The 68478-nt window shown below is 32.3% G+C and overlaps 5 protein-coding genes across 5 annotated transcripts; all 5 read right to left on the reverse strand.

Moving 5' to 3' along the window:
* Positions 1-437: 437 nt before the first annotated feature.
* LOC117928767 (MLO-like protein 12) lies at positions 438-5630 on the reverse strand. Its single transcript, XM_034848773.1, has 16 exons — positions 5293-5630; positions 4386-4444; positions 3865-3922; positions 3612-3757; positions 3401-3520; positions 3241-3301; positions 2851-2939; positions 2658-2732; positions 2475-2569; positions 2002-2051; positions 1862-1902; positions 1564-1737; positions 1409-1444; positions 1253-1314; positions 1115-1175; positions 438-1021 (listed from the first exon to the last, which is right to left on the reverse strand). Exons 1-16 carry the CDS (start codon positions 5354-5356, stop codon positions 575-577), a joined length of 1638 nt encoding a protein of 545 aa, XP_034704664.1. The 5' UTR covers positions 5357-5630; the 3' UTR covers positions 438-574.
* Positions 5631-19991: 14361 nt separating this feature from the next.
* On the reverse strand, positions 19992-23965 carry LOC117928895 (MLO-like protein 6). The gene is made up of 15 exons (XM_034848996.1): positions 23637-23965; positions 23251-23308; positions 23017-23159; positions 22804-22920; positions 22654-22714; positions 22111-22199; positions 21898-21972; positions 21693-21787; positions 21550-21599; positions 21408-21448; positions 21111-21284; positions 20956-20991; positions 20803-20870; positions 20644-20704; positions 19992-20545 (listed from the first exon to the last, which is right to left on the reverse strand). The coding sequence occupies exons 1-15, from the start codon at positions 23757-23759 to the stop codon at positions 20117-20119; spliced, it is 1620 nt and encodes a 539-aa protein (XP_034704887.1). The 5' UTR covers positions 23760-23965; the 3' UTR covers positions 19992-20116.
* Positions 23966-33283: 9318 nt separating this feature from the next.
* Positions 33284-35552, reverse strand: LOC117927835 (tetraspanin-6). The gene is made up of 3 exons (XM_034847527.1): positions 34860-35552; positions 33613-33929; positions 33284-33503 (listed from the first exon to the last, which is right to left on the reverse strand). The coding sequence occupies exons 1-3, from the start codon at positions 35349-35351 to the stop codon at positions 33464-33466; spliced, it is 849 nt and encodes a 282-aa protein (XP_034703418.1). The 5' UTR covers positions 35352-35552; the 3' UTR covers positions 33284-33463.
* A 10168-nt stretch (positions 35553-45720) lies between these two features.
* On the reverse strand, positions 45721-48276 carry LOC117927958 (serine carboxypeptidase-like 28). Its single transcript, XM_034847693.1, has 9 exons — positions 47825-48276; positions 47618-47713; positions 47435-47527; positions 47274-47359; positions 46924-47184; positions 46718-46845; positions 46528-46623; positions 46158-46266; positions 45721-46066 (listed from the first exon to the last, which is right to left on the reverse strand). The coding sequence occupies exons 1-9, from the start codon at positions 48216-48218 to the stop codon at positions 45911-45913; spliced, it is 1419 nt and encodes a 472-aa protein (XP_034703584.1). The 5' UTR covers positions 48219-48276; the 3' UTR covers positions 45721-45910.
* Positions 48277-49509: 1233 nt separating this feature from the next.
* On the reverse strand, positions 49510-54094 carry LOC117929353 (serine carboxypeptidase-like 27). Its single transcript, XM_034849642.1, has 9 exons — positions 53279-54094; positions 53070-53165; positions 52807-52899; positions 52635-52720; positions 52261-52521; positions 51159-51286; positions 50982-51077; positions 50149-50254; positions 49510-49893 (listed from the first exon to the last, which is right to left on the reverse strand). Exons 1-9 carry the CDS (start codon positions 53640-53642, stop codon positions 49753-49755), a joined length of 1371 nt encoding a protein of 456 aa, XP_034705533.1. The 5' UTR covers positions 53643-54094; the 3' UTR covers positions 49510-49752.
* Between the last annotated feature and the right edge of the window lie 14384 nt (positions 54095-68478).

Consider the following 68478-nt stretch of genomic DNA (forward strand, 5'->3'; position numbering starts at 1 on the left):
GTCTTAAATTTACAACGAAGTTGTATATTTGAACTCAATTACATCAAATTTATAAGTTAGGCATCCTAAAGCTTTATTTAAAGAGTGCTTATTATACAACTTCAAGCGTTTGAAGGACTAGGTTTTTAAGCAAAACCTTGCTTTTAATGGATATCCATCATTTTAGGCGGTGTTTGTTTTTTTGGCTTTTTGTTGAAAGTAATTTGTTTTTAGAATTTAGGTTATTTGTTTTTATATTTTTTTATGATTTATTATAAATTTTTTACTAAATAGAAAAAACTAAAATATATAACTTTTTCTAAATAGTAAAAATAACATATTAGTTTTTCTTTACTTTTTAATACTACAAAAACGAACAACTTAATATTTAACACTATTAAGTATTAAGGTTTTATTTAGAATTAAGTAAGAAAACAAACACCACCTTAGACAAATGCTGAATTGAAGAAACATAAATTGAATTACAAGTATAACAAATGTACATGCAAAATACAAACTGCAGAAAGGAAAAACAAAATACCAAATCAATACGCGGAGTTTTGTCCTCAATTAATCATCCTTCGCATCATCGAAGTCATGGCCTTGGGCTCCTTGGGCTCCTACGAAATGAGAACTCTGATGAAGTGATGTTGATCTCATGTTGAGTTTGAATGGGGAGGGGTCCGAGGGCCAATTGGGCTGAGCTTGAGTCTTGAGTCCCTCGTCCCGGCTCTCTCGATTCAAAATTCTCTGGCCTTTGCTCATCATCATCCTTCTTCCCTAGAGACCCTGATCCTTCTCCATACCACCGTTCGTTGTCGTAGTTAGATGCCACTGGAGACATATCAGGAGTGTTGTTGTCGTAGCTTTGCAACAGATGAACTGGGGACATCCCATATGATGGGGTCGATGGCCTACTTGACTGTGGGGACACACCATCCGAGTGCCCGTGTCTTGTGTGCTTTCTGGCCGTCTCGTGCCAGTCTCTTAGAGCCACGGCTACTTTGTCATTAAAAACAGTCGATCTCATGGTGGTGCCCATCTGTATATATCAAGAAAAATCTCATTACTTCTTCTTTAATCTTCAAAAACTATATGTGATTAAGCCAGAATTTTCATTTGGATCTTTTCTTACCTGTGTCACTAAGGCATAGAGTGGGAGTGTCACATAACTGCACAGTACCTGTGTCATGACCCTGAACAAATCAACGACACACAGAATCAGCAATTGCTCCTTAGTATATGCAGGTTGTATCGTTGTGATGAAACTCACCCCATTGTGATCCTGATGACATAATCTTCAGTAGTGTCATGATAGCAAGATTTCAACCCATACTGAAAGATCAGAAAAGAAAAACAAAAGCCATGAGACACTGCAAAGAGGAGGAGGGGGAAGAAAAGAGAGGTTTGAGTCGATTGCTTTGCTCACCGTGCTCCATGCAAAGAAAGCCAGCTGAAATGCATTCTGTGATTTAAGAAACAAGACACAAGTAGCATAGAAATAGTTAGAATGTACCATAGTATTATGTGAGCCACCATGGGATCAAAGAAAGGGTAAATAGAGTGGATGTAACTGAGAAATACCAGAAAGAGAACGAAGTTGATCAGAAAGAGCATGAGGCTGGGGCGATTGAACCAAAAGAGGTGGTCGCCTGGCTCAACTATTGGTGTACCCTTCACCACAACACCTCTCTCTGCAATCCTCAATCCCAATTCGGTTATTATCACTTGTAGCTTTGTTCCCACCAAGAGCAGTATCTGCAACATTCACATTGATTCAACCAAACTTGTCATCCTTATTGCCCCTCAACCCAAAATCATATATGTGAAAACTGAAAACCAATTCTGGAGAAATGAAGTATTGTAATGAAATTGTGCTTACAATTAAGGGGATGAATGGAAGCCAAAAGTAAGAATACCACCCTGCCCAAAAACAACAGAAAATTTCTCAGTCTCTCATGGCCTCAAAGTCACGACCAACTGTAACTAGCTACCAAAGAATGGTACGAGGATTAAGCTTACCATGTGTGTTGGTGAGTAGGAACAATATTGCACAGAACCATATTACTGGGCTGCACAAAAGATAAAGGGCATATGCCCCATGGTGGTAAGATAAGAGATCTAAACAAGGAAACAAGGCTCTCTTTGAAAAGTGTTCTGAAAAATGGTTCTAAAAAATATTTTTTGAAAGCTATTTTATATTTTATTAGACAAGAACTTTTGAAAGCCTAAAATATTTATAACTTATTTTCTATATTTTAAAAATAATTTTTAATAATGCTTACAAAACAAATGAAAATAACTATAAAAAAAATGTTTTTTCTAAATACTCTTTTTTTTTTCTTTTTTTTTTTTAAGAACAAAAATCTTCTTTTGTTTTCTAGTTGGGAATGTGGTTTTCAATTTTTTTTTTTCTCCTAAAGAAATAAGGAGTGTTTTAAAAAACAGTTAGCAAACGGGACTTAAAATTCCAAGTGTATATAGAGAGGACCAACCTGATGCCCACTACGGCTTTGAAGTCCTCTTCAAGTGATCTGTGGATGTACTTCCGGAAATCAAATTTTCTTTCGCTTTCGGGTGCCAAATGTGCCTGAGAATCAATTGGTAGATCAATTTGGGTTTGGGATTCTTTCTTGAGTGTGCTCAACTTGGTTTATATATTCAGATGTTCAACTTACCACGATAAATCCATGTCTTAAAGCAAGATAGTCATCTCTGTGAACCGATCCGTAGAATTGTCTAAAGAAGCACACCTGATGGAATGGAAAAAGAAAAGAAAAAAAGAAGGTTATATAGAAGGTTGTTATATTTTCAATAACAATTGCCAATTGTAATTTTCATTTTCCCGAGAAAATGGAGAAAAAATCTTACAATCCATAGGAGAACAGGAGAGCTGCTCCAGAAATTCAAATGCCTGCGCCCAAAGGATGTTTCCCTTGCATACCTAAACCTCTCTGGATCTGCAACAACACAACGTAATCAAAGTGTCACATGGGCCATAAAATAAAGTACAAAAAAAAGTATGTGATGTTTTTCTTTATTTGAAAACATAATAATTTTCTATATAACCTCTTCAAAATGTGTACGTTAGCACAAAAGTCAGTCCATTTTTTTCAATAAAAGACTTCCAAGTGTCTCTAAAATATGTTATATTTAAGGATGTGGATATGTGATGATGACTTTCAGACCAAGTGGGAACCATACGAGTTGGCTAACCATAGATAAGATAAGGGTCCCAGGACAGCTGGAGACTTTAATTACCATGAGAGTATTGATATTCAGCTGTCCTGGTTTCATCCTCCCAAGTCTTCCATCTTCTCATCTGCAATCCAAGAAACAAGCATCCAATAACCATATACACAAACAAACTGAGAAATTGACAAACTATATATGCTGAGATTGTGTGTATATTGTTGTATACCTTGTATGTTCCCAAAGCCAAGGTGGCCACGCAGTAGATCACATGAAAGAGAGCTAGCACAAAGATAAATATATGGAGCTGATGGATCCCATAGTAAGACACAAATGGGACTTTTCCTGACTGAAAAAGAGGGTGGGAAACACCTTTTCAGTCAATATTTCTGGAGTTCAGAAGGATTCATATATGTAAGATAGAAATTTTATGAACTTACGTCAGTGCCGCATGTGTTTTTAAATTTTTTCTCATCAACATCACAAGGGTACCAAGTGGATCCAACACTCTTAGAAATGCATATCTTTGAAATGGGAGTTTGTAATACTGTAAGCAGCAAGGACATGAATCCCAACAGCATAAGCTCTTCACACCACAAACCAAGATAGAAAATGGTTAGACCTTGGATATATATATATAGCAGTGATATTATGGAAGAACTATTCTCATTGAGAAGAAGCCAAAAGAGTCACCTGCTTTGATCTTTTCCAGAGCTTCACAAAGGGCTCGCTTGTTTCTTCTTGCTAACCACTGCAATTGAAGTCAGAACTGATCAGAATCAAATCCACTCATGAATATGAAAATTTAATTTCTCTTACTCTATCCACCTACTATTTTATCTCTACTAATTTTTTTGAAAATTAAGTGCTTATTTTTTGAGTTTTTTTAATGCATATTTTGACACTAGCTGCCAACTTTTACTGTTTTCAGGACTTCACCTGTTCTGTTGAAAATATATTGGAACATTAAAAGCAAGAAATATCCAAAACCCAAAGTTAGGAAGGAAATACACGCCACCATTTATTGTTTTCCTTTCTAGCAGTAGAGAAATCAATAGCTGGGCCACAGGTGAATTCAATGCAAATTTCCAGGAGAAAAGAAAGAAAGAGACAATGCTTCCATGGATATCATCACCAAGAAAAGTATTTGATGAATGATGAGCAGCATCCATGGAGTTCTCCAACAAAGCAAACTACTAATTAAGCAGCCTTACCGATCCAATATGATGAATAATATGTTCGATGAAGATCGAAACAGCAAGCAACACAAAACCAATGTTTTAAAAACCGGACCGGACCGGCCGGTCCAACCGGTTCAACCGTCGACCGGTCACATTTCCGGTCCGGTCCACTCTATTAAACCGTTTAGCTATTGGACCGGTTACGAACCGCCTGAACCAGCGGTCGAACCGGTGAACCGGTAGAACCGGACGGTTCCAAACGAACCGAACAGTCCATATTGGCCCATTATTTAGCAAGCCCAGTGTATAAAATATTAAAAGCTGTAGGCCATAAGCCATACTGGGCCATGTCTTTGCATGACAAAGCCTACACCCAAACCATTTAATGAGCCCACAAGGTGGGCGTGCTGTAGCTTTCAACAAGGATACCTTTTATAGGCATCCTTTACATCCTTATTTCTCCCACAAACCGATGTGGGATTGCAAAGATAACATCAATGAAAAAAATTTTACAAATGCAACAAGGGGATTTGAAGCTGGGACCTCTAGTTTTGTAAGTGAACTAGGACACCACTCGGCTACACGTGATTTGTTATTTGATATGCCAAACAAAACTATATATATTGGATTTTAATTTTTTATAATATTAAATAAAAATAATATAATATTTTAAAAATTATAAATTAGTTAAAATTTACATTTCATTTAATATGATTTAATTTGATAATATCAAATATATAAAATAATATTATTGATGTTTAATTTATTCATATATATTTTAAAATTTTTATAATTATTTTTAATTTTAATAATATATAAATTATATATTTATGACGTCACCGGTTCGATAGCGGTTCGACGCCGGTCCGACCAGTGAACCGTGAACCGGTAACTTTTCCGGTTCGATCACCGGTCCGGTTCTGAAAACATTGCACAAAACAGACCACTGCAACAGCCCAAGTAGGCGTTTCCGTCAAACTACGATCTTTAAGTTCTTCAGCCATGGATCGAAGTCCCTTTTCTGCTGGTGCTCAGCTCTCAAAATACCTCCAAAAAACTCCGAATTACAACACTAGCGTCCAGTTGAGGGATGCTGAGTGATGATCAATGAACACAACTCACCGCAAATTCACCATAGAGTGTCTGCAGAAACCTCTCACCACTGCCTCGACTTATACAAAATGTCGACAAAAGGAGATAGGGAAATAGAGAGAGAGGCTTTCTTTATTTTCCCCAAGGGGGAAGGTAGAATATATGAAGGAGACGAATATCAAGCAAGTTGACCTCTTCAATGCCACTACACAGCTTTCTTGTGGGACTGTGTAGCCTATCAGAAAAGGCAAAATCGACGCGTGTTGGGGGGGCTACATCTTGACTACAGCGGAAGAGAGAATTTTCTCAACGTAGTCACGAAAGACCACAAATTTTGAAGGAGTACTAGGATAGTTGCACGCATAGAAGGAAAAAGGTAGTTTATATGTGAATTATATCTCGTTTCAAAGTAATTTTAGAAAGAGTTTTTATACTTCTTATAGAAATTTAAAGCTAAATTTTATAGTTTATAATTTACTTATTTTGTGTATTTATTATGTTTATATTTTATCTTATAAATTGTATGCATAAATTAAAATATTATGAATTTTCTAAATTTTATTTATATCTTTTCGGTTTATTGAAGAAAATAGTTGGGATAAATGTTAAGTAAAAAGTCACATTATATTTATATATATAATTTATTAAAATTGAAAATAATTTGATTTGAATAATAAATTTTACCATTCTTATAGAATTTAAAGTTAAATTTGCTAGTTTATCATTTACTTTTAAATCATGGAATTGTCCTTACCTCTGGGGTTGATAGAATAAAATAATAAACAAAAAAAAAAAAAAAAATGAGGGAGGGAATCTCCTTACCTCTGGGGTTGACTAAATAGAAGATAAGAATAAAAAGAATATTTAGAAAAGGAATTTATATATATAAAATATTATTTAAAATAGTTTTTTTATTTTTTATTTTTTAAAGGCATAGATTTATTTATTTATTTTTAATAAAAATTAATAAGTTCTTTAATCCTCCAAAGAAACTAATTTGTTTTCAAATTGCTTATTATTATTATTGTTATAACAAAGTTACAGTTTAGATTTTAAATAGTTTATACGACTTTAAATTATTGTTAATTAAAATAAAAATAATAATAATATAAAACATAAATATAAAATAAAAAGTCATTTAGTAATTTATTCTAATTAATTTTTATTATTTAGTTCAGCTTATTACTAAAAAAGATTACCAATTAATATTAAATAAGAATAAACCAGGAAATGAAATAAAATTTATTTTCTAATTAATCATAATAAAAAAATATTTAAATAGACTTTTAAATTTAAATTATTATAATTAAGATAATTAAATAATACAACATAGAAAACAATAATATAGAGCAAATATCATATTCCTTAATAATAAAATATCTAGACATTTTTTAAAGAATAAGTTGATTTGTGTGCTTTCAAACAATAGAGATTAATTGTTGCGATGGCAGAAGCTTTGATGCAATCATCGTTAATCAAGAACACAAAGATAAATTAATCAACACAAACGATATACAAGGTTTTAACGTGGTTCGGCCAATCATACTTACGTCCACGAATGAGAAAGAATTATTTCACCATACAATAGAGAACATTACAAATGACAGAACCAAAACATTACAAAGGACATAACCAAATATAATTATTGGGTTCCCAAAACATCTTATGTTTCCCCACTCTTCGCATCCCTACCCTACCACGAGTCCTCTCGATCCACCGGGTATCTTCCGTTCTTCCATCTCATATAGTCTTTAGAGACTCATCTCTATCTCGTAACTTTTTCTCCTTATGACTTAGAATATTTATAGATATTTCCAACAATCTTCCTTATTCTATAAGGAAGTCTAATATTACAATAATATATCAACTTATAAATATTCTATATAATATTATTTACAAAAAAAAAAATCTATATTAATTAGGAATTTGGAACATTTCCTAACAGATATTTTAAGAAGAGTTTGTTATGATTTTAGATCATTTCAACTTGTCGAAAGCTATAACAAACAACTATAATTAAAGAAATTGTGATTGGTTCAAATTATTACTAAACAAGATTATCAATAATATTAAATAATAAAAAACCTAAAGATCAAATAAAAAATTGTTTCCTTATTAATTAATCATAAAAAAAATTAAATAGATTATTTAACTTTAAAGTATTATTGACAAAGGATCAAATTATATTTATATTTATTCATTTTTCTACTTCATGTGTGTGTAGTATACCCGTTGTGGGTTTTTTTTTTAACAAAAAAATTAAATAGATTATGTAACTTTAAAGTATTATTGACGAATAATCAAATTATAGCTATATTTATTCATTTTTATACTTCATCTTCCAAGTGTAGGATAATCTATGATAGTTTATATATACTCTCTCCTCACCATCCCCATGGGGATGCTTCATAAAGTTCATAACTACTCCAATTATAAGATGTTTATCTAACCAACACTTAAATTCAACTCTACCCCAAACTTTTCCCACCTTTTTAGACACACACATATATAAAATGTCTTATCAATCAAGTCGTGTCATTTGTGACTTTAGATCTCATTATTTTCTGTTAAGTTCGGTTCTATTATTTTGTGTTTTTATTTATTTTTATTTTTTTGTATTTTGATCTTATTGTTTTGTATTTTGATTTTTTTTTTTTTATTTGGTCATATTATTGGTGCCTTCATTTAGTGACTTAGATCCTACCATACACTTTAAATGATCCAAATTAAATGTTTGGTAAATACTGATTTGATACCTTAAAAGTTTATTCATGTGAGAACTAATCAATCATTGTAGAAGTTTCATATAATAAGGTCTATGGTCATACCTAACTATTAAGACTTGAGAGACTTAATTAGCATCTTTTGGATGCAAGGAAAAAACTTCCTTCATCCAATAGTTTGTGACCTTTAAAAAAAAAACAGAACCAATGGCCTACCATAGTGCTCAATCACTTGTTCTTGATGTCAATAATGAAGTTGCCCAAATTACAGGTTTGGCCCCAAGCTTAATGGACTTGGTCATATCGGGATATATCGATGGATATTTTGAAACAAAATATTGGTGGGCTAAAAATTGATCAAAACTCATGGTAATGTAAAAAAAAAAAAAAACTTTTAGAAATGAAATTAGAAGTATAATTGACATTTTAAAGTTGTTTTGTTGGAGAAATTAATATATGTATGGTATGATTTGCGATATTAAATTTAATTATATCGTATCGATCAATAAAAAATGTGAATTTTGTAAGTATACACTCGTTATGAAGCTACATGAAAGATTTGATTTCATTAAATATCGATAAATTGTACATATTACATTGTAATGACCCTTTTAGTACCAAAATGATAATCGATGTGGTTCAATGGAATTGGTAAATGAAGGAATCTCATCTTATTGTTGGAGACAATATTGTACTAACTCACTGAACCTCAATATTATTGATTAAAAATCCAAACATACCATGCATAGATATCTTGAGTCCTACCCACTGCCTCTACATGGATAGGATATTCAAGGTTCATCCATGTGCTCGTGTCAAATAGTTCTTGTATCTGATATGGAACGTGGTATGACATTTGTGTAGAAGGAGAATAGCTAAACATACCATACTTTTCATCGATTGAACTTGAGCCCATCACATAATTTTGCGAAGATTGACCATAACCCTTCACATAAGGAAGGTAAACGTTAGCCTCATTTGAAAGTGTGCTTTGATCGCTTATTCTATTATACCAATTCAAATCTTGCATTTTCATGCCCTATTAGAAACACTAACTGAATGAAACAAGGACTTTTCTAACAAAACAAATTGTGCCACATCTTCTGAAAGACTCCTTGGGAACAGCTGACCAAAAGCAAGCAACCTTTCTCCCGGTGTGAGCTTAAAAAGAATGGAATGGAATCCGGATGCATAAGTGCCTTCGCTCCCCTAAGCGGGGATGAACTAAAACTCCTAACAAGGTAGGCAAGCAAAGACGGGTTATGCCTTCCAACCCGAAAACAGTGCTTATTACGACGACAGAGTCAATGGCACAAACTGATTCAATTCACTAAATTGAGTCTCTATACTCATAGACTCAAAATTAGCTGAAAATAACTCCTTGTTAAATGGTGTCATCATTCATTCTCTTCATATGTACCACTTCCTAATAGCTTATATGTCTAGTCCAATTCTTCTAGAATCATGGTCTTCATCTTGTGTGTAGTACATGAAATCATTTTCACAAGTGAATTGGCTCATTGGATATTGACTTTGTTGTTGTTTCACAAAATCTCCTCCATCATTTCTCACATTATCACTTTCATCATCAGTTTCACCTCTTGAACCATTGTAGTCAAAAGCATAAATACCAGCAACGCTAAGTCTACTACTTTCCCCAACACTTATGGAGTCAATCGAACATTGGGAATTCAATGTTGCCTAAAATGAATCCTTAATGTCTTTACTAAACTCTCACTATAAACTTCTTCAAAAAAACACTCATTCAACATTAACACCAAATTCTCCAGCATAAGTGGCAATTCGTGGATCGGGATTTTCATCGTCAGAATCCAAGTACAGAGATTTGACTCATTGGAATAGTTGATTATCCTCTTTTTCACTTACCTTGACTGAAATGTGAAGAAATTCAAGGTAATCTTTCTTAACAACTTTATCATTTTTTATCTCCATATCGCGTAGCTTTAGTTTTATGTTATAATAAATAAATAAAAAACTAATTGTTACAATCATGTGGATGAGAGCAAATGTGCTCCAATTTCTCTCATAGGTAGAAGATGATGTAGTTTGTGAAAAGAACTTTGATGACTAACTTCCTCAATATAGGCGTATCGTTTCCATATATAAACCACCATTCGGCTATAACCAAATCCATAATTATATAAATACTTGTGTTGTAAATTTACGATAATGATAATCAATTTAGTTTTCTGTTAAGAAATATTACTCACCGGGGACTATAGTTGACCTTGCTGCAATCGTCGCTCAATCATTGAATCCTCTCTTTGCATCTCGAAAAAGTACAAGTTATGTATTCAATATTCAATATATCAATATCATATTTTTAGTAAATATTGAAATGGATTGATGAATAAAATTATTGTTTAATTAAATTGGGTAATATAACAGTTTTTAGTTTACCTCATTTCCAAATTGACCAAACGTTTCAGCTATTGGGACTAATTTAGCAAAAACTTCATGGACCGCTTAAAGTAGCTCGGGATCGTTGCCAACTCCACTCCTATATTAAAACCTTGAATTTAAGAAGAATACTACAACAAAATTAAGTAGAGTTAGTATTTTGTAAGAGAAAATTATATAAATCAAAACTAATAACTTATGAAGATAAATAGTACTTAATTACTTGCTGCATAAAGTGGATGTTTGAGTGTTTTTTTCCAACGACCTTTGATTATTTAGAACATCCATTCTCTAACATGTAGACAAATGAGATTCTATTTCATCACTTGCATAAGCTCATGCATAAAAGGCATGGTGGAAACAACTTTTAAATCTACGAGTCAAAGTACCACATATAATGGCTCATATAATGAAACTACTTTTACCATTTTGTCCCAATATAGATGGTCGAACATTAATTTCTTCATTTCTTGTCTAATTTTTTTCTGACCAAGCTTGTGTTGTGTTTATTCATCACTCGTAAACAATTTTTTCAAATTAACCTTTTTTTTTCAGAAAGTTGTCAAGAGCAATATAATTGGTGGCAAACCTCATAGCTCCAGGTCGAAAAATGCCTCTACCACAAAACTTTCTCATTTATTCAAGTAACCAATCATAATTGTAAGTGAAGTTGGTTATCTTACAGGCATTGCCTATCACCTTTACAACATTTGGTCTTTTGTTGATATCTTCAAACATTAAGTCAATGCAGTGTGTTGCATATGAAGTTTAATATATGTAAAACTTTTTTATAAACAGCTTCCCTACTTTCACGAACATCAACCCATTGTCTGTGACAAGTTGGACTATGTTTTCTTCCCCAACATATTTGATAACACTCTTCAACAACTCAAATATATATATATATATATATATATATATATATATTTGTGGTCTTTGATATTGTTGGATGCATTGACTAATTTAAAAAAGACTTTAATCCCTTTTGAATAAGTCATGAAATTAATTATACTTAATTTTGTTGACTCTATCCATCTATCGAACATTATTGTGCACCCATAAGTTTTCCATTTTTCTCTTTGTTGGTTCACATAAGCTTCCATTTCGCTATACTCCATTTTGAAGTACTTGTTCTTTATTTCATATGGAAATGGAGGTTTGATTCATATTCTTGCAATTCATATGTAAGAAATATTTAAAACATGTCACAAAATAGTACACTTACTTAAATGATATAAAAATAGAGTAATTAACAATTACCTGCTTGTTGTGCACCGATAATCATATTCTTAAAGTGGTGAGAGTTTGCTTTGTAGGGTGTGATGCTCTCATATATGAAGAATTTGCTTATTAAGTATCCCATCATCTCTTTAATGAAACCACATTTAAATAAATCTTTGATATTTCCTTGTCTTGTTGTAGAAGACTCATATAGCGATGGGGTAATAGGTGGTGATGGTTTCGAATGTCACATACTATGTGATTTCCACATCGGCCTTGGTGCATCACTAGGATGTGATGATTCCCTTATTTTACGTTTGCTTCCCACAAACGTTTCATGTTGTTATCAATCTCATTTTGTCGCTTTCAAGGCATGAATTGCAGCTCAATAAGCATCTCGTTCATCAGGGTGTATACTGTCAAATACATTTACACATCTTCATCATCATCATTATCATCATCCTCGTCTATGACATGTTTATGGCTACCCCTCATTGTGTTACATAATTGAGCATGAATGTTTTTTATATCTATATATTTCTTTGCTTTGGTTTTTTTTATGCAAAAGATCTCATATCTCTTTTTTCACTTTGGTGGGCACTCTAAGACACTTTTTGGTGTTCGAATATGGGCTTGTATGTGATAAATGGAACTTGAATTGAGTAATGCCTCCACTCTTCATCAACAGTTCACAGTAGTTACAAATTGTCTCATTTATGTTTCCTTCCACTGGTGTACAATGCTTCCAAGCTAGATCTCATCCTGCTATGCCACCTCACCTACATTTCCACTTTCGCTATTCATTCTCTTCAACTTGAAACATTATACCATTAATTTAATGAACTTAAATGAACTAATTATGTGATTTAAAAATAAAAGAAATTGAGTATACAATTGACTATTATTTAACTTGAATATAAAACTAATATTAAATTCAATTGCAATTGAAAGTGAACTATGCATAACATCAAATTGAAGTAATTTAAGTTTAATGCTATTAATAATATAAAATACTAAAATTAAATCATTAATTTCATCCACTTATTGGAAATTTACTAATTATGTGATTCAAACTTAGAACTATGTTAAGTTAATTTACTTAAATCTATTGAAAATATACTAATTGATTATAAAAATGTATTAATTTAAATTCAATGATATACTAATTTAAAAAAGTACTAAGTTAATTTATTCTCAATAGGCTATTATTACACTTAAATATCAAAATAAAATTAAATCATAAATTTAAAACTAAATTATTACAAATGTACTAATTATGTGATTCAAATATATAACTATGCTAAGTTAATTTACTTAAATCTATTGAAAATACAATAATTAATTGTAAAAATATACTAATTTAAATTCAATGTTCTACTAATTTAAAAATGTATTAAGTTAATTTATTTTCAGTAGATTATTATCAATGTTTTCAGAACCGGATCGGTCATCGAACGAAAAAAATTACCAGTTCACGGTTCATTAGTAGGACAGGCAGTCGAACCGCGATTGAACCAGTGATGTAATAAATATATTATTTATATATTATATAAATTAAAAATAATTGTAAAAAAATTAAAAATATATAAAATTACAATTTTTAATAATGTTTGATTTTTATATTTGGTATATTAAATTAAATGATAAAGTTTAATATTTTAAATTTTATTAAATAGAAATATGTAATATTTAAGAATGAAGATATATTTAAGATGAAAAAGTTTATAATATTTAATTTTATCTTTTTGTCTTTGTATTTTATTGTTTTAAAATTATTCTATTAATTAATTTATATTATTTTTTATAATTATTATTATATTATTATTATAAAAATAAACAATAATTTAAATATTTACATTTCTTTAAAGATTTTACATGATAAAAAATTTAAATAAAAACATTAATATTAGATTCTTATAATATATATTTTTTAACAACATCAATTAATAAATATGGTGCAATGCTCAATGGTTCAAAGACTTCGAACTTTAATTTTTAAGAGATCCGTCCAACCCTCCAAGAAGCAATGTTTTACCTCTAATTAGTCTCAGTCCCAGTCCCACATCGGAAGCACATGAATTCTATGTGCTCTATAAATACCTTCAACATCCCTTGTAAGCCAAACATGCTAGCAAATTCGGCCTAGAGGCATGACCCAAATATAAGTTTTACAAGCTTTTTTGTTATTAGATTGGGCCTAATGGCTTTGACCAAATATAGGCTTATAATTAGTTTCAGTTTTAAAAGTATTGGGCATGAAATGGGTTTGATGGATAATAGGCCTCTTAATAGTAAACAAATATTTGTAACAATTAAGGTTTGGTCGGTTTGTAAAAAAAAACAGAATGATTTGTCCGGTTCAACGGTTCAGCAATTGGTTTGAATGGTTCAATGTTGGTTTGACCATGAAATAGTTCATTGAGATAGACCAAATCGGAAAGTTCACCGGTCGACAGTTCGATCAGTCGAAAGGTCCGGTTTTTAAAACAATGGTTATTATTACACTTGAATATCAAAATAAAATTAAATCATTACTTTAAAACTAAATTATTGCAAACGTACTAATTATGTGATTCAAATGTATCACTATATATATTAAGTTAATTTATATAAATCTATTGAAAATATAATAATTAATTGTAAAAATGTACTAATTTAAATTCAATGCTATACTAATTTAAAAATGTACAAAGTTTATTACACTTGAATATCAAAATAAAATTAAATCATTAATTTAAAACTAACTTATTCCAAATGTAATAATTATGTGATTCAAATGTATGACTATGCTAAGTTAATTTACTTAAATTTATTAAAAATATACTAATTAATTGTAAAAATGTACTAATTTTAATTCAATGCTATACTAATTTAAAAATGTACTAAGTTTATTTATTAATGGTGGGCTATTATTACATTTGAATATCAAAATAAAATTAAATCATACATTTAAAACTAACTTATGTATAACTATCCTAAGTTAATTTACATATATCTATTGAAGATGTACTAATGTATTAAAAAATAACATTAAACTATAATTAAAATTAAATAAATAACTTAAATTCTATTGATTAAATAATTTAAATTTAATGTAAAAATAATTTAAATTAAAACAAACATACCTTACAATAATTAAGCAACCTTGGTTTGAAGTTAATCCACAAACTTGAGCACTAAATTCCCAAATTTATAAGATTGTGAGAATAATCACAAAAAAAAAAAAAAAAGTAAAAAGATATCAATACACTTTGGAATGAATTGTGGATGAAATGGGTTGAGAATAAGCTATTTATAGAAAAAATTTGGTCAAAATAATTATTGGAAAGTGATTTTAACATCAGAAATCATTTATGGTTGTTGGATCGAAATTTAGGCAAAACCTGACTGTTTGATCATCAAATATTCGTTGGGATCACTTCCCAACTACTGGATCATCTCTCAGATTTAATCTTGGCCCTTGGATCACCCATTTGACTGTTGCATTAGGTTTAAAAAACACAAGCACGATTTGGGTTGTTAGATCAGCACGGGCGTGATCTGGGCCATCAGATCAAGCGTATTGCAGTAGAAATATCCATGAATTAATCAACAATTTTTTGTCAAAATATCATAAATAATTTGGCGATTTTTTGCATCTAGTGCCAATTTTTCGCTTATGTCATTAATTTTTCACGATAAATTCTGATATTTTCGTCAATCGATATATCTTACCAATATATCATTTTCATCTTCTTCAATACACGATGTATTGACAATAAGGATGAAAATATCAGTAATCACAAATATATCGATATTTTGATTTTACAAATATATCGGAGGTGGATATTTTTTCACAAATATCAGTGGAGCGAAAATTATTCAAAATTCATAGGAATACTTCGAAAAACTCCAAAAAAAAAAGATAAAACAAGTAAGAATACACATTTTAAAGTTATTTTGTAAGTGTAATTGACGTAGATATGGTAAAAAAAAAAAAAAACATTGGTAAGCAAAGATATATCAGTTGATTCAATACTTGGATTTTAAGAATAATAAATATGAATTTTGGAAGTGTATAAAGTTATAATTGAGTTAAGAAATATTTGATTTTATTGAATAAAAACAATTTATACATAAACATAATACATATGACATTGTAATAGTCTTTAGTACCAAAATGAAGATCGATGTGGTTCCATCATATTATTAAATAAAGGGAGTCCATCTTGTTGAAAACAATATTTATTTAAAATATTTATTACATTTTAAATGAAAAATTAAATTAAATTATATAAAATATTTTATTTGATATTTAATTTCTAAAATTTTATTTAAAATATGTGGTAACAACTTTTTCCATTAACATTAATTTATTTAAATAATTAAAATTATTAATAATTTATTTTATCAAATTAATTTTAATTTATAAAATATTAGAACTTTCTTAATTTTTTATATAATAGCAATTTTTTGGGTAAAATTATATTTTTAATATTTTAAAATAAAAACATTTAAATTAAATTAAATTGAAGGGATAAATATAAAAAAAAAATGTAAGAGTGAGTGATAATAATTTTTAAAAATAGGATTAATGAGATAAATATGAAAAAATGTTAAAAAATAAAAATATAATATAAAATGAAATGATGATATAAAAACATGGGTGAAATCTGAGCCATTGGATCATCAAAAATTCGAATCTGATCGTCGGATGAATTTTCAAATTTTTCAAAAAAAACTTGAAAAATCGTCGATATTTTCCATTTATCCTCCACGACCGATTTAATCACCAATTTATCGATTCCAAACCGATATATCGCTGATATTTTGGTAATATTTTCAATATTTTCTCGAAATTTCTCTTATTCGATAATTGGTACTCAAAATCGTTTCAAAGCGGTCTGATATCTGAAATGTCACCAACAAAATTTGAAATTTCAATCCTTGATTGACGATATATCATCAATACATCCCCATATTTTTGTTCTTGATATTAGGGCATCCAAATAAATATTAGACCTATGTTTTACAGTAATTAATTACATGTGCTTTATAATCTAGAACTAGAGCATTGGACAACAATCAAACATGTACTTAAGTATCTTAGGAGAATGAGAGATTTTATGTTCGTGTTCATAGCGATGAGTTGGTACCCATTGAGTACACAAATTTAGACTTTCAATTAGATCTATTTCTGTTTTTGTGTTCATTCTAGGTGGTGCAACTATTAGTTGGAAAATGTGAAGCAATTTTGCATTGCTAACTCCACTATGGAAGGCAACTATGTTATGGCTTTTAAAACTACAAAGAAAGTCATTTGGCTTAAGAAGTTCTCATGGGACTTAGGATAGTTCCCTTAATTGTACAATTTATGATATTATTTTGTGATAATAATGGGGTAGTGACATATTTTAAAAAACTAAAGAACCACTGGAAAGGTAAGTATATTGAGAGAAAGTACCACCTTATTTGTGAGATAGTGCAAAAAGTTGATATAGCTATAGAGAAGATACTTTATGTGAAGAATTTGATGGATCCTTTCATCAAGACTTTATCGAGCAAAGTCTTTGATGGTCATAGGGATAATATAGGTGTTAGATGTATTCCAAGGATGCTTTAAGGGCTAGTGAGATATTGTTAGGATAGAGCCCTTAAAAGTATAATATAATGTAACAATAAATAATTTTAATTAATTTTTTATTATGATTTCGATTTTCCATTTACTATCATTTTCATGCATTATTTATATTGAGCATTTAGGCCTTGCATCACTTAAATTGGACATGACTTAAGTACATTTTAGAGTTGTATGGTAAATTCATGTTATGGGTTCCTTGAAAATAGAAGAGTTGTTCACAACTGGTTCATAAACTTAGACAATCTATTTGATGTTGTAGTGCACTACCTTCTAATTGAAAGGATGACTTATCTTAGTCATTAGGATAAGATTCTCATAGTTAGTGTATTAGTGTATATGATTACACATTGGGCATGACCTATAGTGAGACATAACATTAGCTATCAAGTAGTCATAATCTCACCAAGCTACTATACCATAAAGGCTCTTAACCTAAGAGGATATTGAGCTAATGTTAAGATTTTCAATGACTTTGACCTTCGAATAAGACCCTAAGATGGTCACACATTTACTTTGTATTGGGCCACTATTACTTAAGAAATATGGGTAACATGTATTCTCAAAATAGACACTACGATATCTCGTGGGTTTGAGATAATGTATCCCCTTGGGTTATTCTAAGAATATGATCATAAAAACTATGGTTGTAGTAATTCCTTAATTAGGATTTGGCATACTTTTTTAAAGTTAGAGTATGTCAATTGATTATATAATAGAAGGATCTGAGACTTAAGGATCATAAAAATAATTTTGAGAGGTTGATAACATCTATCTTGTTAGATTACAAATACTAGTTCATGGAAAGCTTAAATGTAGTCGTTAGTAAGTCACAGACTTGAGCTTTGTATCTCGATTTAATATTATAGAACATTGAAGTGCAATTGACTCTTTGTAATTGGAAGTTAAGTCAACTTTACAATTGGATTCTAAGGGAGCCAATAGTTTCCTATGGGTCTCAGTGTTTTCTCTTGAACTTATATTCCTAGGTGACACATTATTTAAGGAATAGTTAGGTTTTCGGTTCATATATGTGCATAATAGCGTTTTAGTATGCAAGGTTGCACAAAAGCTTATGAATGATTTTTTTGAAGATGTTAATTAATTAATTGAAGTTTAATAGGGCTAATTAATTAATTAAAACTTAATAGACTAGATTAAGTGATCACCTAAGCCCACAAAAGAGTCTATATAAACCCCCTTAGGAGTTTAAGGTTAGATACTCTTGCATCTTTTCATTTACTCTTCTAAAGAGAGGAACCTTAACTTTCATCCCCATAGAGAGGATTCCATAATCCTCACATGTTAGGATCTAGGAAAAAGAGTCATCGAAAAATCCCTAGGTTTTCAAGGTTAGAATCACCATCTTCACAAACTAGAATCGATCCAAGAACATTCAAACTGCATATATTATTTTTTGAGCATTTAGATCTATAGTTTTTATATGTTTATGCTTTTGTTGCATAGATCTAAAGATTCCTAGAATAGTTTTGCATGCACCTTAATAATCCAGGGCATAGAATTATCTTTCAACCTATTCATTCCTACAAGAGCAGTCCCATGTCTAGTAAATGTTGCCTCTTAATTTCAATCTTTATCAGTGGTGGTATACAAATGGTTTCGTCTATGCATAATCAAGGATCTTTATACTAGAGCTTTTTTTAACCATTCATCCCTAACATGTCTTTCATAACAAGTTGGCTCACTAACCTTGGTGGCAACTAAGTGTTTCATGGTTTCTTCATACTTTATCTCGTCCCACTCATCATTTGTTAGGAAGCTTTGGAAGGAGTCAGCTCTTTGGCTTGAATGAGACATTCATGTTATTCCCAATCCAAGTAGGGGAGCACATTCCCTCTCCCTCACGTAATGTAAAAAAGAGGATAATTTCACAAAAGCCTCTTTTCATAGATTAGTGGAATTTGTATGTTACCTAGTTCAAGTAGTTACTTCAATTATTCGATACCTCACAAGTAACAGGAAATTTTATAAACACTTTTTGTGGATGGATCATTATAAAACAATTTATGACTCTTTTATCAGGGTGGTCATATATCACGGTTGAAATAAAGATTTTGCATGGCTAGAATGTTGGGAAGCTCTCATATGAGTGATCAGTTAGGCTAGTTTATTAAGAGGCCTTCTCACTCTAGGACTTCCATCTCATAATTATGTTGAGGGGATTGGAAACACCACATTAATTAATTTAAATATTTCTATTATTCCTTAAAAATATTATTCCTTAATTAAAGTTAACATTTGGTAGTTTTGGTCCTTTAAAATATTATTATTTAATTAAAAATAATATGTAAGGAGGTTTAGAAGATTATATTGGACATTCTTCTATATATTTTATTAATAGAAATTTTATGTCTTTCATTGGTCACAATTTAAATTAATTAAAAAGAAATAGTTTTTATTGGTTCATAATTAACTTAAATTTGAAGATATGGTAAATTATAAAATTTTAAATTTTTCCCCTTCCACAGCTACTGTTATCATCTCAGAGTTTCTAGGTTTTTAAATAAATCCTTGTTTTTAATGGATATCCTTTGAGACAAATGCTGAATTAAAGAAAAGTATATTGAAATCACAAGTGTAACAAATATACATGCAAAATACAAGCCGCAGAAAGGAAAAACAATAAACCAAATCAATATGCCTAGTTTTGTCCTGATCAATCATGTCCTTCAGCGCTTTGCAAATGAGAAATCCGATAGAGTAATGTTGATCTCATGTTGGGTTCGGATTGGGCGGGGTCCAAGGGGCAGTTGGGTTGAGCTCGAGTCTTCGATCCCTTGTCCCTGCTCTCTGGATTCAAATTTCTCCTTTTCATGCTCATCATCATCCTTCTTCCCTGGAGACCCTGCTCCTTCCCCATACCATTCGTTGTCCAAGTTTGATCGTCTTGGAGACATATCAGGAGTGTGGTTGTGGTAGCCTTGCAATAGATGAACAGGGGACATCCCATATGATGGAGTCGCTGGCCTACTCGACTGTGGGGACACACCATTCGAGTGGCGCCCATGTTTTGTGTGCTTCCTGGCCGCCTGGTGCCAACTTCTTAGAGCCGTGGCCACTCTGTCGTTAAAAATTGTCGGTCTCATGGTGGAGCCCATCTGCATATATCAGATAAAATCTCATCACTTCTTTAATCCGCAGAAACTAGGTCGAAAATTGAAATATCATGTGATTAAGCTAGAATTTTCATTCTTACCTGTGTCACCAAGGCATAGAGTGGGAGTGTCACATAACTGCATAGTACCTGTGTGATGACCCTGAACAAATCAACAACACACATAATTAGCAATTGGTAAAACCAATAATTATATTAATCCTTAGTATATGCAGGTTGTGTTGTTGTGATGAAGCTCACCCCATTGAGATTCTGATGGCAATGTCTTCTGTCTTTTGGTGATAGCAAGATTGCAGCCCAAACTCATACTGAAAGATCGGAAAAAAAAAAAGGCCATGAGACACTCCAAAGATGAGGAGGGGAAGAAAAGAGAGGTTTGAGTCAATTGCTTACCGTGCTCCATGCGAAGAAAGCCAGCTGAAATGCATTCTGTGATTTGAGAAACAAGACAGAAGTAGCATAGGCATAGTTAGAATGTGCCATAGTATATTATGTGAGCCACTTAGTATCAAACAAAGGTAAATAGAGTAGATGTAACTGAGAAATACCAGGAAGAGAACAAAGTTGATCAGAAAGAGGATGAGGTGAGGGCGATTGAACCAGAAGAGGTCGTTGGCTGGCTCAACTACTGGTGTACCCTTCACCACATCACCTCTCTCTGCAATCCTCAATCCCAGTTTGGTTATGATCACTTGAAGCTTTGTTCCCACCAAGAGTATTATCTACAACATTCACATTGATTCAACCAAACTTGTCATCCTTATTGCTCTCAACCCAAAAGAACATATGTTAAAACTGAAAACCAATCCTGGAGAAACAAAGGATTGTAATGAAATTGTGCTTACAACTAAGGGGATGAATGGAAGCCACAAGTAAGAATACCACCCTGCCCAAAAACAAAAGAAAATTTCTCAGTCTCGTGGCCTCAAAGTCATTACCAACTGTAACTAGCTAGCTACCAAAGAATGGTATGAGGATTAAGCTTACCATGTGTGTTGGTGAGTAGGAACAATACTGCACAGAACCATATTACTGGGCTGCATAAAAGCAAAAGGGCATATGCCCCAGGATGGTAAGATAAGAGATCAATGAAAGAAATGAATCTGCGGCTCAAAATTCTAGATGTTTACCTGATGCTCACTACAACTTTGAAGTCCTCTTCAAGCGATCTTTTGATGTAATTTCGGAAATCAAATTTTGCTTCACTTCCAGGTGACAAATGTGCCTGAAAATCGATTACTATTACATTAGAGCTCCATCCATGATCAATTTGGATATGCGATTTTTTTCTTGAGTGTGATCAAATTGGTACAGATATTCATATGTTCAACTTACCATGATAAATCCATGTCTTAATGTAAGATAGTCAACGTTGTTAACCGATCTGAAGAATTGTCTGAAGAAGCAGACCTGAAGATATGGACAAAAAAAAAAAAAAAAGTAGTACAGAAGTTTGTTATATTTTCAATAATAATTGATACTTAGGATTCAATGAAATACTTAAAACTTATTAATTTTCCCGAGAAAATGAGGGTAAAAAAATCTTACAATCCAGAGGAGAACAGGAGAGCGGCTCCAGAAATTCAAATGCCTGCGCCCAAAGGATGTATCCCTTGCAAACCTAAACCTCTCTGGATCTGCAACAACACATATATACTCAAAGTGTCACATATGTAGGGCCATATATAAAATGTAAACAAAAGTGTATGATTTTAATTTTTTTTTTTTCTGAATTTGAAAACATAATAATATTATCTATAACATCTTAAAAATGTGTAAGTCATCACAAAAGTCAATGACGTATTTTTCTCTACAACCATGCATTTAGGATGTGACTTTTTCAATTGCTTTAATGGAAAAATATACATAGGTTTGAACTTAGAATTGCAATTAGTCTTCAAATTTAAAAAAAAAAAATTAAGTGTCGATAAAATATGATATATTTGTTTATTTTATTTTACTTTTTGACTTAGAACCCTTGATTGTTGAATGTGGAGATGTGATGATGACTTTCAGACCAAATGGAACCCTCATGAGTTGGACAGCCATAGATGAGAGAGGTAAGGATTCCAGTATAGAGACTTTAATTACCATGAGAGTATTGATATTCAATCGTCTTAGTTTGATCCTCCCAAGCCTTCCATCTTCTCATCTACAATCCAAAAACAAGCATTCAATAACCATAAACACCTACAAACTGATCAGAAGATGAAACAAGTATTCAATAACCATATTATGTACCTTGGTTCTTCCCAAAGCCAAGGTGGCCACACAGTAGATCACATGAAAGAGAGCTAACACAAAGATGAATATATGGAGTTGATGGATCCCATAGGAAGACACTAATGGGACTTTTCCCTGCAGAAAAAGAGGGTGTGAAACACCTTTTTCAGTCAATAATATTTCTGGAAGTCAGAAGGATTAATAAGATAGAAATTATCTGAACTTAATTACCTCAGAGCATGTATTCTTAAAATCTTTGGGTTCCTTTTTACAAGGGTGCCAAGTGGACCCGACACTCTCAGAAATGCATATCTTTGAAATGTAATCTTGTAATATTGTAAGCAGCAAGGATATGAATCCCAACAGCATAAGCTCTTCACAACACAAGCCAAGATAGAAAAGGGTTAGACCTTTGGATATATTATGGAAGAACTACTCTCAACGAGAAGAAGTTAAAAGAATCACCCGCTTTGATCTTTTCCAGAGATTCATAAAGGGCTCGCCTGTGTCTGCCTTTTAACCACTGCAAATGAAGTCAGAACTGATCATAATCAAATCAACTCATGAATATGAAAATTTTCTTTTACTCTATTAAACACCTACACTTTATCTCTACTAATTAATTTTTGAAAATAAGTACTTTTTTTTTTTTTGTGGGGGGGGTGGGGTGTTTAATGCAGATTTGATAATAGTTGATCCAAAGTTGAATTCAATGCAAATTTCCAGGAAAAAAAGAAAGAAAGAAAAAAATCCTTCCATGGACATCATCACCAAGAAAAGTGTTGATGAATAATGAGCAGCAAGGCACTCTACTGATCAACCCCGTCAGGAAAATAACTAAGCAGCCTTACCGATCCAATAAGATGAATAATATGTTCGATGAAGATCGAAACAGCAAGCAACACAAAGCAGACCACTGCAACAGCCCAAGTAGGCGTTTCCTCCAAACTACGCTCTTCAAGTTCACCAGCCATGGATCAAACTCCCTCTTCTGCTGGTGCCCCCAACTCCCAAAATACTGCCAAAAAAATCAGAACTACAACACTAGCGCCCAGTTGGGGGATGCTGAGTGATGATTTAGTGAACAAAACTCACTGCAAATTCCTCACAAAGTGTCTGCAGAAACCTCTCACCACCGCCCCCACTTCTACAAAATGCCCACAAAAGAAGAGAGGGAAATAGAAAGAAAGGCTTTCTTTATTGCTCCGCAGAGGGAAGTTTGAATAAATATATAGGAGAGGAATGTCAAACTACTTGACCTCTTCAACATCACTAGTTGTTATACTATCTAGCCCCTAAAAAAAGGGCAAAATAAACACAATAGGGGGGAGCCACACATAGACTACAGTGGTAAGAGATCATTTTTGTAACGTAATCATGAAATCAATACCTCCAATTTTGAAGGAATAGTAAGCCCCGTGAACGTGTTGAAGGAATAGCAGACTAGTCTAATATTGCTGCATGTGGACAATGACAGGTGGGCATTTTTCATATGAACTATATGCTATATTCGACCCCTTTGAAGTTCCTCGTTGAATTTACAGCATAGCAGCTAGACTTAGTCTCATACCAATGAACGGCACTGGCCTCATGATTCTTCATATCCAATTACAATGACCGTTACTGGTTTTGAAGACATTCCTCATATACCAATCATATTATATGTATGTTAAATTTCCAGCCATTTATACAACTGCATGGTCTAAACAAAATTGAAATGTGGAGTTTCTAGAATCATTTGCATTACAACTTTCGTTTGATTGAAGCATCCTAGCAATGACGGTTTTGTTTGATTTTTCACCCACCCAAGAAAATAATACTTATAGTTAGTCCAAATCATTAGGAGGACGAATAGTTACAATATTGACTTGAAAATTTTGTTTTAGGCATAACTTTGTATATATTGATCTAGAATATTGGAATCATTAGGAGGATGAATACTTACAATATTGACTTGAAAATTTTGTTTTAGGCATAACTTTGTATATATTGATCTAGAATATTGAAACATTAATGGGTATCATTACTATATTAACTTGGTCTTAAAAACATTATCAATCAAATCATCTTATATATATATTAAAAATTTATGATTTTATACCAAATTCGATTTTATTGTTTCGTATATTTTTTGGTTTTTTTTTTTATCTCGAGCATGATACTTAGCATTTTAATTTCCTTTTTTTGTTGCTTGATCGTATTATTTATACTTCCTTATAATGATTTAAATTTTATCATATTCTTTAGGTACCTAAAAAAAATTTAATGAAAATTGATCAATCATTGTAGAAGTTTCATATGACTTGGTCTATGGTAGTACCTAACCGGTTAAGACTTGAAAGTCTTAATTAGCATCGACCTTTTGGGTGCAGGAAAAAGTTTTCCCTCATCCAATAGTTTGTGACCCGCGGAGAACAAACAGACAAAACGACCTACCACAGTGCCCAAAGACTTGTTCTTGGTGTGAACCATGAGGTTGCCCAAATTAAAGGTTTGGCCTCAGGGTCAATGTGACTTGTCCTTGACGTCGACAATAGATCATGGGGCACCAATTGGAGGTGCACGTAAGTGAAAAGTAGGAGTCAAAAAGCTATTAATTGATGACATATCCATGTTGAAATATCATCCATTCGAATATTAATAAATGTTTACAACTTTAAAATATATTTATATATTTTAGAAAGAGTCCATTATATATACAATATCCAAAATTTTATAATATCCAAATTCTTTTTGGGTAATCGATGTGGGACGTTAGTGTATATAATAAATACATTGATTGTGTACGTCTTTCTCTTAAGGTAAGTGGGAGCATTTGTCCGGCATCAAAGAAAAAACAAAGAGCTAGAAATGCAAATCAACCAGTCAATTTGGGGTAGGTTTTCATTTTTAGTTATGTCCAAATCCAAGACTATTATAAATAAAATTTCCAACCCCATGCATCCAGAACTCATATGTTTAAAAGGTTAATTAAGTCACTGAACAATCATGTAATAATGTATGAAGAGAAATTTTTGGGCTGAGGAGCGAGCCAGCCAGCGGTCAGCCAGCCTGCAGCCTCCAAATTTGACTGTAGAAGAGAAATGTGTGGTTTTCTTTGATTCCCTTCAGTTTGTAGCTTTGTGGATGAGCATGTACTGGAAACTCCATCTCATTAGGGAAGGAGTAGTCCTTGCCATTGAAGGCAAGTGGGTCTTTCTGCTGGTGCATTCCATGAGAGCGAGAGACCCCTCAATGGTGCCCAATGCTGGGTTAATGTTCAATTTTTTTCCTCCATCTTTCCTCATATTACGGGAAAGGACAAGGCAACCTTCAATTGGCTTAATCATAAGTAGTTTAAAGAACGAGGCAAGTTACAGTTGTTTTATTCATAACAAAAACCTCATGGTTAGGTTTGGTTCAGTAAATTTGAGGAAAAAAATAGAAAAAAAAAAGTGAAGGGAAAGAAAAAGTAAAAAAAAAAATAGATTTAAAATAAATTAATTATTTTTATATGTTTATTTAGATGTATGAAAAATACATAAATTTTTAACTAATTTTAATTATATTTAATTTTTTTTTTCCATATTTTTTATAATAAAACCAAATATACAAAAATTATTTATAAAAAAAAAAATTATTTCCTTATGTTTAGTTCCTGAAATTTTTGAGAGAAAATATAAGGAAAAGAAAAAAAAAAGTAAAAGGAAATAAAAAGTGAAGAAAAATAAAAAATAAAGTGAAAATTGATAAATTATTTTTATTTATTATTTTAAATTCATTTTATTTATTTTAATTCATTAATATAAAGATTAAATAATTGTAAAATATACAAGTTTGTGACTAATTTTAATTATATTTTATTTTCTTTGAAATTTTTCATAAGACAATCAAATATTATAAAATTATTTTCCTTAGAATTTTTTTCTTTCCTTACTATTTTTTGGAACTTTAATATTTTTTGGAAACAAAACATAACCTTAATATTTTTTAAGAACCAAATATAACCTTAGTATTTTTCGGAAATCAAGCATATCTAATAAAACTTCATTTGGGTGTTTCCCACAATAAAAAGTGTCCACATATTTTAAAATTAAGTTGGGTACTGTGGATATGCGAATTTCTCATATCATACTCACCCCATTTAACTTTATTTTGAAAAAAAAAAAAATTTCTAAAAATTCTTTAATTTTATTAAAATAAATATATTTTATAAATAATTAAAATTATTATAACTTATGTTATTGAAAAGTATTTTATTATTATATATATTAAAAATAAGAATATAAAAATTAAATTAATTTAATTTTTAAAACTAATTTTATATATAATCAGGTAGGGTGAGTCAAAGTAATACCCAAACCTATCTTGAACCTGCTTTGAATTCCGAGTTTTAAAAAAAAAAACTTAACTTCATTCCTAATCCATTTATTTAAATTTCAAACATAGATAATTAGGCACATGTACCCAAAAAAGTCCGCACTATCGTCATCCCTATAAAATGTAACAATTTTAAAAACTTTTAAAAGATAGTGATTTTTAAAAATTGTTTAAAAAATTTGTAGAATTAAAAAAAATAACAACCTATAAAATAAATCTATACTTTTTATATAATAAATACTATTATTCTTTATTTTAAAAAAAGGAAAATAAATCCCAAAGTTCACAAAAATTCTTAATTTATTTTTAAAAAAATTGTTTAAAAAGTATTTTAAAAATAAAAAGAACAAATTTCCAAATTTGAAGAACTTTGGCATTATTGAAATTATACTCTTTATTTTCTTCACATTTGAATTTTGAAAACCTTAAAACATATATTTTCACTGTTCAACAACAATTAATTCGTCATGATACTCTCAATCATTGGAGAAAGAACATTCCCTTAAAAACTTGAAGAAAGTCAAATATCCATGCCTTAAAAGAAGTTCAATGTGTTTAATAAAAGATTCATTGGGGATTGTTTAATAAAAGTGTGCAAATAGAGGAAGTGAAAATCTAGGATGGATTGAATAACTTATGTTTATTGTCAATGTTGTAACTTTATCTTTTAGCTCATAATTTTGTGCCACATAAGAGTTTTTAATGTGTGATTAATTGTTGGCTATATCCTACTTGGCACTTAATTTCAAAAATATAAATAAAGTTAAAATTCAAAATAGATTATGAGCCAATTTGGTAATTGTTCTCAAAAACAATTAAAATTTGAAAGAGATTACTAGTTTATTTGGTAATTGTTTTAAAAAATAATTGTGAAAAATAATTTTTGAGAATAATTTTTGAAAACTATTTTATGAGGTTTTATAAAACAAAAGTCTGATTTAAAACTTAAAATGTTTTTTTTACCTATTTTTTATATTTTTAAATATTTTTTAAAAATAATTTTATTTTGTAGTGTTTTATTTTTAAATATTTTAAATGTTTTTATAATTATTTTATAAAAATAATTTTCATAAAACAAGTTAAAATAATTAAAATATGTTTTTTAAAAACACATTATTTTCTGTTTTTAAGAACAGAAAACATTTTTTTTATTGTTAAATGAATTTTTCAAGTTTTTTTTCTGAAGAACAAAAAATTATTTTAAAAAACCATCGTCAAACAGGCGTTATATTTTCACTCCTAACTAATCATGCACAAGATTGATTTGACAATTTTCAACACTTATAATGAGAAACTAAAAACGAGCCACTTGAGAATCCTTGGATTATTCTATTAAGCAAGTGTTATAAAGCATTTTCTCATATATATATATATATAATATACTCGAATCTTTTAGGTTATGTTTGGTTGTGTGAAAATATTAAGGAAAAAAAAAACGTTAAGAAAAATTATTTTCTTATATTTGATATTATTGAGGAAAATATGAAAGAAAATCAAATATAATTAAAATAAATAAAATTTTATATATTTTAAAATTATTTAATATTTATATTGAATAATTAAAATAAATGAAAAGAGTTTGAAATAATATATAATAAAAAATTTATTATTTTAAATTTATTTTTTATTTTCCTTCTAATTTTTTTTCCCTTGCATTCTCTCTCAAGTGTTCAAGAAATCAAACATAATCTTTTCCTCTCCATTTTCTTTCAAATTTTTTGGAACCAAACAGAGCCTTAACTCATCAAATTGCATTTCCACGAAGCTTCATATCTTAGGGAATTGAATTGTTCCAGTCTAGACTGTCTTCTGCTTCATATTTTAGGGAATTGAGTTGTTTTGTTCTATTCTAGACTGGCTTCTTGTAACGACCCGCTCCCGACCGTGTAGATATTGTCCGTTTTGGACCCAAAGAGGTCTTCATGGCTTTAAAACGCATCTAAAGGGTTACGAGGAGTCCATACTTACGTAGTGTATCCGATGTGGAATGTCACAAACACCCGCCATGCAAACACAACGTCCTCATTGTGTCCCATGAAATTGTGAGGCCAAACAGACAAACACCCTTATAGGGCCAAATAAACCCCACACCGAGGTCGGGGGTTGACTCTGATACTATTTGTAACAATCCGCTCTCAACCGTGTAGGTATTATCAGCTTTGAACCCAGAGGGACCCTCACAACTTTAAAACTCGTTTACAGGATTAAGAGAAGTCCACACTTATATAGCACCAGAAACTTTCCCTCCTATCCGATGTAGGATGTCACAAACACTCCCCCATGCAGACACAACGTCCTCGTTGTGTCCCACGGGATTGTGGGGCCAAACAGACAAACACCTTTACGGGGCCAAACAAATCTCACACAGAAGTTGGGGATCGACTATAATACCATTTGTAACGACCCGCTCCCAACCGTGTAGATATTGTCCGCTTTAGACCCAAAAGGGCCCTCACGACTTTAAAACGCATTTACAGGGTTAAGAAGAGTTCATACTTATATAGCATCAGGAACTTTCCTCCCTATTCAATGTGGAATGTCACAAACACCCCTCATGCAAACACAACGTTCTCGTTGTGTCCCACAGGATTGTAGGGTCAAACAAACAAACACCGTTACGGGGCCAAACAAACCCCACACCGAAGTCAAGGATCGGCTCTAATACCATTTGTAACGACCCACTCACAATCATGTAGATATTGTCCGCTTTGGACCTAAAAAGACCCTCACGACTTAAAAATGCGTCTATAGGATTAAGAAAAATCCATACTTATATAGTATATGTGGGATGTCATAAACATTCCTCTCATGCAGATACAACATCCTCGTTGTGTCCCACAGAATTGTAAGGCCAAACAGATGAACACTCATTCAATGCCAAACAAATCCCTACAACGAGGTCGGAGATGCGCTCTACTACCATTTATAACGACCTACTTCTAACCGTATAGATATTATTCGCTTTGGACCCAAAAAGGTCTTCACGGTATTAAAACATGTCTATAGGGTTACGAGGAGTCAATACTTATATAACGTCAAAAGCTTTCCCCCCTATCCGATGTAGGATGTCACACTTCTCCTTTGGGAATGGACGAAAAGAAGTATCCACTTTGAAATTGTGGCATTGAAGGAGGAATATCATAGCCAACTAAGAGATGGAGGCTATTGAGCATGTAACCATTACCTTCATTCGTCCTTGTCTAGACTTATGATTTCATTCCATTGCATAAGACTTGCTTGCGGCTTTGGCTAAACTGATCATGTCTGACATTTCTGCTTTTGAATTTTCTTTATATGAAATATGATACAAGTGGCTTCTAGAAGAACATGAGAGCTAATTCATGCACATTCTTTTGGAGCACATGGTAATTTCATCCCATAATTTTCTACATGTTATTATTTAAAGGGTAGTTGAAAACCCAATTCTAAAAACTTACTCCTTTATATTTTTTGGTCTATAAAAATGTCCCCGCTTTTTTCTTATAAAAATAACTTAAAAAAAAAAACTACAATATAAATATTTGAAATGATAAAAAACATTCATGTTAATAATGTGTTATTTTTCAAATAAAAACATAGAAAATGTTACATGGGAATGCGAAAAGTGAGCTACCCAATAGTCCTATTCGAACAAACTTTGTGAGCAGAGTAGCACCCGATCAATATAAATCACTCTAAAGCATTATCCACCCAGGTACATAATTTGATTCTTAAGGAAACTCTGTCAAAAATTCTCCCCAAACTAACTTAGTCATAGGAGGGATCTAAAACGCGTGCCTGTCCAATGCAAAAGGAATGAAAAAGCTGGCCGAAGAGGGTATTGTTGGCTACGATCCAACAGGTTAAATTCACCCTACGTGCCAATGTACTGCCGGACATGAATGCCAGTAAAGTAGGGGAGGCTACAATGAGAAGGTGCTGGCAGCTGTTTCATGAGTTTAACGTCACTGAGACCTACCTTGTGAATCATTGGATAAGGAAGAAGCTGCCAAACACACATGAAATGCATCTGTGTTTCTAATCTCATCCTCACTGACATTGATAATCCTTCACCTCTATCCTCAAACAAATTCCAGAGCTTGTCTGTCTTTCCAGAAAGTCAGCGTGAATTCCACTACCTCTTATCACATGTTTAATTTTATTGAAAGATTTTCCACTTTTCAATTCCTATCCAAATTAAAGTATTTTAATTGTAATCAAATTATAATCAGATAGGCTTAGTAACATTTTTAAATATTAAGACTATGTTTGGTTCCAAAAAATGCTAATAAAAGAAAAAAATGTTAAGAAAAATTATTTTCTCATATTTGATTTTATTATGAAAAATAGAATATAAAGTTAAATATAATTAAAATTAGTAATAAGTTTATATATTTTTAAATTATTTAATCTTTATAAAAAAAAGTTAAATAAGTAAAATGAGTTTACAATAATATATAAAAAAAATTTATTAATTTTAAATTTATTTTTTAGTTTTTTTTACTTTCCTCTAAACTTTTCTGTGAATCAAATATAGCTTTAAAAAGACCCGTAAATTCAAAAAATTTAGGGGTTCCATTTTAGTGTTAATTGGTTAGAATAATTTTAAATTTTTATTATATTTTTTTATTAAACATGCACATGGGCCTCCAGTAAGATCAAAAGAAATCATAATGGTCCTCAAGTTGAAGATTTTAACCATTTCAGCCATGCCCACCACCACCCTCCTCACCCACCCTTTCTTTATTGACTTGGATATATAGAAAGTTGAAACTCTTATGGCAATGAATACCAAAATTTCAATTATGGACCATATCATAGTTGATATATATATATATATATATATATATATAGAAAGTTGAAATTCTTATGGCAATGAATACCAAAATTTCAATTATGGACCATATCATAGTTGACCTGAAAATATGGCAATGAATAAGAATGAGATGGTGGAAGGGAGTTGCTGTGTAGATTTATGTTGCCATTAATCCTTTTGTCTTATCAATGGGGTCCATTTTAGGTTTGGTATGTATGAGCGTATGACTTGCTACCTAGTCAACGATATTGATCAATCAAATTAATATTTTATATTTTTCACATAATAAATCATTTATCACACCTTATAAATATTAATAATGTCTACATCTCATCTCTAATGTAATAAAAAAAAATATGTAATTTCAAACATAAAAGTAAATAAATCTATATTGTATTATATTTTTCTTTTACATAATTTGATCACATCATTTATATCTAGTCACTTTTTTTTTTCTCTTTGTTACATTTTTAAGCTTTTGATCCCGTGTTATAATTATATGTATATTTTACACATGCATAAAGGAAATCGGATGAAAATATTAGATATAGAAACATGTTAGAATATCGAATCAAACTCTATCGAATTTCCAATTTTGATCGTTAAATGTGTATGGTAAAATTAGGTTATCAAGTAAAGGTAAAAACGAATCACATCAAAGTACAAAATAATGCAATGGATTTTGTCATGAAATAATGGAATCTAAAATGTATACATGACGTAATTTAAAAGGTTAATTTCATTCACCTTACTTCTGATTTTAATTAAATATAATTAATCATCGTTGCTATGAAAATTCGTCAAATACCTCATTTATTTTGAATTAGAGAGGAGATAAGTGAAAATATCAAATAAGAATGATAAGGGAGACATATAATAAAATTTCAACTCAATAAGGGTTAAGCGTATTTAGTCAAAACCTTAAAGGGTCAATAAAATTAACCCTAATGTAAATGGTCTCTTTTATGGACACTAACTTCGATTCTAACTTCGATTCCATATTTTTTGAAACCTTAAGTATGATACAGAAAGCCTAAGAATATAAGGATAATAGGACAAAAAAAAAAATAGAGATGGAAGACTAAATCCAGTCAAAGAGTGAGAAAGAATACACGTCAATTTTTCTAGGATTGCACCTAATTTTTGGCCATCCTAATCCAAAATTAGAAAAACTTAAAGGGTGGAGAAGAAAAAACAAAAAGAGGCATTAAATAGATTTGAAAATGCAAGAAAAACTTGCAAACACGTTGGGTGTTTACTTTCTAGACTCTTTGAAATTCCCAAACCAAACCTTGTTTGAAAATAAAGCTTAGTTACCCAAAACCTCTCTCCAGACGCCACTATAGTCAAAAGCCAGTAGTAAATTGCCAAAGGGAAAAGTCAGTGTTTTATGCTTTGAAATAAAGAAAAAGCAGGCATGAATATTACAGTGTATACATCAAGAAAGAAAGAAAGGCCCATGTCCCAATTGCCCATCCTCCACACGCAGTAAAACATACAGATAAAAGCACTTCTGCCTCTTGCCTAGTAAAGCTGGTTTTTTCTGTCGTACCACCATCTCCACCTGTTTACCACAAATGCAAATGTTATATAGTTTAAGCTGAATCCAATGAGGTCAACTGGGCTGGCCCAGCAGGGGATAGCGGGTTGGATCAAGGATAAATGTCACATACCAGTAGAAATCCCATCTGGGTCGGACTTTGGACATCCGGTTTTCGCCGTGTGGGTAATCGGTTTCGGATCTTCTTGTGTTTCTGAAAGCACAGCATCCAATTGAGTAGATGCCAATGAGCAAGACCAGCATCACAATGTTGAGAACTGAGAGCTTGTGCCAATCTCTTCTTATGTGTTCCAGCACCCCGGCCTTGCACGAATCGCACTCGTAGCACAGCAAATTCGGGGCGTTGTTCCATCGGTAGCAGTCCGCGTCTTGGGTCATCATCGTTGCCGTGGCATAGTTGCATGATGTTGGTGGCTTGCAACAACCCGACTTTATATAAAACCATAGTAAGATTAGCTCCTTTATAATACATAAATAATTTAAATTTTATTAAAAATATTATAAATTAAATAATTGATTAATAATAAAAATATGTATATAGACCAGATATAATGTTGTTTCTTAGCTTGTAGCATAGTTAATATTACTTTTATTATTTTACTCGTTACAATATACATATGACAATTAGGCGAAAAAGAGGATAATAAACATTAAATTGAGCAAAAGGGGAAAATTTTGTGATTCATGTAAGAGTATATATTTATGTTTGGTTTGAGATAGCTTTCTATTTTTTACTCTAATTGAAAGTGAAATCGAAACCGATATTTTCTTCATTTTTCATGTTAAACTCATTTTTAATAAGCTTTTTAAACATGGTTATTCGAACACATAAAGCCTCTAATGTAAGGATTCACCTAAAATTAGCTCAAAATAAAGCGTAGGATTAGTTTTTAACTTGGGCCAAGGGCCCTCACATGAGACTATCAAATTATAGGACCAAATAGGCAAGTACTCCTTATAAGGACAAACAAACACAAGCTCCTAGCAGGACTTAGACCCTGACTCGAGACTCTAGTTTAATATACACGTACTTGATTAAAAGAAGTTTATATATATATATATATATATATATATATATATATATATATATATATATATATATATATATATATATATATTTTCCTAGGATATCACGGTAATTGAGGTAAAAACTAATAAAATGAGTTTCAAAATCACTATATATATATTTTCCTAGGATATCACGGTAATTGAGGTAAAAACTAATAAAATGAGTTTCAAAATCACTATATATATATATATATATATATATATGGATATATCACGGTAATTGAGGTAAAAACTAATGAAATGAGTTTCAAAATCACTGAAACAACCTTGAAGAAAGGTAAAGAAGATAACCTGAATAGGAGTCATGTCCCTCTCCAGATAATCGAGAGGAGTCCAAAAAGCAATCTGGGCACAAGTGTTTGAACCCAATATGCAGCTCCTGATGGTGCTCCAGTAATGGGGATCCTTGATTCGGCTCTTCAACCATGAAGAATACTTCTCCAGCTGGTACTCCTTATAAACCCTACCGGGAACTTCCACGCCGCCGCCTTGGCTGGTGACGACGAAGCCAAATATGGTTAAGCCCAGTAAGGTCCCAATGAGGAATAACATGACCACCAAGTACAACCAGAGTGCCCATGCAACGTTAAAGCAGGCACCAATGAAGCCTGCAAGAGATATTATCAAAACCACAAAACCAACCACCAGAAGTGGTGTTTGCAGAAAGCTTTCACATGTTGTGCTGCTCCTTGCCATCCATAGCCCTCCCCCGATGATGGGTATCGACGCCAAGAGAGTGAACAAGTTCAAGAAGCCGATCACTGTGTTGCTGAACCTATACATGATCCTCTCTTCTCTCTCCTCTCTGTGTTGCACTCACTGCTGCTGCAGCTCTCTCTCTCTCTTTACTGCTTTTCTTCTTGTGGTGTATACCGTGTATTCTTCAGCTTTCTCTTTTGTAAGTGTGACACTGCTTTTCTCTTTGCTCAAAGCTTCGGGAATTCAAAATGCCTGTGGCCTTTGCTTATCCGAGTGCTTTCCCTGTATTAGGAAATGAATAAACTAGTTGTTGCTCTTAGCCATTAAGGTGCCTTTATTTGCACTTTGTAAGGGCCTGTTTGGATACCCTTCTTAAGTTTGTATAATATTACACTAAACACCTTTAAAGTCATTCACACAAGCACTTAAAAAAAGTTACTATAAGGGAAATTGATGACAGCATGAAATAAATAGTTGTTCTAGTTTAGGACAGGGTTGCTCCCAATCCAAATTCCAAACGACTTTAGGGAATAGGTGAGGGGCAAGGCAAGTAAAGAATAAGGGCCATTTTGGGTGTAAAAAAAAGGTGCATATAGTATTTTGGGGATGGAGCCCATTTGGCTTCTTTAGGAAGCAAGGTGAGGGCTGAGAAGCAGAATGGGGATATGGGAATATATGATGCTTCTTCCTTATCTTCTTTTAAGCTTTAGTTAATGCCTTGTTTGATTCTCTTTATGCCTCCACTACTTTCTTCTTACCAGATTTTCTTCTCAACTTTTTTGCTAAAGCCTTCCACACTCCTCAGTTTGAAAGTCCTTTTTTAAATAAAGAACCATGTAAATAAAAAAATTATTCACATTAAACTTTCTTTTTTCTTTTTCTTTTTGCTTTTTTTTATTTTTATTGAAAGTCTTTTTTGATGGTAAGACCTAATATTAATATATATCTTGAGAATCTTGAAATATTATTACATGTAAAAAATTTAATCAAGGGGTTTTTTTAACTTTGTTTTAACTAATTAATTAATTAATTAATTCCTAAATTTTTTTTAGGTTATGTTTGGTTCCAGAAAAATTGAGAAAAAATGTAAGTGAAAGAAAATATAAAAGAAAAAGTGAAAAAAATTAAAATATATAGTAAAAGTTGATAAATTATTTTTATATGTTATTTCAAACTCATTTTATTTATTTTAATTTATTCGATATAAAAATTAAATAATTTAAAAATATATAAATTTCCAACTAATTTGAATTATATTTTATTCTCTTTGATATTTTTCATAGACAACCAAATATGATAAAATCATTTTCCTTTGTATTTTTTTTCTTTTCTTAGTATTTACCGGGAGCCAAACCTAACTTTAATGAATTCCTTTTGGCTATGTTTGATTCCCGAAAAGTATTAAGGAAAGAACAAAAAAAGTAAGAAAAATTGTTTTCTCGTGTTTGATTTTATTATGAAAAGTATGAAAGAAAATCAAATATAATTAAAATTAATTATAAATTTATATATTTTAAAATTATTTAATATTTATATAATAAAAGGAAATAAGTTAAATGAATTTGAAAAATCATTTTAAAAAATAATTTATTTTTTATTTTTCTTCACTTTTCTTCTTTTTTTTTTCAATTTTCTTTCTTTGGTATTTTCTCTCAAATTTATCAGGAATCAAACATAGCCTTTATTTTTAATTTTTTTAATGTGGTTAACTGTTCAAAAAAATGGCATCAAAATGGATGGAAATAGGAGGGCTTAGCACAAAGTGTCAAATTATAAGTATGAATGCTCAAAAGAAAATATTCCATAATGCCACTGTGGCCTTTTAATCCAAAAAGAATTTATACCATTCTCAAGGAAAACTGAAAGAAATGGAAATATAGAAACAGTTTGTAATGTATTGTCATGTTTCTTAACTTTTTGGTCCCAAAAATGCCCTACAAAATAACTTTACTTTCTCAGAGAAAAGCAAGAACCAGTATTGTCCATGACCACTGTTACATATCCAATATTAATTTATTAATTTGAATGTTTCTTCACTAATTTTTTTTTTTTTTTTTAACAAAAAGGCACCCTCAAAATGCTTCACTCCAAATCAAACTATATTGGAAGACTCTGCGTGTGTGCTGAACCCAAGACATATTGGAAGACTGTGTAACCCAAGAAATATTAGAAGACTGTGTGTGTGTGCGCGCTCTCAACCCAAGATATGTTGGAAGACTGTGTAACCCAAGATATGTTGGAAGACTCTGTGTGTCTCACAAACCCAAGAGGTTAAAGCCCATTTCAATGGAATTTTTGGTGACCAGGCCCCCCTCTCCCCCGTGCATGTACATACGTTCACAATTCCAATTGAATGTTCTTTGATCAAATCAAATTAACTATTTTAATCAACTTTTTTAAGAATTATTCTATTATGGTACTTTTATAGGAGAGTCTAGTAAGAGTTTGGCTATAAAAGGCCTTGCACCCCTCGGAGTCTTTAATATAATTTTTCATACTTTGAGACGTTCTGTTTCCTTTGTTGTCATTCCTACAATCATTCTGCGCCCTACATCGATATCTCTCCTAACTCTCTACAATCTCTTTCTCTGTTTGCTACTCTCTCCACTGTGCTCGTCCCCATTGCATCCTTCCACCCACGTTGCAGTCTACAGCATTCGACCTTGCTGTATCCTTCCACCTGTGTTGCTACTTTACTCTTCAAATTGATAAATTGTAGTTTTTTCATTCATTCTTTCATTTGTTCATGTACAGAGTATATATAGAGAGTAATCACCATTCTAAGAATGGGAAAGAATGATACAAGGAAATAACAACTAATATCCTAATATCTCAACTTTCCTAATATCTCAATATTCCTAATATCTCAATATTCCTAGTATCTCAATATTCTTAATTTCTCAAAATTCATAATATTTCAACTTTCCTAATATCTAAACATTCCTAATATCTCAACACTCCCCCTCAAGTTGGTGCATAGATGTCACACATGCTCAACTTGTCTAAAAATTTTGAGAACACTTGACTTGAGACAGCTTTGGTAAGGACATTGGCCAATTGATCTTCTAATCTAATCTTAGGCAATTCCACAATCTTATTATCCAACTTTTCCTTAATGAAGAATCTATCCACCTCGACATGCTTTGTAAGATCATGTTGTACTGGATTATGAGCAAAATCACATGCGGCTTTATTGTCACAAAACAATCGGATTGGTTGCCTAGATAGGTAACCTAAATCCTGTAAGAGGAGTCTTAGCCATAATGCCTCACAGAGTCCTAGAGCCATACCTCTAAATTCCGTTTCTGCACTTGAACGAGCGACGACATTCTGTTTCTTACTTTTCCATGTCACAAGATTACCACCTACAAAGGTAAAGTAACCAAATGTAGATCGCCTATCATCCAGTACACCGGCCCAATCAGCATCAGTATATACTTCTATACTCTAATGATCAACATTTTTAGCGAACAAAATTCCCTTCCTAGGAGCATTCTTCAAATACCTCAAAATACGCATGACTGCATTCATATGTTGTTCTCCAGGATTATGCATGTATTAACTCACTACACTCAATGCATAAGCAAGATCTGGTCTTGTATGAGCTAAGTACATTAATCTCCCCACAAGTCTCTGGTATCTTCCCTTATCGGTTGATACTTGACTAGGCTCAACACACAATTTCAGACTTTCTTCTATTGGTGTATTAACAGGTTGATATCCCGACATTCCAGTCTCCTGTAAGAAATCTAAGGCATACTTTCTTTGAGACAGAAAAATTCCTTCACTTGATCGAGAAACTTCAATCCCAAGAAAGTATTTCAGAGGACCTAGATCTTTCATTTCGAATTCTCTAGATAGATAATTTTGTAAAGCTTTTCTTTCTTCAGGATCATTTCCTGTAACTACCATGTCATCCACATATACGATGAGTGTCGTAATCTTACCATGTTGCTTTTTTAGGAACAAAGTGTGATTTGAATTACTTTGACGATAGCCAAAAGCTCTCATTGACTTTGTGAACCTTCCAAACCATGCTCTCGGGGATTGCTTCAACCCATACAATGACTTCTTCAATTTGCACACCTTTTGACATTGCTTTTCTGACACCATGCATCCTGGTGGAAGATCCATATATACTTCTTCAGATAACTCGCCATGCAAAAAAGCATTTTTCACATCAAATTGTTGGAATGGCCAATCTAGGTTTGCAGCTAAAGACAGTAATACTCGAATTGTGTTGATCTTAGCTACAGGTGCAAATGTCTCTGTGTAGTCAATTCCATAAGTTTGAGTGTACCCTTTTGCTACCAGTCTTGCTTTAAATCATTCAATACTACCATCTGCCTTGTACTTCACAGTATAGATCCAACGACACCCAACTGGCTTCTTTCCTGGTGGACATTCTACGAGTTCCCATGTTTCATTCTTCTACAATGATTTCATCTCTTCATTCATGGCTGCTTTCCACCTTGGATCAGCTAAGGCTTCCTGCACACTGTTAGGAATAGCTACAGTGGATAATTGATTTACAAATGACTTATTTGATTCAGACAAACGATGGGTAGACACATAGTTGCTCATGGGATATTTGACTTTAATAGACAATTCAGGTTCATATGTGGGTTTAGGAATACCTCTATTATGACGATGTGGTAACCGTTTCATGAATGGATCAGGTTCCAAATTAAGAACACCCTCAACAGACGACGATTGGTTTGGTATTTTAGTGAAGACATCTTCGGACCCAAATTGTTGACCACTCATATCCAACTCACCCACTTCCTGGTTCACTAGTTCAAATTGTCCAGATTCATCTTCCTTAGAGATATGATAATCATAATCGAGAGTCTGAATTTCCTTATGGTACTCCCCCTGAAGTTCAGACTCAGATGAAAAATACATTGAATCTTCATGAAACACCACATCCATTGTAATATACATTTGTCGAGTTGGAGGATGGTAACATCGATATCCCTTTTTGTGCAATGCATATCCAATAAACACACATTGCAATGCATGGGAAGTTAACTTGGTGCGTTGGTGCTTGTGTAGATGCACAAATGCCACACAAACAAAAACACGAGGAGGTAGATTTGGGACGGTTAGGGCAACTACGGCATTAGTAAGAGCTTTGAGAGGTGTTTGAAAGTTAATTGAGCTAGAAGGTACCCGATTGATCAAGTATGCGGCAGATGTGATTGCTTCTCCCCAATAAGATATCGGTGTTTTTGCTGCTATCAAGGAAGCACGAACAACCTCTAACAAGTGTTGATTTTTTCGTTCAGCGACTCCATTTTGCTGGGGTGTATTGGAACAAGTAGTCTGATGAATGATGTCATGTCCTTCCAAATACTTTTGAAGATCAGAACTTTGATATTCTCCACCATTATCACTACATAGAACCCGAACCTTTGCATTGTACTGAGTTTCAATCATTTTATGAAATTTTTTAAACAACAAGTTCACTTCATCTTTGGTCTTCATCAAGCATAACCATGTCATTCTGGTACAATCATCAATAAAAGTAACAAACCAACGTGAGCCACTCAAAGTCGGGACTTTGGACGGGCCCCAAACATCAGAATGTATAATCATAAAAGGAAACGAACTTTTATTCAAAATTAACGGAAACGAAGCACGATGGCTTTTAGCCAATTCACAAATATCACAACGGAAACCAGAAATATCACTCTTTGCAAACAAACTAGGAAACAATTTTTTAAAATAACCAAAGGAAGCATGTCCCAGACGTCAATGCCACAACCAAATTTCAGACTTTTTCTTCTTCCCCTCAAATCCATCTGCCATCAAGGCTTGTTGCAACTTATTTGAATCCTTTGACTACAAGTCCAAGTAATAGAGTTTTCCCCGTTTAATACCACAACCAATCGTCTGTCTTGTTTGGATGTCCTTAATCACACAAAATTCAGGCCAAAAAATGACAATACAAGATAAGGTTGCAGTGATTTGAGAAACTGACAAAATATTGTAATCTAAAGATGGAACAACTAAAACAGAATCCAAATTCAAAGTATCAGTAAGAGTTAAGGATCCTTCCCCAATGACTGGGGTTGTGTTACCATTGGCTGTGGAAACAATTTTTTGTGAGGAAGGTCTAAGGGGTGAAACCTGTCTAGAATCAAAAGTCATATGATCTGTAGCACCAGAATCAATTATCCATGCACTATTAATAACAGGTATAAAAGTATTTAAAAACTTACCACCATGATCAGTAGCGGCTACCAATGCAGAGACTTTCTCAGCAACATTAGCCTCTGTTTTTATTTCGGCAACAGTTGCAGTCAAGGTTTTCTTGGAATCCTTCTTCCGTTGATCACGATTATTATAATTAATAACAAAGTGTTGATAGCCTAAACATGATCTAAAGGTCCATGGTTCAAACCCTCGGTTCCTTGTTGTTTTCCTGGTCATACCAAGAGTAGTTGCTTTGAAATTGTGGGATATCCAGACTGGTGGGACCAGTCTTATTGCAGTGAGTGCATTTGAAGGTTGACTTATCAATATTAGGGCTTGTCTTAGGATGGTTGATCGCTGTCGGACTACCATAGCGACAAAATATCCAGGATTTCAGTTCCCTGGCTCTGATACCAACTTCAAATTGTAAAATTTTATTTTTTCATTCATTATTTCATTCGTTCATGTACAGAGTATATATAGAGGGTAATCACCATTCTAAGAATGGGAAAGAATGATACAAGAAAATAATAACTAATATCCTAATATCTCAACTTTCCTAATATCTCAATATTCCTAATATCTCAATATTCCTAGTATCTCAATATTCCTAATATCTCAATATTCATAATATTTCAACTTTCCTAATATCTAAACATTCCTAATATCTCAACACTTACAACTATTGCAAGCATCCGAGTAACCTGCAACAATTCCAGCCTGCTACATACTATAAGCATTCAAGCAGTCTGCAGCCATCCGAGCCTGTTGTGTCCTACAACCATTCAAGTAGCTTACAACCATCCAAATAGTCTACAACCATCCAATCCTGCTAGACCCTGCACCCATCCAATTAACCTATTGCAACCTTTCTTTTGTAGCTCCTTCATTCCATACGTCATGTAAAGAAAGTTAATATCGCATAACTGTTTCGAGTTGTACTAGATCTTGCCAAGGGAGTGCATCAAAGGCGAGGTTTGTGGCTGTTAGATTTTAGAGGTAAGACGTTAGTTTCTACTGCTCCGAGATTAATACCTTGAGGAGGGTGGATTTACTTTAAGAACGGTACTTTGCCAAACCCTAGCCACTTTGACTTGATTAGTGCCCTTGGGACATGTTTTGACTCACTCAAGACCTAAGGATAATTCTAAGAATTTGCTTACCTGGGAAACGAGAAATAATCAAGTAAGACATGTCTTCCTAGCACACTCTTGAATGAGTTGTTTGGCGTTTACTGTCAATACACGGTAGCTAAGGATACTTGGGATGCCATGAACAAAAAATATGTTTTGAAAGATCTAAGAACCCAAAAATATGCCATAAGGAATTTTAGAAAATTCCAAATGACTGAGGATAGAAATATATCTTCTCAAATCCATGACTATCATTTCTATTTAATGACTTAGCTAATGAAGACATTAAACAACTTGAACTTTTGTGGGTGGGTACTTGATTGAAACTCTTCTAGATTCCTGGAAAGATTACAACAACATGAAGCACAAAAGAAAACAATGTCCCTAGAAGATATAATAATTCATATTCGGATTAAAGAATAGAACCAAAATAGGGACAAGGTTGAGAAAACCAAAGAACTATTCTCTAAGACTAATATGATAGATGAAAAACCTAGCCCAAAAAATAATAGGTGTCGAAAGCAAAAATCTAGGACACTTCGATTGTAAACTAATATCAACTTCATATGATCTAAACCTACAACTGAAGAAAAATAGAGAATATAGTGTTGCCCAAACTAAGTATGCCTAGATCATTGGAAACCTGATATACTTAACGAACTACACTAGACCTAACATTGTCTATGTAGTAAGAAGATTGAGTTAGTAGTCCTAGAGTCTTAATTAGGACCACTAGATTGATATTCACAAAGTACTTAAGTACTTGAGAGACATTTGGTTATGGTATGTGTTATAGCATATCTCTAAATGTCCTTAAAGAATTTAGTGATACCAATTAGATCTCTTATTTAGATGAAAGGAAATCCACTAGTGGTTATGTTTTTATCCTTAAGGGGGTGTAGTTTCTTGGAATCTATTAAGCAAGCTTGTTCTATTCGATCTACTATGGAGGTTGAGTTTATTTTCTTAAAGAATACAAGTTTTGAGGTTGAGTGGCTTAAAACCTCTTAGTAGATATCCCTTTATGAATGAGACCAATACCATCTATATCCATGCGTTACAATAACCAAGCTACAATAGTTAAGGCGAAGACTAACATATTTAAGATATTTCTAGAATTTGTACGGTTATAGTTGAATTTGGTCAATCCTCTAACGAAACCACTAAATAGGAAATTAGTGGAAGAAAATTCGAAGGGGATAAGGTTTATGCCTAATACAAAGGTCAAGAGTGATAGTAACCTAAGTTACTAGAATAGAGACCCCATAAAGTAGGTTTATATGGGTAATAACAAATCACTTAATAATTGTAAGAGTCCATTCCTAAGGCATAAATAAAGTGCATTCCACAATGACTAAGGATGAGCATTTACTCTTAATGAATACCATATTTATTATGAATAGTATGTTTAGTTACAAGACACACTTGATGGATTCACCTATAAGTGTGAAGGTGAGGTTACTTCTTATGAGAACTTAGGTAGGTTTTTTAGAGCTCTCATAAATATCCAAGCAAAGCACATGATCTATTTGTGTACTAACTCGTTATGTATAGCTTGAAGTCAAGAAACTAATGTGGATAATAAGTTCATTGAACTATACAAAGAAACATCGGTTCATATAAACTTATCTTCACCAATTTTTTGTGACCCAATGCTTATTTATCCTAAGGTTACTTCATAGCCCATGGGTACCATTGCTGATGTATTGGATTTTAGTTTTCCTTTTGTTGTTCATTCTTCACTCATACACTTTATAAGATATATTTGTTGGAGAAGTATATGAATGTGTATATGTCAGTGAAAAAACAAAAAGGTGCTAATCTTACTTTGGAAAAGAATTGAAACCTTTCTAGATTTATATAATTTTTCACTTCCTTAGTCTCGGCTTACGGAGAAAGAAGTGGGAGCCTCACATGCCTAGTGGGGCCTTAGCCCATTCTAATAGAATTTCAGGTGGGTCGGTTTGGGAAACCTTAATGTGCATCATTCATGTGCATTACAAGCAAAGGGACATCCCCCCTCCTACTTAGACACCCAATTCCACTGACTTTTTTAACAAAGTGAAATTTAAAATTATTTTTACTTTATTTTGTCAATCTTAGTTGACCTAAGTCTTCCTAATTAGAGATAAGATCAAGTCTAAGGTTTTAAATGGGAAAGTCAGAATGTGCTAACGTTCTTTGATTAAGTTGGATTAACCATTTTAACTCATTTTTAAAAAAAAATTACTCTATTGTGGCCATTTAGCCTTTATAGGGAAATATCATTGGACTCTGCTAATAAAAAGCCTTGCACCCCTCAAAGTCTCTAATATAATTTTTCATACTTTGAGACGTTTTGCTCCCTCGCTACCATACCTAAAATCACTCTGCTTCCTAAATCGAGATCTCTCCTTACTCTTTGCAATCTCTCTTTCTATTTTCTACTCTTTCTACTATACTCATCATTGTTGCATCATTCCACCTGTGTTAAAGTTTGTAGCATTCGACCTTGTTGCATCCTTCCACTTATGTTGTTGCTTTGCAACTACTATAACCATCCAAGCCTACCGCGTCCTACAACTATTCGAGTATGTTGCTGCCTGTAGCCATTTAAGCCTATTGCATCGTGTAACCATTTGAGTAGCTTGCTATAACCATACTTCTGCTACGACCTTCCTTTTCCAACTCTTTATCCCATATTTCATATGGAGGAACTTCAAACCTCAAAATCATTTCAAGTTGTATTGTACCTTGCCAATGAAGTGCACCTAAAGCGAGGTTCTTGGCTATTAGATCCTAGAGGTAGGACGTCAATTTCCTACTACACCAAAGTTAATATCCCGAGGAGCGCCAATCAAGTTTAAGAATAGTACTGTGTCACCCCTCAATCGTCTTAATTCAATAAGTGATCACCTATTACAATTTTGTTTTGTTTTTTGTTTGTTTGGTTTTGGGGTTAGTTAAGTTGTTTACGTATAGATTCTTAAATTTTTTACATAATTAGAAAAAAGAAAAAAAATGATTTCACAGTCGTTAAATAGAAAATGCATCAAAGAAAATGATTTTCTTACTGAACTCTCTTATTTAAGTTATATTAGCAGGAATAACACCAAAGGTGTAATTTTCTTTGGAAAAAAAAATACTATTAAATGTTGGCAAAGGTTCCTCCATATGCGCTTCTGCCACACCACATACTATATATAGTAAATATTGTAGAAATGAATTAAGGAATACAACATTTTTCTTTAAAAATAAAAACCTAAATAAAAAATAAAAATAAATAAATAATAAAAATAAAAAGGGTTCAGAAGATTTAACAAGAATCCTAGCCTAAAACAAAGTCGGTGCAGCAGGCATGGGCTTATTATTTAAGAAATGCTCAAGTAGTATGAGGGCTCGGCGGGGTTGACCCAGTGGAACCTCATGCCCTGCTCCTCTGACTGTTGTAAAGGTGAGACCCTCGTACACTTGGCTCCACCCACCAACCTAACCCAAACAAAATTGACCATTCATCATCAGCAAAATATTCAAAATGTTTGGGGAATTAGTTGATAATATAAGGTAATTAATGGCTTACCTCTTGTTTGTCATCGTACCAAGCGTGCCAATTTGTGATTGTTTTGAGCTTTAGAGCTTTGATCGAATATCGGGTTGCAGTCAATGGCAAAACAGCATCGGTGTCCCCGCTGTTAGGAAAGTCCGTTTCAAAGATGATAAGAAAATTTCCATTTTGTTTGGAGACGATATTCTAACTCCCAAGACATGTTTGATAGACTTTGATAGAAAATAATTTTTTGATAATTTGTGTTGAAGAATGTGTTAAAATCACTATCAAACACGCTCTAAGCAATATATCGAGACTGTGAGTAAGTTCGATCACGTTGAATTAATATGCAAGCCCCTGTCATACAAGGAGGATTTGAAGAAAAGAAAATGGAACCAATTACCTGAAGAGCCAAATCCTGATACCAGCTGATATGAGCTGTTTAAAGATGGGAAGCATGGATTTGGGAGAATCACTCCAGTTCCTCCGTACTATAGAACTGCCAAATCAACATAAATAAATAAATCATGAATGAAAAATCTAGATCAAATCCCCCCACTTTGACAGAAAAACGACTGATTAATTATCCAAACCTGCAAGTCGCCCATGAATAAGGAAGATGAGTAACATTTGCATGGAAGGCCTTCTGCACCTCTCCACGATTCATGTACTTTCTTGTATACCTCACGATGCACTCATCATTCCCTCTGAAAGTCCATGGCTGAATTTCAAAAACATTAGAGAAATTTTAAGTAATGGAATTAGTGATCAGAAGAGGGAGGAGGGGGAGCTTACTTACTAGTGGAAGCTTTGAGTTGTTGCCAAGGGTGGCAACTTCTCGGCAAGGACCACTGTAAATGTTATAGGGATCGATGTCTCCAAACTCTTTGTAAGCGCCGGTAAGAGCATTGTTACATTTGTCCTTTGGGAACAGAAACGTGTCGTTGGCGCAGGCCTCTTTCAGAGCCTCGTACGTGGAATCTGAGATCAGACCATGGCTCCACCAGAACTCATGTGTCCCCTTGTTATCGTAATAATCATCGATCAGCGGATTCCCCAGCTGCCCATTTCAAAGAAATAAAAAACTTTGGTTTATTCAACTCTTTCTCACTTCTCGAGCTTACTTGAAGATCATGAATATTGACTTACTAAGAAACCTTTGAAATTGAGGGCAGGATTCTTCATCCCCTTGTTGCGTTGGACGATGATTTGAGACAGCTCAGGAATGTAATGACCTGAAAACATGGCATTAATTTTAATTGGGTGGTTTTGAGGAGGTGAAAATGGTGTTTGGAGAGGGGGAAATTGACCTGCATAGCTTTCTCCGGCAATGTAGAAAGGCCTGTGTTTGTATTGAGGGAACCTCTGAAGCCAATTGTTGAGAAATTTGTAGGTGTCTTTTGCTGTGAATACCACGAATACAAAAACTTAGAAGAAAGATATTTGGAGAGAGAGAGAAAGAGAGAGAGGGAGAGAGAGAGAGAGAGAGAGACCTGTTCTCTTGTCACCAACATTTGGGAGATCAGATGAGGTATTTGAGTAAGAGAAACCAACCCCAGCTGGTGAATCCAGGAAAAGCAAATTCGCCTCTGCAATCAAATGACACGTGGCAAACACCCAGATGAGAATCGTGGATTCAATCATTGATTCAACAAAGATGAAACAAAATGGAATTGAGAAAAATGATTGCAACTTTTTACCTGCATTCCATGCATACGGGTTCAAATGGAGAGTCTTTCCATCCGGGCGCACCCTAAAGGGACCCACCTCCTCTGAGGCCCCGTAGGCCACAGAAGAGCACCCTGGCCCACCATTCAGCCACAAGATAAGCGGCCTGGATGCTGGCCCACGGCTCTTAGGGGCCTCAATCAACCAGTAGAACAGAGCCCGCCCCGCCCTTGGGTCCACCGTGATGTACCCCGAGTACTGAGAGAAGCCCACATTGGGCGGCTCCCCAGGTAGCTTGACGATCCTGTCCCGCACCTGATCTTCCCGGTTGCCGGCCGTGGCGCCGGAGGAAACAAGCAGAATGAAAAAACCCAAAACGCAGAAGAAGAGAGAGGAAAAAGATGGGTGACATTCTCTTCCCCCCATGCTCACCAACTCAACTCAAAGCCTGATCTTGCACAAGCACAGCTACCACCTTTAATTGGTTGCTCCTAAGTCCTATCATTCGCTTATTTATTATTGCACTTTACTTTTTGGTTTTTGGTTAAATAAGTTGGTGTTCGCATTGACTTTCAGTAGAGAGGGCGTCACGCCATGTGTTCCTTTTTTTCAAAGGTGAGTATGGTTAAGCTACCAAATTGGAGCAATCTTACTTGTGACGCTAAATTTCCTAACCTTGATATTACATGTAAGTAGGATTTGATGTTACGTTTTTCATACTTTATTCTATAAAAATGTTACCAATTGACTTCTTTCATGGGCTTGCAACATCTGTACCACTCACATCTTAGACGTGTTTAATTGCCTTACTACAAGTGGTTGTTTTGGTTAAATCTTAGTTAGAATTTTCATCTAGAAAGAAGAAGTGGTTGGGTCATGACCAAATTGAAAGAGAACTTGCATGGGGTTTCAAGATAGTTTTCTCGCAAGAGAGGTGTTTTTGGGAGTGGAGATTGACTTGGTGGTGGATCTCAATGGAAACGATGAGATAATTAAATTGGAGTCAAATTGTCATGGCATTGATGGGCACTGCATTGCCCTACAAGCAACAGCCAAGTGGGTCACGTGATGTAAGAAAAAAAATAAGGATTTGGGGCAGGAGTGACTTGGGCAATGGGCACTCATTCTCATATAGTAATAATAAATGGGGTGCGTTCTTGGATCGGACCATAGGGGGCAGAGAGGCCATCCAACCACCTAAAAGGCACTAAAAGTTCATAGGGTAGGGCTCCAACTTGACTGAATGCCACATTAAAGTTGGGCCATACCCTTCATTTAAGGTATTCCAAAATAATAATTAATTAATGAAAGCCCACCGGCCAATGGATGAGATCATGAATGATCTCATTTGGTTACAAAGGGAAGTCAAACTTTCAAGACCCTAATCAATTTTAGAGTTGCTTGTATGAAGAAGTTTTGGGATTGGATTGATTGGGTTGGCACTTGGCAGTCACAATGTGGACAGTTGCCTTCCTTTAGGGATGGATTATTTAGGGAAGCCTGCAACTCCAAGGCTAACAAGTAAACATGTAACCATTGGGTGGCTTGTCTTTGTATATATTTATGAAATCATGCTGAGATGCCAAAATCAATGAATTAATTAATTTCCATAACAATGAATTATTTTTATTATTCCAATTTTAAAAAACAATCTCATTCCCATTCTTTGCTTCACTGTCTCAATGATGCTTCATAATAAAAAGATTTTACACTGACATTTTGGAAAAGGGAAGCATTAAGATAATTTTTATGATTGCAAGATACAGAAGTCAATCACAAATTTCTACATATTTTTTCTTCACTAAAATGAAAAACTAAACCTGTGCCTATAAAGAGGCAAGAATATGATGAGGGCATTGAGAGAAATGCCTTTCTTTCTAATTATTTCTATTCTAAACCCTACAAACAACTTGTAATTATTGCTGAAGAATCATTATGTACTGGAGTCTGGAGATGGGGTTCAGCTTGGCATGGGCTTGTTCTCTAAGAATGATCTGAATAGAATATAAGCTTGTCTAGGGCGGTGAAGTGGAACCTCATGTCCTGCTCCAGTTACTGTTACAAATGTCAGCCCTTTGTATACTTGGCTCCATCCACCAACCTATATCACAATATATGATTGTTAATGGCCTGAGGAATGGGTTTTATTAAGTTAGAATACTGCTCTTGCAGCCCAAAAACAGATACCTAAGTCCCATAACACATGAAGACTATTGCTAAAAAATTGCCATAGCGGGGTGAAAAAGACAGCAATGGAGGCCAAGACAGCTAATGGTTATGCTAAAAAATAACATTGTTGAAGGTTGTGTAAAAGAGAACTCAAAATTGCCATCTGTGAATATTTCTTGAAGGTTACCTTGTGGTTGTCGTACCATGCGTACCAGTTGGTAATGGTTGGAAGCTTCAGAGCATCAATGGAGTATCGAGTTGCAGTAACGGGAACCACTGCATCAGTGTCTCCGCTGGACAAATGAGTTCAATCATGAGAATAAGAAGCAATAGTAGATTCAAAATCACAGAGAATCCAGAAATTCAAAGTGATGAAATCACAGAATAAATCCAACAATAGAAAAGTTGACTTCAAGGAAACAGTGATGAAGCATCAAAACACTAAAAAGAAAAGCGGGGAAAATGTGAGGTGCTGCTATTTGTTGAAAATCTTGTACCAAAGACGAGGTATTCCCAATTGAGGTGATCATGGATAGTCAGCTTTCCTAAAGTTAACCAAATACAGGAGTGTAAAAGAAGCCACTCATTTAATAGGCTCAGTCGACTTTGATAAATCCAGGCCATAAATCTTCAGCTCCATGGTCAATCATCTAGGGATGGGGCCGGAGGGTGTGGACTGGACCAGCTGCAACAAATTCAAAAAGGCTTTTTTTCCAAATAGTCATCTAAAGGTCTTTGTGTGCCAACTTTTTAGATAGCACTAAAGTAATGTTCAAAAGCATTCCCATAGTTGACAAAAAGGTGATAACCCTGTAAGCAACAGCTTATGAACCGAGTAGGAGAAACAACAAAGAAGCACATTACTTCTCAATGCAGTGCCCCAATAATTTGAGTTGTAGAACAAGGCTCTGTACATTAGCACTAATACTACAACACCATCATGTTCCAGACGGTCTCAAAAAATTCCACTAACATAATAAAAAGAAATATAATCAGCAAAGGAAAAAAAAATAGCATTACCTAAATACCCATATCCTTAGGCCGGCAGCTATGAGTTCTTGATAAATTGGAAGCATGGATAATGGAGAATCGGCCCAGTAGATTCCAACAATATTGCTGAAGAGGAAAGAAATTCAATCAACACTGACATTACAAGCAATGCATGGAAAAGTATCTGATATCCACAATTCAAAATACCTGCATGTTCTCCATGGATAGGAGACTTGGGTTACATTGGCATGGAGTGCTGTCTGCACTTCTGGCAGATTGAAGTACACTTCTGAATACCTCTCAGTGCAGGGATCATATGCTCTTGACATCCATGGCTGAGTTTGAAATCAACAAAGTCAGTTAACTAAAGGAACTGCTGAATTTAAGGGATATAACCACATTAAGCAAAATAGTGAGTCTGAAACTGCTGACACTAGGGGCGCAAAATGATAAAGCAATTTAACCACCACATATCAAAAGCAATTCTTGAGCAAAAATCTATCAATTTTATGATAGTCCAACCACTACAATCTTGAAATTGCTTATTTCTTTTATTTAAAAAAAAAAAAAAGTTATCAAAAAGGTTAATTTCAGTAATGATTGTCGTGACAGATAATAAAATCCACAGATAAAATAAAGTGATCTATCAATTTTAATCTCTTTTCACAGATGATAAAATCCACTAGAAAATGGCAAAGAAAGGTGTGAATCCATCTGCAGGTGAAATTGAATGCCATAACTTTTATCAAGATAGTATGTGGTCCTCAACTCTAGGTTGAAGCTCATGTCAATTAGGTGGCATCCACTTAAATTTCATCCCAACTTTTAAATGCTGACAGAAACAGGAAAGCGATATGAGTGTGAAATGAGGCTAGAAGGAACAAGACCCACTTCTCAGCTCGCAACAATGTGGAGCAGGGAAGGAACTCAGGGATACTTGTCAGATTTAGACTTGACATTCAGTAACAGTGTCAAAGTGCTAAAACTGAGAGGTGTGAGTTTATCAGTAAGTATATGCAACCTGATTTTTTCACAGTGAATTTGACTGAACCATGAAAGTGATGTGCAACAGCATTTGGGTCTACAAGAGGTAGGGCAAACAGCATTTGGCAAAATTACTCTGGGGCATTGGCCAAGGGCATCTTTGAGTTTGCAACAGCATTCGGGTCTCCATCAAACAGAGGAAGTAGTATTTGGGTGTTCCATACAAAGTATCAGGTCTATACGCTAGCGCTTTCACTCAGTTTAGCATGATATGGAATCTACTTATCCCTTTACCTACTAGAACGTGTGGTTAATGATGACTTACATAATGGCCCCTTAACTTGCGCCTCAGTGATGAAGTGTCATTACAAGGACGTGTGAAAATGCTATATGGATCAATATTTCCCTGCTCTGCTTCTGCAAGATTCAGGGCCTTGATACATTCACTCGATGGATGCATGGAAGAACCAAGGTCACAGGCAACTCTAAGGATTTTATAGGTGGAATCCGAAATCAAACCATGGGTCCACCAGTACTCAAACGTGCCAATATAATCATGATAATCATCAGTAACAGCATTGCCCACCTATAAAGAAAGTAAAGGGGAACATACCAAGATTATCATTAAAAAGACAAAAAAGAATTCAACAAAGTGAAACTGCATCTTGATATATCATTAAATTTTTTCATGAATCATACCAAGAAACCCTTGAAATTAACAACCGGATTCTGAATTCCCCTGTTTCGTCGATAGACAATTTGAGACAATTGAGGAACATAATGGCCTGAAAAAGATAGATAGCAATTTTGGTTCATTCAACCATCCAATCTTATTGCTCTCTCAAATTTAGTAGATGGCAAGAAATAGCACCTGCATAACTCTCTCCAGCAATGTAAAAATCTCTGTGCTTGTATTGAGGAAACCTTTCAAACCAATTGATGAGAAATGTATATGCATCTTCAGCTACAAATTCACAAGACAGTTCCCAAAAACATGAATGAGTGTCAAAATCACCCAACTTTACTAAAAACAACACAATGAACAAAACCCATTTCATCATTCAATCTTCATTACCAAAACACATCAATTTGAGTGAGAATGTGTTAACAGCAGAGTTCCATAATCAAATATACCTGTTCTCTGGTCCCCTGCAGTATACAAATCTGAAGTGGTATTGGAATATGAAAAACCTACTCCAGCTGGAGATTCAAGGAATAGCAAATTTGCCACTGCCAAAACAAAATAAAGAATAAATAAGTTTTCAGAAATATGAATGTGAATATACAAATACACAATCCTGAAATTAAAGAAAAGAGATGTGTATTGTCAATTTTTCACATACGATTGTTCCAAGCGTAAGGATTGATGAAAAGGGTCTTCCCATCAGGCCTAATTCGAAAAGGTCCGATCTCTTCAGCTGCTCCATAGGCAACAGAAGAACACCCGGGGCCTCCATTGAGCCACAGCACGAGTGGTCTCGACTCAGCTCCACGACTCGCTGGTGACTGAACCAACCAGTAAAACAATGCCCTCCCAGCCTGTTTATTCACTGTCACATACCCAGAGTACTGAGCGAAGCCAATGTTCTTTGGCTGACCCGGCAACTCGGTGATCCTATCTCTCTCTTGATCTTCAAGATAAGAAGAAGTACACAAACCCACAAAGAGGAAGAAGAAAAAGATAACGGCGGATACATAATGACCCATGCATCAATCAACCAAACTCAAACACTACCCAGAAACACAAATCCCAAAAATATATCTGGGTGTTCAAATAATTTATCTACAGAACCTTAAAAGATGAGATTGGCAGAAGAGGGTTTAACAGGTGAAGGATAGAAGATCCAAGAAACAAGCTCAAAACCCAGAAACCCAAATCCCAAAAGAATGGAAGAGTTCCAATGAATTTATCTATAGAGACCTCAAAAGTTGAGATCGAGAAATTTATATAGGAGCTAGAAAGATGGAGAGAGACAAAAGGGCGGGCAAGGAGCTTGCTATTGAGGATAGATTGGGCATTGAATGCGGAAAATCACGATTAGTTGTCATGAGCTGTAGGTGTAAATGAGAGTGAAGCAATGTACATTTTTTGCATTCCCATTGTTTTTTCCAGCTTCTCTAATCAAACATTTCAACCTTTGGCCTCCCCATTGTCACATTTGCCTCCCTCAGGCAATTGACCCATCACGTAGGAGGCGCACATGGGTTTGGTCCGCATTTCTCTTGCTTTTCGACCAAAAAAAAACTGAAGATCACACAATTTTTCAAAATTAATGCAAAAAGGTTACAGTGTGATTGAATTTTGAGAGCTGGATTGAGGATGCCAGAATAAAGAAGTTGAAAAACATTAAACACATTAAAGACTATTTGACAATGGTTTCAAAATGGATAGTAATTTTCAAAAACTATTTCTCAAAACTGTTTTCTAAAATATTTACAAAAGAACTCCTTACATTTTAAAAATACAAATATTACTACTAGGAGGTTTGGGAATTGGTATTTCAACCCTACTGTCATGTGGATATTTTCCTAATCATTCACTTCCTTCATCCTTTCTCCCATTTTTCTCTCTTTTTTATTCTTTTTGGGAATCTCTTCAGAGTTGGAAACTATATTTTTATACTCATCAATGTAATCATTATGCTGTGATAGAGAATGAGATTGGTAATATTCTATATTTATCTTCATTCACTTTCCATCTTTGGATATTAAACAATTTTATTAATTAATTTTCTTCTACTAGAATTAAATAACATACACTCCACAAATAAAATTAAAATCAATATAAATTACTTATAAATAAAATTTTCATATAATTATAGCTTATAATCCATCTAAATTATATATCAAAATTTCACAGGATATAATAACCCCATATGAGTTATAGGCATCCATGAATTATAAATTTACTTTTTTATCCTTTTTTTCTTTTTTTCTCTTTTTTCTCTTTTTTCAATTTTCCACATTATTTACTCATTTTTCAAAACAAGAAATTTTGCTGAAGAACATTAAATTTATGGTGGAGTATAAAATAATATTAATATGTATAAATTATTATATTTAACAACATAAAATTTTTAAATATTTCAATAATAAATATGTTTTTTATTTTTTTATTTACAAAAGTATATACTCAAAGGCTCTTGTTGGTAATTATTTTAAAAAATAGTTTTTAAAAACTGTTTTATGATATTTTGTAAATAAAAATCTTTTTCAAAACTTAAAATATTTTTAATCTATTTTTAATAATTTTTGTATTCAATATTTTATTTTTAATCATTTTATTATTTTCTAAAACAATTTTTAAAAAATAAGTAAACACAATAAAAATATATTCTTTAAAAACAAAAAAAAAACAGTTTCTGCCTTGTTTTCTTACTTTTTTTTTACAAGGTGACAAAAAAGTAAAAAGCTATTTTAAAAAACAATGGCATAAAGTTTCTACCAATTTTTTATAAATTTTTTTGCTTAAAAAAATGGCATCCAACTTTATTATATTTTGACCATTATCTATTATCATGTGCTGTGCATGTGGGTGCTGACTGATGAGTGGTAATCACATAAAAGGACAATCCTTGGGCCCACTTATTATTATCGGTTTTCCCAAGTGGATGAAACGAAGACCAACACACTGAAAATAAAAATAAAAATAAAATTATGCTAGTCGTGAGCTGGACCAGCAAACAAGGCAGACTGAAATGGGCCCACGATATGACTTGGAAAGGTCCAGCTCCCTGTTGCAAGCTCATGAGCAGGACCCATCTGGCAGAATGGGTGTCCACTACTGCTCCCTTAGTCAACATTTATGAGTACATGTTATCTAAACAAATCTCCATTCCTTTTTTTATTTTTATTTTTTTGTTTTTTAAATCATATTGTGAAGTTAACATAAATTTGATCATTGATTGATTTGTTTTATTGATTTGTACTTTACTCTGTTCTGTTAAATGCTTTTAGTTATAGAACCAATCATGGCTTTTGAAGAAAGGTGAAGAATTGATTAAAATAAACATGAAGGGTCATTTTGGTAATTCTCTTGTTGGTAACAAAAATTTATTTTTAATTTTCACTTGTTTTTGGAGAAATGTTTTAAAAAATAATTCTATGTATAAATTATTTGTAAAATATATTTAAAAATATTACAAATAAGTTAAAATTGTTTTAAATTTTCAATCAGACTTTTATTTTATAAAACATTAAAAAATAATTTTAAAAATTTGTTCTAAAAAACTATTTTATAAAACAATTATCAAACATACCCGAAATTTTTATAATTAGGAAAATGATTTTCTCATGTTGGTTTTTACTATAAATAAAAAATCAAATATAATTAAAATTAATTAGCAACTTTTAAAATATGAAATTATTTAATTTTATATATTTTAATTAAAATAAATGAATTGAGTTTAACTTATGATAATAATTTAGCCATTTTAAATTTATTTTTTATTTCATTCTGCTTTTTCTCTTCTTCTTCTTTAGGTATATGCATACATGGATATATGCATATCCATGTTTGATTGAAGAACTTGGCTTGATCTCATGGCATTGCCCAATTCATTTATCAGGACCACATTCTTACCATGTATGTATACATGGATTAGCTGTGTCAGGGGTGGTCAATAGTGCTTACAGCTTTACAGATTTGCCGTCCATAACTAGGAAATATATTATCCTCAATGTTTTCAAAATCAAAAAAGTTATCAGTTCACAATTCACTGGTCGAACCGGCGATTGAACCGTGGTCGAACCGATGACGTCATAAATATATATTTTATATATTATTAAAAAATTTTAAAATTAATAAATAAAAATAATAAATTCTATCTAAATTTTGACGGTATCTATTATGTTTGTTGAGTGTTTTTACAAAAAATTTTACCTGTAGATGTCAATCAACCCAATATTTTTAATAATTTCAATAAATTAAAATTTCATGTGCAGTAAATAAAACAAAAATAAAAAAATAAATATTAAACATATCACTACAATTATAATCAATAACAAATTAAGAAATTAAATATAAAACATCAAAATTAAATTTTAAAAAACAAAAATGGAAGGCAAGGCTCTTTGGGAGGTCTCCAACACCATGGAAAGGCTCTTTGCCACTAGGGGAGCTTTCCAATGCACCGCCGGGGGTGGGGGCGATGGGGCTTTGTGGGTGTTGGCGACGGGGATTTGCAGCGTTTTGGGGACGGGGTTGGGAGGTTTCCAGCGGGCGGCGTGGATGGATGGGGAAGCTTTCCAACTTGCAGCAAGGGAAAGGGGTGTGGGGTTCCCAGCGCCGAGGGGGTGCTACCAACGGGACAATAGGATTTGCAGCGATTTGGGGACGGGGTGTGGGGCTTTTCAACACACGACGAGGGAGGAGGGATGGGGTGGGGTTCCCAGCATCAGGGGGTGCTACCAACGAGACGATGCTCCAGGCGACAGTGCAAGTACCAGCCGCATAGGGAAGGGTAAAGGAAAATGAGTTGCTGGGTCCAAAAGGAATCGGCCGGTTTGTCTGGTTCACCGGTCGGACCGTCAATTCAAGTGGTCCAATTCCGATTTGATCGCTTTCCAGTCCAATTGGTCGGATCGGACTAGATCCGTGACCGGTCAGTGGTCGAACCGACCAGTCTGGTTCGATTTTTAAAACCATGGTCCTCCTTGATCCCAAATGCGTGGTTCCTCCCATATGGGTTTTGAGCCCTGATCACATAACACAGATATCAAGGTACTTGGTGCCAAAAGGAAATGCAAACAAAAAATTTGTTTCATTTCATCTTAAAATAAATTTCAACCATGTAAAAACAGAAACCTCATGCATGAATAATTTTGTTCCAATTAATGTTTGGTTATAAAAGTCTTTTTTAAATAGTGACTTGTTCTCTATTGAAGATTAAAGATTATTATTTGTCTAATCGGAAAATCACAAGTACATCTAAAAAGGTTTGGCTTGTGGCATATAAGGTTTATTTGAAGTATAAAAGAATGTGTAGTATTTTTGGACTTAAAAATATTTTAGAATGTTTTTTTTCAAAAAGCAAGGGTCGCTCAAGCAATCAATCCGTTCAAGTAGAGTGTTCAAGTGGTCCAACTCCACTCAAGCGTCCTTGCCGAGTTTAGAAACATATTTTGAATGAAATCCAATCAAACTCTAATTTAAAAATCTAAGATATTGAAATCCTTATGGCTTTTACCTATAAACACCTCTCTTGTAACCCTTCGAGAGTTAAAAATTTGGGCTAAGAGATCAAAGATTAGAAAGATCTTAGAGTTGGTTGAGAGACCTTTTATCCTTCGGAGGTACTTTTTTAAAGAGAAAACCTAATTTGTAACACCATTATCATTCTCTCATTCAAGAATTTAATTTTTTGAATTATTGATCGTAATCCCTTCGGAGTAATAGGTAATTGTTGTGTCACAAACATGAATCAAGTTGTAAATACTAGAGTAACAAGTAAGTCTTTAGGATAAAACAGTCAGGTAAATCTGTGTGACTTGATTTTGAATAGTGGATTTAAATTATTAGGTCTTAGACCTCATGATTTTGTGATGATATTGATTATTTAAGTGAATAGTTTGTCTTTGAGATTGTTGGGTTGATTATCTGGTTGTAGTGATTATACCTATAACCAAGTATTGTTATCCCTAACTTCTATGATTGAAATTATTGTTATGATTGTTGAGAATGGTTGAAATTATTGTTGATATTGTTAGGTTAATTATTTTGATAATTATTATTGTTTTATCTAACATCTCACAAGAATAATTTTGATATTGATAATTATATTATTTTATCCCTTATCCTGAAAATTAAAAATCATATTTTTATTTATATCTAAAGATTTTAAGTATAATCATTTATTCATATTTTTATTTATATCTAAAGATTTTAAGTATGATTATTTTGAAGTAAGAAAAGAAGTAAGAAAAGGGATGACACTCGATATCTCCTGGAGTAAGAAAAGTGATTGTATCACTCATTCACCTCTCTAAGGGGGTGTTTGGTACATGGGAATAGGGAGTGGGAATAGACATCTCATTCCTTTTCTCCCTTATTCCTATGTTTGGATAAATATTAAGAAGACGGAAATGGAATAAAAAATGATTCAGGTAGAAATCAAATTCCACTTATAAGTCGGATTTGAATTCATAAAAAATAGGTGGTATTCTGATTCATTAAATCCATTTGATAATATAAAATAACTTAAATTTACTATTTTACCCTCTTATCTCATTCTTCAAGCCCGATGTTTATCTTCTTTGCAAAGTTAGAGTCTCATTCATCATCTACTTCTCTACAACAAGTGATTCTCCCAAACTGAAAAACCTTCCATTTAAAAAAAAAAATCAATTTCTAATTTTTAGGGTTTTGGATGTTTATTTTGATTGTTGGATCTAGGATTCGTCATTGTTCACAACAATTAGGTTCTGAAAACTTCCTTCTACATCTCCGATCAGGTTTACCTTCTTCTCTCTTTCTTCTTCTACTTCTTTATCTGTCTTTCTTCTTCTCTATAAATCGATTATTATTTTTTATTAATTTGTGTTTGGAATCTTGTATTTGTCTTTCTTCTTCTACTTTTTTTTTTTATTATTATTAATGTTACGAAAGTTAAAATTTTCGATCTCAAGTGTCCTCACGAGTTCATGGCCTGGGCTCCCGATTACCTGTTGCATGCATATAATAAACCATTTTCGTCACCATCAATCATAACAAAAATTTTAAATTATATGTAAGGATATTATTGTAAATTTATTTATTTTTCATTTCCATTCCTATTATTATCAAACATTGGAATGGAAACAAATAATCATTCCAATATTGCATTCCTAAATTCATCCAAATGCTAGAAATGGAATCATCAAATTCATTTCTTTCCACTAAGAAATAGAAATGGAAACAAAATATTCGTTTCCATTCCTTATTCTGACGTACCAAACACCCCCTAAGTGTTTTATTATTCAAATGATATTTAAGTAATACCCTTTTTCATATTTATCAATTTATCTTGGTGAAAATTAGAACACTATTGAATTTTGGCCCAACATGGATCATTTTAAAAAAAAACACCAGGTTTTATAAGATAACATTCTCAATCTAATTGATTTCATTTCATAAAAATGGATGAACACATGGATAACAATTTTTTTTCTTTTTTTTATTGTGTATTTAAGTGAAGAATGGTACCTCATGGTTGCGTTTATGTAGTTAACTCTCAAGAATTGTGATTTTTGAGATAACTCAAGCACTTACAAAAAAAAATATTAATTATATATTTTTTGTTCATCCATATTTTATTATTTTATATTTTTAAGGTTTTTTATTTACATTTATCTTTTTAACTCAACTAATCATTTTTTTTTATACATATTTTTAAATTTTTTAAATATAGGATTATTTTTTTAACTCATCTATATTTTTTATTTGATAAAAATGAACCTTTTATGGCGACTTTCCATGGAAACCCAAATCTCCATAGCCAAACCCTTAAGACGCTTTATGGGGACCAAAACCTTTGAGTGGTCCTGTAATAATCATTACAAAGTAAATTCAGAGTATTATCAATAATAAGATTCAAATCCAGAAGTTAATAGGATTCAAATCCGAAACCTTTCCAGATATCTTGATCGATAGTCATTATTATCTACATCCTGATCGAGTTATCTTGATTTATTATCTACATCCTGATCATTAAAACTTTACGTTATTGTAAAAGGTTTTTTTTTTCTCTCTCTCTACTTATAAAGATTTTGGCATTGATTATTATTTTATTCTTTAAAAAATTAAAAAATAAAATAAAATTGTCAAAATCTTTTATAAAAAAATCAAAATTTTAAAAAATTGGACATTTTTATTTTTTAAAAGAATAAAATAATAGTCAAAGTGTCAAAATCTTTATAAAAGCAAAGAATAAAAAAAATTACTTTTACAATATAAATAAGGAAACCTGCTACAGAGTGAAATAAATATAGATAACGATAGTTAAAAACTTGGTAAGATTCCATTCGTATAAATGAAAAAGCTATCTTTAAACTCAATAAACCTTTGTTTGCTTGCTGAGAAAACCGCGGAAAAGCCAAACGAAGTTTTGAATCCAACTTTAGTTTCTCTAACGTTCGCACATTTTAATTTCTTGCCTTTTTCCTTTACTTTCTAAGCAAACAAACGGTCTTTCACTTTCTTTTCTTACTTTCCACAGCGTCAATATGTAACTCTTTTCCAACCGTCAAAATACGCAAAATCGTCAAAAGATTCAAAACCCTTACAATCTTCTTGCAAAAACATCAATTCTTGCAAAAACCCTTACAATCTTCTTACATTCCTCTACAAAGATTTTTCTTTTTACTTCTTTCTCAATCGAATTCAAGAAACAAGAAATAGAAAATTTTCGAAAAAAAAAAACAACAACAACAATAAATCTGAGAGAGGATCTCGGAGAGAAAAACTCACACATTCTTGTGACTGATCAAACTTTCTTTCTTGCTTTATCCTCAAATTTTCTCTACGCCCCGTCTATTTTCTTGGCTTTTTCTCAAAAAGCACTGAGCGTTTTGAAGATTTTCTCACTCTTTCAAACCGGTCCTCCTGTCTCGACTCATATATAGGCACGAGGTTCCCAACGGATCATTTTTTGCTTTAAAATAATAGTCATTTCTTGAGACTTAATTACGATAGTGCCATCCGATTACTTGAATTTGCATCCATAGGAATTATAATATAATTTTTTCATTTTTATTTTATATTCATATATTTTTAAAGAGTTAATTTTATTTTCCTCCTTCGAATTTTAACTAAATACAACTAATATCCAATATTTTGAAAATTCATTAAATACCTTCCTTATGTTAAATTTGAAAGGTTAATAAAAATATCAAAATAGAAAAATAAGAAAAGATATTTGATTAAATTTCAAATCAATGGGAAGTAAGTATTTTTAGTCAAAACCTAATAAGAGATCAATGAAATTAATCATATTTTAAATTATTAAAAAGATTAAAATAATTAAAATAAATTTAAAAAATACATAAGATAACTTTAAATATATTTTTATTTTTGTTTGTTTTTTTATTTTATTTTTCTTATATTTTTTTTCTTTAGCATTCCAAAAAACAAACATAGAGGTTTTTTTGTAGTAAAGAAGATTGATTAAATTTTGTGTTTGGTAAAACTATATTTTAAAATTATTTTTTTCAAAAACAAAAAAAATTATAATATTTTAAATATTTTAATAAATTAAATAAAAATGTACTTTCCCTGTATGTATTTGTTTGTTCTTTCAAAACAGGGGTAGAAGTGTTCCAAATTCTTGTTTTATTCTCAAATTTTCTCACTGCCTCCCCTCTATTTTCTATCAAATCTCAAGATTTTCTCAATCTCTCAAATTGGTGCGGTAAGAAACAATCTTGCATTACTCTATCCAATATGTAGATAAAGTATATCGCATTTTTAGCAACCGAAGGTTGGCTAGTTGAGGAGATTCTTCCAACACCTAAAGGTTAGCTTATAGTAAGAATCATAAATACCATCATAAAACCAAACACATAAATATTTATTTTTACTATATTTGAGACATTATTACATAGATGGAGGTAGTCCTGAAACATATTTTAACCAATCGAATGATGACCAATTTGCTTAATAAAGACATTACTGAAGATGTCTTTGATATGCACCTAATTGTACAGATATTATGCACTTTAAGCTGCATGTTAAAGAGGATGATATGCATATCAAACTTAAAAAATATAATCTTAAACTTTTAGAATAATTAGTTGTTCAAATAGCATTAGAGTCGATCTCCAATTTCAATGAGAACGTTATATCTGTATATAAGAAAGAAAGTTTATAACGTTATATAAGTATGAATTCATCTTAATCTTATAAATGTGTTTTAAAACCGTAAAGACCCTTTTGGGTTCAAAGTAAACAATATCTGCATAGTTTTTTTTATATATATATATAATTTTTCTTCATTTGGTGTCAATGAATATGAGAGCAGCTTACTTTTCTATTTTTAAAATTTTATTTTATTTGCTATTAGAAAAGATGAAAAAAAATCACCCCTTCGTCTAATTCAAAAACAATCACTTGGGATTTCACATTTGTTCATGGTGTTCTCCAATGTAAGAAGCTCTAATTTAGTCCACGTTACAATAGTTACTTTCTTAGTCGGTAAGATTTTATAATACATATGAACCCTAAAATGAATAATGGTTTGTGAGGAATATTGTCAGATCATCAAAAGGTTCCATTCAAGAGAATTTGAAAAAGATGAACCCCAGTACAGAAGGAACCAGCATCCTACCTCCAAGATCCAACAGACTAGACCCTCATCTTAGCTGCACTCCATTGGCGAGGTACAGTATAAGACTAGAAGTCGAGATTTGGAAGTTGTCTAGAAAGGGGAAGATTGCCAACCCACAGAACACGTACTTATGCACTTCAGGCACGAGGTTCCTACTTCTTCCCTCTTCACAAGCTCATAAGGCTAAGAAAGTGGGAAGCTTTATAAAGCCAAAAAAAGTTTCGATCCCTCTCTAACATGGGATTAAAATTAACCTTTTTCCTTTTTCATCCAAACACTGGACAATTGTGTTTTGGACCCAGTTTGACCAAAAAATTAAGTTTTTGTCCATATAAGTTCATCATTTTAGGCCAAGATCCAGAGCAAGTGTGAAAATTGAGAATAAGAATATAAATTTTTTATCTTCCCAGAAATGACATTTTTAAAATTTTATATATAAAAAATAACTAAAAATATGTCATTTTTTTAAATAATATATTTTTAGAATATATTTTTAAAAATAATAAATTTTCAGAATAATTATTAAAAAAAATTAAAATAAAAAAGTTTGTCAAACATTATGGTAGAAAATAGTTTTAAAGGATATATTGGTCTCTTTATATTTTATATCATTTTTTATCAATTATGTAATTTATATGGGACAAAACACAATTGCCCTTCTAAAAATGGGTGTTTAGGTTCCACATGATGGGCCTGGAATTGGGCCTCACTCCCTCCCATGGGCTTGCGCACCTTGGGCTCTGTTTTAGGTATTATTATTCCAGCCCTAGACCCATCTTTATTAGGTTAAAGGTCGGAAGTTGGAAGATGGATGCTTTGGACTCTTTGACTTGAAAAGGTGGATATGTCCAACATTTGCTTTTTCATACGTTGATATCCAACACTGCCTCTCTCTCTCTCTCTCTCTCTTTTTCCTTCTTTCTCTTTTCTTAACTAAAGGATTTTGATTAGAGTTGATTCGGAGCTTAACTTGCTAGCTAACAACTAACAACTAGTCTAAGCTCCTGTTTGATCCAACTTCTAAGAAATCAAGAACTATTTTTTAAATTTAATAAGAGTTTTTATACTTCTTTGACTAATTTTGATTAAAGAGTTTATGACATAAAAAGGGAAAAAATTAATAATAAAAAAATGTTTGTTTGGTGTAGAAACTTATTTCATTTTTAATAAAAAATTTACATAATTAATATTACCTTTAAAATTTATGATTTTATTTTCCATTTTTAACTAAAATCAAAAAGAGCAACTCATACCAAACAAAGCCTAAAATGTCTACAAAATTTTATTTATCAATTTGAGTTTTCTATTTTTTTTATTTTTAAAATTTTATGATTAATGCTTTTACTTTTTGAAATTATTTAAAAAAAAATTAAAATACGTGTTCTTCATGTATTTTATTTCATAGAATTTTACTCACACATTTCAAATCATTTTCATGTTTCTGAAAGCAAATCTATTTTCATAATTTTTGTTTTTGTTTTTGGTTTTTATTTATTTCAAAAAACTTTGGTATAAATGCGCCATTAATGAGAATAGTGATGAACAATTAAAACGGTGTCGTTTGAAAGATCTTTCATGATTTGACTTGAAGGGCAGTCCGCAATCAATGGGCAAGAAGTGAAGCCACTTGCCCCTCCCTCACCCACATTCACCAACCAAATCCTCATCTCAATTAATATCTTCCCTCCCTCACCCAACCTTCCAAACAACTTTGACCTCTTTTTTAAATATTTTTATGTATTTAATAACTATTGACTTAAAAACATAAAACCTAATTATTAAATAGATAAGATGTAGTATAATTCATGTAGTAATCCAAAAATAAATTAAATTAATCCATTCCAATCAAATTTATCTAAATAAATTAATCCAAAAATAATATAATTATTATATAAAGTTTCAACACAAATTCAATTTAAACTCGATAATATCCACTCGTAAAAAAACGTATCAAGTTTGAGTTATTTTGAAATTGAATCAAACTCCATTATCCTTAACAATAAAATCGTATCAAACTTTATTAATCTAAATGAAAAATTTTTATTTTATATCTCTAGACAGTATTTATTTTATCACTATTATTTTCTTCATCAACAAAGTGACATTTATTTATTTTTATCTAAATTTTGGATAAATATGAATTTTTATAAAGTATAAAAAAGTATAATTTAAATTTTAAATTTCAAAGGAATAATTAAAAAAATATTTTTATATTGGTGTTAAATATCCAAAAATAAAACTTGAAAAAAAAAGGATATTAAACATCTTAAATTCATTAAAACTTCATATATAAAAAATAAAATAAAAATAAAAATTTAGTATAAGTATTTTTCAAATTCAATTATAAAATCATATAATAATAATTATGATATAAAATATATATAACTTCTCACATTTATTGAATACATGTTTAAAATAACTAATAAATATGTTAGATTGTAAAACTTGAATCAATTTTATTATGCTGCACTTTGATCAAGTTGTCTAGTCATTTTATGGGGTTAAAAGGAATAATACTCCTATGAATAAATTTTTTTATGAAATAACGATGAATTTACCTTTATTATATATTTTATCTATTTATATTTTAGGATTTTATTTTTTTAAGGGTGTAGTCGTAATAAAGATATGTTTTTTGAGAGTTTTACTATTGTAACTCTTATTATTATTTTCAATTAGTGAATTATTAAGTGTTGGTATTGGGAGTATCGGGATCACATTGATCCTTAAAAATATTGTGTTTTTTTTTATTTTGTGCTTACCTATGTGATTTGATTAAGTTTTAACATAAAGAAAACTCTCTGACATTGTCACTGAGGCCTAATCCGATGGATGGGGGGCCGTGTGGTTGTTAATTGTTACACGATCAAGATCCAATTTTCTTTAAAAAATAAATATAAATATAAATAAAGAATAAAACATTATTGGGCCCTGGGGCCACGACTGAGAAATGGGCCATGAGAGGCCCACAGGCCTTACTTTTGTGCCGGCCCGGCCATCGGGCCCGGGCTTACTTTATTCGAGACAGAGCTCAACAAACACACGCTATCCCTCTTAAAATTTTATTTTAATTTTTACATGTTTCGTTTCAGAAAAGTAATAAAAAATAAAGAAAAAAAAATTAATTTTTATATATTTGATTTTATTATTAAAAAACATTAAAAAATTAAATATAAATAAAATGAGTTATAAACTAATATATTTTAAAATTATTTCATAAAAGAGATAAAATAAATTTCAAATAATATATAAAAATAATTTATTAATTTAAATATTTAAAAAATAAAAATACTAATATAATTAAAATTATTTAAAAAAATGTATTTCAAATTATTTGATAGTAAAATATTTATTGATTTCAAATTTGCTTTCCTCTAGTTTCTCGGGAAACAAACACGGCATTATTGAAAGATGGATGGATTTTAAACTCCTCATTTGCAAATAAAGAAAATGCTAGACCCTCAAAAATGAAAACATCAAAGAACCATTTTGCCTCGCGTCCCTTTCACTCCTTGGAGCAGTTTTGCCTTTTGTCCGGATCATTTGAGAAATTTACGGGTCTCCAAATATAATATTATAAAAATATGAGGATAAGTTTGAAAAGATCGTGGAAGGAATCGCATGGCGCGGAGGGAAAAAAGAAAAAGATGCCCAGTAAGATTCGCCACGTCAGCCCTAGTTCCGTGTCAGTTTGGAGAGCGAATCGGCGGCACGTGTTTGATTTGGGCACAAACACGGACGCCCAGGCCAGGATCGGTCTCACACGTGTTGTGGATGACGTGGAGGCTTTGTCGTCTTGTAGTTGGTGTTGACTCTGTCCGGGTATGGACTGAAACTGAAGGCGATTTTGGAAGGCGCGAAATGGGAGTTTCCGAAGATGCCCTCGCTTTCTGTGAAAATTACGTAACTGTTATAAAAACTGATGCTCTTTGCTCCAATCAAATTCTCTTCATTGTTTTGTTGCTTTGAAATATGGGGATTTTCTATTTTTATTTATTTATTTATTTTTATTTTTTATTATTGGCTACCATCTTCATTCATGGCATTTTACGTCCATTTATTCAAGTAACGTTTGGGTGGAAGAGGATCCACCATCCATGTTGGTCTCACGAGAAAAATAAAAATTTATTTATTTATTTATTTATTTTTGTTCGGGTCACGATTGAAAATAAGGAGAGGAAGTGGCCCAACATTTCCCTTTGAAAGGGGCAAAGGTAGCTTCCCTTGCATTTCCATGGACATAATTTAGAATCTACCAATGAGCAAAATTGCAATGCAACATCACTTTATAAAGTGAGCAACCTTATCATTTTTGGTGAAACACCCTCATGATTTTATTGGTTCCTTTGATTTAATCTTGTCATGGAATCACAAAATATTTTCATCCACATGTTATGATGACTCATCATCCCATGCTAGGAAAGTTTCATTACACATGGGATTTGTTCATCATTCATCTCTATCTAATTTTACCCTCTTACCCCTTTTTCCTTTTTTATTTTTACTTTTAAATAAAAAGAAAATAAAAATAAAAATAACCCCCAACTGGCATGTAGATCGGTGAAGGTGCATATGGTAATTCAAAGGTTAACCTATTTTACGAGGGAGAAAATTAATAATCAATACTTAGAGTACGTTTGACAGTGATTTTGGAAAACGTTTTTAGTATTTTTAACACTTGAATGATAAAATTTTTCAAATATTAAAAATATTAAAAACGCTTCTTAGAATCACTATCAGACGTGATCTTAAAAGTAAAAATAAAAGTTAATTTTTAAATTGTTATATATGACCTATTAATAGTAGTGTACTCAGGTTTACTTGTTTCCAAATTTATATCGTGATTTGGTAAACTAAAATTAAGAATCCGTTTTATAGTAATTTTAAAAAATGTTTTTAATTGGTAAAAAGTATTTTTGAAAATAAAATTAGGTATTTAACAAAATTTAGTAAACACTCTTAAAAATTTTTTAAAATTACTTGTAATGTTAAAATCACTTTCAGATAAAATATTTTCAAACACACTCTGCATTTTATTTGAAAAATGCTTTTTCTTTTTTATTTTTTCCAAAAAAGACATTTATTTGTTTATTTAAAAAAATATATGTTTGATTAAGAAACTAAAAATTTGTTTTAAGAAGCGAAATAAGTAAAATATTGTTTAATTTTGAGTTTTTATTAAATAAATCATGAAAAAATATAATTCAAATTTTATATAACACACATGTTATAATATGATATAT

The sequence above is a fragment of the Vitis riparia genome, chromosome 13 (assembly GCF_004353265.1).
Source record: "Vitis riparia cultivar Riparia Gloire de Montpellier isolate 1030 chromosome 13, EGFV_Vit.rip_1.0, whole genome shotgun sequence".
Classification (NCBI taxonomy): domain Eukaryota; kingdom Viridiplantae; phylum Streptophyta; class Magnoliopsida; order Vitales; family Vitaceae; genus Vitis; species Vitis riparia.

Bases quoted from the DNA above. Each gene is read 5' to 3' on its own strand.
- LOC117928767 (XM_034848773.1), bottom strand. From the start codon at position 5,356: ATGGCTGAAGAACTTAAAGATCGTAGTTTGACGGAAACGCCTACTTGG. The intron at 3,923-4,385 runs GTAAGGCTGCTT...CTTCAATTGCAG, and splicing joins TTATTCATCATATTGGATCG to TGGTTAGCAAGAAGAAACAA. The intron at 2,940-3,240 runs GTAATTAAAGTC...GTGTTGTTGCAG, and splicing joins TGAATATCAATACTCTCATG to ATCCAGAGAGGTTTAGGTAT.
- LOC117928895 (XM_034848996.1), bottom strand. From the start codon at position 23,759: ATGGCTGGTGAACTTGAAGAGCGTAGTTTGGAGGAAACGCCTACTTGG. The intron at 22,715-22,803 runs GTACATAATATG...TTTGGATTGTAG, and splicing joins TGGCTTTGGGAAGAACCAAG to ATGAGAAGATGGAAGGCTTG. The intron at 21,285-21,407 runs GTAAGCACAATT...TGAATGTTGTAG, and splicing joins TTCCATTCATCCCCTTAGTT to ATAATACTCTTGGTGGGAAC.
- LOC117927835 (XM_034847527.1), bottom strand. From the start codon at position 35,351: ATGTATAGGTTCAGCAACACAGTGATCGGCTTCTTGAACTTGTTCACT. The intron at 33,930-34,859 runs GTTATCTTCTTT...TTTTATATAAAG, and splicing joins GGGACATGACTCCTATTCAG to TCGGGTTGTTGCAAGCCACC. The intron at 33,504-33,612 runs GTATGTGACATT...TGTGGTAAACAG, and splicing joins CCCAGATGGGATTTCTACTG to GTGGAGATGGTGGTACGACA.
- LOC117927958 (XM_034847693.1), bottom strand. From the start codon at position 48,218: ATGGGGGGAAGAGAATGTCACCCATCTTTTTCCTCTCTCTTCTTCTGC. The intron at 47,528-47,617 runs GTCTCTCTCTCT...TGGTATTCACAG, and splicing joins TGTTGGTGACAAGAGAACAG to CAAAAGACACCTACAAATTT. The intron at 46,846-46,923 runs GTAAGTAAGCTC...TTTGAAATTCAG, and splicing joins ACAACTCAAAGCTTCCACTA to CCATGGACTTTCAGAGGGAA.
- LOC117929353 (XM_034849642.1), bottom strand. From the start codon at position 53,642: ATGGGTCATTATGTATCCGCCGTTATCTTTTTCTTCTTCCTCTTTGTG. The intron at 52,900-53,069 runs GTATATTTGATT...GTGAATTTGTAG, and splicing joins TGCAGGGGACCAGAGAACAG to CTGAAGATGCATATACATTT. The intron at 50,255-50,981 runs GTAATGCTATTT...TCATTTGTCCAG, and splicing joins CTAAGGATATGGGTATTTAG to CGGAGACACTGATGCAGTGG.